We start from the raw sequence: 72,089 nt of genomic DNA on the forward strand, positions 1-72,089 counted from the left end.
AAATGTAGGTTTTGTAAAACCGAATTGGAAACAGTTGCACACCTTGTTGCAGGTTGCGACATACTAATCAGGACAACTGTATACTGAAAAGCATACTAATGTGGCAAGATTGTTGCACTGGGGATTGTGCAAACATTATGGTACTGAAGTGGCTAAAAAACATTGGAAAATTGAGCCACAAAGCATCATAGAAAATGAAGTTTATATCACTTGGGACCACCCATTACCAACAATTCAAAAGATAGATGCTAGATAGCCAGGTATAGTGGTTCAAGAAAAGACAAAAGTAGCACTGATCACTGAAATCACCACACCCAGTGACTACAGTGTTTTGTGTACAGAGACACACAAAGTCATAAAATATCAGGATCTGCAGGCAGAAACAAGAGCAATGTGGAAGATACCCAGACAGTTCCAACAGTAGTTGGAGCAACTGAGTCTTATTTAAAAAAAATCTACAATCGTATTTAGATAGGTTACCAATCCATGTAACTCTGTACGAATGGCAGGAGTCATTCATTACTGGGCACACTGCAGGTGCTTCAAAGAGCACTTTTGGCTGACATCAAAGTCTGACAACACTAATTTCATGAACTTTAATCGTACTTTGACTTAGGAATGGGGTCCATTCCCATTATGGTATTAGAAACCCAAAAGACTGAGAAATTAAAAACAGTGAAACCATATTACATTAATTACTCAAACATCTACTTATAGGTCTCTATACAACATAACTTGTGCTTTTATACAAGAGATTTGGGTTGAGCTAGTCAGATTTGTGCTCTATGTACTTCCTTGTTGGGGAAAGCAATTGTGTTTAAAGTAGTTTTAATTAGTCTATTTAATCAATTGTGATTATATGATTTTGGAATGGGGTTTATTGCATCTGATTAAGTCTTTAATGTAAGAAAGACGAAAATGCTGTCATTACAGTTAAGCATTTATGGTTTGTGGCATTCTTTAATAGTGAGTGGTTGTACTGCAGCTTTGTTTATCGTGGTCAATTCCTCCTTGGTGCCATTTTGTCTGGAATTACTAGTTTCTTGGTTTGGCACTGCTTCTACAGTTGAGTTTAAAATATTAGAAAAAGTTCTGAATGTTGTGAAAAATCTGTTATAAGGGCAGAGGAAGAAAACGGAATAAGATATTATATAAACTCAGAAATAAGGATACAAGGATTCTTATTTAACCTCCTAACTCGAGAGCAGAAAATCCATGTCAGAGTGATGTGGTAGCAAATGAGATCAGAGGTATGTCAGGATGGTGAAGTATTGAGAGCAAAAGGAGGATCTTGAGAACTGATCTACAAGTCTAGTGAGAGCTGAAGAGTTGATCAGAGACCCACCAGTTGAATAACGAATGAAAATGACAGTAGGTTATACTTAGAATTTCAGATTTCTCTGGTCTCTGGACACTGGTCTGGATCATTAGGACCAGCGACTTGGTGCCCTCTTTTGACTGCAGTGAACTCAAGCTTACACTCCTCCCTAGCCATAATCCTCTGCTGCTGCTTTATCCAGAAAGTTGTATGACTGAAGGCAGGCTATACGTCACAAATAAGGAAAGAAAGATCTTAAATACAAGTCCACTCAGAGACTATCCAGAATTTGGAGGGGAAGGTAGGTGGGCTGTTCCAGAGCTTTGACGGAGACCAGAGAAAAATAAAATATTATGTACATAATGTTCACATGTCTCAGGTTCTGTTGGGATACTGGAACATCATGACTGAATCCCCAGATAACATGGGTGCCTTAGCCCAACAAACCTTTAATGGTTTAAAGGCTTGTGTTACAAAATTACAGCCACAGTTTTAATGCTTAGCAAAGTTATGCAAAGACCAAACAGCTGCTATCTTAATTAAAAAAGGTACTCAAGAATGCTTGTGGATGTAGTTTGAGCCCAAACAGAATAAGCTTTTAGTGGAACAGTAAGCTGTTTGCCTGCTGATTAATAGCAAAAGGAAATGCAGTCTTAAATCCATTTTGCCAAGGTGATCTTATGGGTTAAAGACACAGCCTGGCCATCAAAAAATGACAGTTCATCTTTCCCAAAGGTACCACTGCCTAGGAAACTCTATGCAATGTAACAAAAGTACTCTTTCTTTGAAGAGATGCTTAGAAAAAAAAATACTGAAGAAGACTATCACTTTAGATTTTTTCAGTTGTTACCATAGGCAAGAATGGTTTTGTCTTATGGGATATCCTTTCCTGATAAAACTGATCAACTCTACAGTCCGTTGAAAAAATCTGCAGATTCATTCCCAATTTCTCCTCTCACGAACACCACTGCATCACACTCTCTATGACCAAATGGCTACCAGTCTCCTACAGAGCTGAGCTACTTATAGGATCTCTTGTTTTCAAACTACTTCAAACCAGGTGCCATTCCACCTCTTGTAGCCAAACTCCATAATAAAACAACCCCTACAACTTCTCTCAATTAGCTCCCTCATTCGAGGAAACCCAAACTAATCTGCACTATACCAACCATTCCTTCTCCATTCTTACAACCAAATTGTCAATCCCGCCTTCATCTTAAAGTTGTTGCCCCTTTCCCAACTTTCACAACTCAAAAGTCTGACTGCAAGTGCTTTTCCACTGGACACGTAGCATATTCCTTCTTCAGCTGCATCACCTCTACTTTGACCCCCTGTTCTCAGCTGTTGCTTCCCCATCATTTACTATGAAAATTCACATTTGATTTTCTACTCCAACATTTACATATTGTATGAATTGTTTATGGGATTATCTACCTTCTATGATTCTGTGAATGTGTTCTATTTTTTTTCTTCTGAAGCTCTTCACCTGGGCTGTGCCTGCAAATGGTCTATGTTTAGTTACCACCCCAGAAAACCAAAATAAATATTGTGAGGAAAGAAAATGCAGCTCAAACTCTTCACTGAAGTGTAAGTGTGGTTTCATCAGACTCTGCAATACAAAGTTCAGATCCCAAGCCACAGACAGTTTAACAGGTGGGGGGGGGGGGGTCTGGAATGAAAAATGTCCTTGAAGGCCTTAAACAACTGATGTACAGCCTGGGAATGATTTGGCAAGCCTTTACTAGAAGAAATGGCTGGCAGATGTACTTTGGAGGAACAGTTTTGCTCCTTTGTTATGCAATTCTGATAAATGTTAAAACACTGTTTCAAATTATGCTGACAGTGGTGAAATTTTAGTCATAAGCCCACACTGAGAACTTTTACCATTTTCCGCAATATCGTCTCCTGTTTGAAGTTTCCTGATAAGCCACAATGAGTCTGATAATGCCTGGAGGGAACATAGTTCTTGGCCATTACTGGATCTAGATAAACTAAAAGATGTCCCAGTTTGCTAGAGGGGAAGAACAGGGCAAACCTTCAGGGATCGTAGGAACAGAATCCTGAAGGGCATCTCTACTTCCCTGTTTATAGGAATCACCTCTTCTGAAGCAGCATCCACACATTCTGCTCTGCTTTGGCAGTCTCAGTCTTGTTGCTGTTTTAGCTGTGATCTGCAAAATCAACTCTCACTCATTTACCCTTTCTCACCTGTTGTGGGTTGGCAAACTCCCACAGCTGCAAGGGTTTTGCCCTGTTGCTTACAAGTGCACAATTTCTCCTTTAATTATTGCTTAGTGTATTACCAAAGTTGCCTTGAAATAGTCTGAGAAATCAAGTTGCAGCCAGGTCCACCTTAGGCCAAAACCTGTGGTTCTAGCTGCCCTGTCACTGTATTAGATGCATGATCAGAGAAGAAATAGTGCTCATGGTAGCCAACTGAGTTGCAACTGTAAACAGAGTTCTCCAGATGGTAACTGTTATATTCTGACACTTTCGGAGCAATATTCTACTGAAACTGGACCATGTGCTCAAAGTAGTTCATTGCTCTGAATGTACTGGACAGATACACTAACATCCCTAACTTATCCATCATTCTGGAGAGTCATGAAGATGGATAGCTTGGGTGTCATCTGGGATGTAATCTATGCTTGCAGCTACCAATATGGAATCCTTTCATCCAATATGGCCTGTCTTTGGGAGTCTGAAGGACTGACTCCTTATGATGGGCTCAGCTATGTCTGGCTCCTTCCATATCTTACTACAAAACATATCTACATTTTTGTCTAGCCAAGTCACTACCCATCCTACTAGAGAAGAATTATAGGTATCTTGCAACAGCCGCTCCTTAGGGAAGGTAGAGTCTACAGGCTATGATCCCTTCTGTCTCGCTTTCAATTTACTGAAGGACAAGTACCTCAGAGGATTTGGTGAAACCTCCCCTTTGTCAAGAACTGTAACCGGAGTAGAAGACTCCAAGAGAAAGCCTGTGCTTCATCTTGCACACACTGTTCCTTTGGGGAATGAGAAGTCTTCATCCAAACTTCCTTAGAAAGAAAAATGTCCTGACATCACCTGAATGGACCTAGTAATCCTCTATACCATTGCTTGACATTTGGTAACCAGGAAAGTCCGAATGGGTGGGTGACCCATTTTCAGCAGAGGCCCAGGGAGAATAGCTCCCTAAACTACTATACAAAGTAATAGTAAAATACAATACAATGCAATAGAACAGCAAGTAATGCACTTTTACATTATTGTATAAGAGGTATTATAGTATACAATAGACAGTTTAAGGATGATGCAGGATTCAAACAGAATTAGCCCTTAGTGAGAATCCAGTGGTAAACAGGCATTTAAGTATAATGCAGTTCCAATGAAAGTACTCGGCCATTATTTTACATTTGTTTGGAAATAATCATATTACATTTACACGTTCATATATACAAGAGAAGATGAGAAGTTTTATTTTGTGTAGTAATCAGTACATTACAGGTATGCGTTTATATTACGCTGTCGAAAACTCAAACTGTCGACAGCATAATAATGTCAAAACCCCTGAACATCAAACACGCATATAAAAAAACCCCACACAAACACAACACAAATTGCTCTATGCAGGGGGGCAAGCCCCCCTGCACCCCCCGCTACGTAAATATACCAACTCCGAGATCGCACTACATTGCAGTAAATGGAAATCTCCCCTTACAGAGATTACTATTTACATGCGTGATAACTTTCGCATTCCACATTTTGGTGCCGACAATATCAGCTTCGATACTGTCGGCCTTCGACAGGGTGAAGTAGACCCACAGGTATATTTGTAATAAGATGGTTGAGAAGTAAATAAGAAAAATGAAGGTTGGGCTTATGGCAGGGCTGTATGTACTTAGCTCTTTTTTTTTTTTTTTTTTTTTTAATACAAGGACAGTTGTTAATACAAGGACAGTTGTTTAACTTCAGTAATAGTTTTAGCTTGATTTTAATTTTCTCTGGTTCTGTGGGGACCTAATGCCTACTGGCAGTGTGTTCCATAACTTAGTAATGGAGTAGGAACAGAGATTGTCTTGCAGTTTTGTTTGGCTTATACAGAGTTAATAATCATCTTCTGAATGTAGGGCTTGGTTGGGAGTATAGGCTTGAAGTACACAATTTAGGGAAGGGGATTTTCCTGGATTATAGATTTTATGTGCCATGGTTAATTGCTGGTAGTTGAGTTGCTGGGTAGTTTCAGCCAGTAAAAGGAAGTGAGGGCAGTACAACGGATGTTTTGGAATTGCAAACCTGTTGCAAATTTAGCAACATTATAATAGGATTCCAGTTTATTTGTTAATGTGATTTGGAGGTTGGTTATTATAGGGGTACCATATAGTAAGGTGGGCAGGAGCTATGTGGATGCCAGTTTTCTTTTAGAGGTTGGGTTTAAAAGTGTTAGTGTCTATATAGCATTCCCAGTTTTTGGTGTGTTTTATGATGGTATTTTGGATATGCAAGTCAAAAGTTAGTTTGTCTATAGTGACTCCTAATAGTTTGGCATAGGGAACAAGTTCTATTTCCGTGTTAGAAGGAATATTTTTTAAAATCAGTAGGGTATGGTTTAGATGTAAAGAAGCAGTTTGGTTTTGTTAGGGTTAGTAAAATTTGTATTATTGAGCCAAGTTTCAATGAAGTAAAACCAGTTTGTGGTGTTATTTTTAGTTGAGCATTTTTTTTTTTTTGCAGTGGATACAATGGGTGAATCGTCTGCATATTGGATACTACTACTCTGGCAGGAGGCAGTATGGAGGTTAATGAAGATGTTAAATAGAAGGGGCCTGATGATAGAGCCCTGATGGACTGTTTTTGGGGAGAAGGTGAAAGAGGGTTACCACTTTACACACTTTTGTCTTAGAGACAGATAGTTTGAGAACCAGTGTAGAGTTGCAAAGTTTTACATTGGGTAGTTCATGCAAAAGTTTTTGGTGTGATACTGTATCGAATGCTTTTGATAAATCAAGGAAAACTGCTACTCTTGGATGAACTAGGTCCCTAGCTGTATTTATTGTGTCTGTACAGGATATTAGGGAAGTTGCTGTGCTATGTGATGGTCTGAAACCATGTTGGGTGGGTGTACATTTGTTGAATGAGTTGCTTGTGTATATATTTTTCCAAGATTATGAAGATGGGACGTTACTTGGACAGTTCATTTGATTTTCCTCCCTTATGTAAGGGGATAACAGATTTCTTCCATATTAATGGTACATATGATTCAGGGATGGATCTGTTTATCAGGATGCTAACTGGGTAGGCTATAGCATCAGCTGCTAGTTTTAGAAAATTAGACAGGAGGTTGTTGGCAGAGAGGGAGCAGGGTTTTATTTTTGTAGTAGATATCTTAGTTTATGGGCACTGGCTGCAATATGAGGGATGGTAATATTGATGGCAGAGCTGGAGTACTTAGGGGTGTGGACTGATTAGAGTTGGCATTTTGGGATACTAGAGTAGGGATTAGGTTCATAGGTTCATACTAGGCTATCTGCCCTAGGGCATTTATAAGCCTAGCCAGTGTGTGTTTGGCCTTCACCACCCATTTTAAATTAATTTTGCTATGCCCTTTTTCGAGGTTAGTATACGGTGCCTCTGTCTAACAGTGACACAGAAGTGATACCCGGGATAAACCTATGATCTCCCATCCACTCATCAAGATTCCTCTTGAAGAGAGTCAATGAGGGACTCTGCCTAACCTGGACTGGGATTTTATTCCAGAGTGAAGGGAGCCTCTGGGTTATGAATCTGTCCCTCCAGCATGTCCTATTTATTTCAGTGCTGAGGTTCAAGTCTCTTGAGCACATAGCTCGATGGGATTTGGATTTTCTGAGGTGCAGCATATCCATTAATTCCGGGTTGGACATGGCTTTATATATCAGGCACAGATCGCCTCTGAGCAGACGGTATGCCACTGAGTAGAGCTGGAGTTTCTTTAACCGGGCAGCATATGGCATCTGTTTGAGCCCTTTGATCCTCTTGGTGAGGTACTTTTGGGGTCTTTTCAGTTGCTGCAGGTGTATGGTAAGGTACATCCCAAAAGGGGCATTGTACTCAATTATGGGCCGGATGAGGGATGAGTAAAGAGGCACGATGACCTCCCCTGATCTAGATGTGAATCCCTTCATGATTAGGTGGGCTATATAAAATGTTTTTCTAACCACTTTGGCCACGTGGTTGTCAAATGAGAGATTGCTATCAACTTGGGTCCCCAGGTCTGGCAGTATCATTGTGGTTAGTCTTATAGGGTTTGCTAGGATTATTGACCAAGTTTTCCATACTTTGTATAAAGTGTGTATTAAACATTTTGGCTATTTGTGATGGGGATTTGTCTACAATTGGTGCAGGATTTTGTTTTGCTCCTGGGGTAAGCAAAGTTAAAATACTGGACCAGAACCCTTTTAGGATTATTTTTGTGGTTGGATAATTGCAGAGAGAAATATTGTTTCTTTGCCTGGTTTCATAGTTGCCTGTAATTTTGCAAGGATAAATCATTTTTAATTCTTTGGAATTAATTCCCGACTTTGTCCCTTTTTAGTAAAAGTTGTGTTTTTTGTGAGCCAGGGTACTTGGTTGATTTTGGTTTGCTCTGTGCAGAGTGGAGCAAGGCTATTGAGGGCATGTAAGAATAGCTGGTCGAAACAGTTAACTGCTTCATCTACGGTATAGTGTCTTTAGCATTGTCTAATTTAAAGATTTTAGTACATCAAGAAATATTTTTATTAAATTTGGATAAGTTGTGGGATGTTTTGTACTGATGAGTTCTGTTGAAGAGGGTGTATGCTGGTAAGTGGTCACTTAAAATGTTTGGAAGGGTGCCTGAGATGGGGTAGTTTTTAGCTTCAATAACTAGAATCCAATCTAGAAGGGAGGTTTGATTACTGCTTTGATGTATTATAGTTGGGCTTGTGATCAGTTGTGTGAAGCCTGACAAATTAAGACTGTTGGGGGGATGTTAGAGATGAAGTCTTGACAGTTGAAAGTATAATCATAGGGGATGTAAATATTACATGACTTGGGACATCCAGGAAAGATTTTCTAGTGCAGACAGGTTTTGACCAGAAAAATGTATAAAGATGTGATGCAAAGCTGACTGCTACTGTTTAGTTTTAAGGTAATGGGGATTTCTGCATTGCTGAATGTAGGGATGGCTTTAGTGTATGGAATGATAGCATATGTGGATAGGTAAATTGGAGCTACACCACCTGCTCTTTTGTGCTATATCCAGGAGGAAGTAGTTCAGTATCTTGGATATTTGGTTTTAACCAAATTTCAGTAACAGACCATGTCAGGATTGCATCGTGTTAGCCATGCATGGAGGTTTATTTTATTACAAATGCTGCGTATGTTTAGGGTAGCTAAAATTAATGTGCTAGGGGAAGATTTATTGTTTTTATGAATGGTGAAAGGACCTGGGTTTGGCTAAATATCGCCACATTAAAATAGACCTGAGGTTACAGAGTGGCAATACATAATTATTGGTAGTACATTTGGTTTCATTTTTATTAGATTGTTATACTTACTATTGCTGGAGTACTGTAAAATTTTGTAAGGTGGAGGATATTTGGGTTGAGTAGAGTAGCTAATATCCTTATGAAAGTTACTAATGCTTGTGTCATGGTTGTAATTTTTTGGGTCATTAATTGAGGTGGTTTGCATTAGCATAAGACAACTTAATCTGTAGCTGAGTAGGTTTGTAATATAATAGGATTTAGCCATTTTTGACAAAGTCAGGGGGTAAAGGGCAACGGGAGAGATAGGTGATTGTAGAGATGAAGAATAGTATTTGGTGGGGAGGGTAGTATGGTATTACTGTTTGTTGTAATTTAATTAGGGAGGGAGTTAGAATGATACTGAGTGATAAGGATTGGGAAGATGGAGAGGGAGGGGTTATAAGTTTAAATGTAACTGAAGAGGGGTGGGTGGGAATGGAGTGGGGTAGAGGAGTGCGCCTGAGTGTAGCAGGTTGGGACTCCTGAATGGAGATGGGGCTAGCAAAAAACTATCAGTAAGAAAATACAGGGCAGCTCATGCAGAATTTAAGGTTGACAGATATCAGGAAATGTAGGTCTTTATTCTGCAAGCTTAAGGCAGTACCAGTAAACAAAAAAAGCTGAGGAAGACTTTGATGATATAGTGAAAAGACTGGAAGAGAAAGGAACTGGTTTAGTGAGACAGAGTTAAGGGATGACAGAGTTGGAAACTGAAATGCATTCCGTGATGTACAAGATGGAGACAAACAGCAAGAGGTGTACAATAAAACCTAGAAAATGATCAGACATACAAGTTTGAAAGTGGTGTCTGTGGCGGCGGGGAATACAGGGACTTGGTGTGCTCCTTAGCAACATCTTTTTTCTTGTTCTGGGGAAATTAGCTCTGCAGATTAGGGTGCTGGTGGTTTGCTAACCTTGGAATACAAGTTTGAAAGTGGTGTTATGGAAGCAGGGAACACAGGGACTTAGTGTACTCCTTAGCGATGGCTTTCTTGTCCTGGGGAAATTAGTAGCTACTCATGACAATCAAGTGTCAACTTCTGCAGCATTTCCAGACAGAGTTGGTACTGCTACTATTGGCATAAAGGAGCTACATGTAGCCCCATTCTGCACAGTGAAATCTGCCAAAATATTTAGGGACAGAACTACCTGTGCAGAGGACATGGGAGTCAGGGCAGACATTAACATACCTGCCCCAACTGTCTACACCAAAACATTTGGTGCAGAGGCCAAACGGGGGACCTTCAGTCTTGGAGTTGAAAGCACAACACTCCAACAGAGAATGGCACAGAAACTAGGAGTGCCAATCCTCTGTGCTGCAGGTCTGATCTAACTAATGAGGATTCTTAATGACATTAGCAGCAGTAGGTGTGATTCCTGTGCTACCAATGTAGATACTGGGCACAGAAAGAATAGCAAGATGGGAGACCTGGATAGTCTCTAGGCTCACAGTAGCACCATTCAGGGTTGAGATAATACCCTAATGAAGTTGGGCCTTGACAAAGGCAGACATGATCCCAGTGAACTTGAGTAGGGATCCAAGAATCCAAACAGGTGCTGCAGATGAAGGACTTGAGGAAATTAATATTTAGAACTTTCACAGAAGAAAAGCTTCCTGTGTATGCTGCCTTGGTATCAAGTCCGCTTCAGTATTGAAGAAATCTCAAATAAGAAAAGCTTTGCTGGAGTAGAAACATTAGGTGTTTCACCCCCTGGGAGAAGGGGTAGGCAGCTGAGCTTTAGCAGTAGCTTTTCTAGCAAACTGTCCTTCCCTTTTCTCCCACCTTTTTTCTAGTCGGAAAGTTTCTAGAGCTCCTGTTTGTGCAAAGACCTGAGTATGCCCTCCACGACTAGCTTAGTTCTGCTTTCTGCCAAGGTAAGGGAACTCTAGTTTATGCAAATGGTGCAGTCTCTAGTGAGATATGCAGCTCCTAAACAAATGAAAAAAATTGTGTGGGTCTTGAGGATGAATTTTGGGCCAACAACACACTTTTAAAGCCTAGTTTCCCTTCTTTCTCCATGGCTAACAGTAGATTACTACATTCAAACTAAACTCCTTAAATCAGTGAAAAGCTCAGAACAAGCCTAAGAAGGGTAAAAAAAAATCAGTAAAATAGGCAATCAGCTCAAGATGTGTCAGGGAGGAAGGGGTAAAGTGAGCAAGAATAGTTAGGTGGAAGAATAGCAAACAGAAAAAAGTGCTATAAAAGTGTAACAACTCAATACTATACACCAAGAAATTTAGAAAGAAATTTGCACTTACCTGTCTCAAGACACCGAAAAATTCACGTTTACCTCTCAAGCATTTTAGAGACATCAGAAGCGTCGGAGATCTGGAGAAACCAGCACCAGGGAGTTATGGGTGGGGAGGAGCTAGAGCTTGTGAAGAGTTTGTTGCCATCACTAAAAAAACTGTCAAGGCATCAATCCTACAACCTCCACTTGTGGTTGGCATTAATACAATAATTTGTATGCTTCCTTGTTCAGCTATGTTTTGTGAAAGGTAGGCACTTCAAATGGAGACTACAGTACTATCAAGTGACACTACCTGGATAGGTAAGTTAACAAGCACAACTGCTTAAGTAGTAAGTGTTACCATAAATAAATGACACTGGACCACATAAGAAATAAGGCAGAAAGAATAGTTGTGTAAGGACTTACCATAAAAAAAGTTATGTACTCACCATAATGTTTCATGTGCATTGTCCTTCATTCTCACTGACTGGTCAGATCCAATCTGATATATCAGATCTGTCTCTGCCACTACATCATCTCTAGGTCCTCAGCTTAGCTCACGGGCATTTTCCCTACCCATAATGCAATTGCCCAAACACCTCAGATCTCGTTTCCCCCCCAAGCAGTGAACAGATACTACAGTTATATTAAAAAAGCCCTGCTACTCCCGAGGCTATAGAGTCCTGTAAAAATCCAAGCAGAACTACTGTGTCTCCCAGGAGAATAGGTAGGGGGTCATGGTGGGTGGGTTGTGAGAATAAAAGAAGAGATGGGCAACAAGCATGGAATGTTATGGTGAGTACACATCTTATTTATGTGATGTTTTCAATCTCGTCTTTATTCTCACTGTTGGGACAGCGTCCCTAGCTACCTGATTATTGGGTGGCTCATGGGAGAATATTCCTCAGAAAGTACAGTTGTGTACACTTACCATAAATGTAGATGTTCAAGTGTATTCACTGTTGCAGTCATCATATTTGGGTTATCTGCCTGCAGGTAGCCCTCAGCCAGCCTGAATACCAGAGTCTTCGGATTTCTGCATCGGATGTTGTCGCTTCTTCCATGATTTCAGGGATATAAAACATGCAGCCGACACCATTACATCAGTTTTTCTTGCCCCAGATGTCATCTGCCCCCAAAATAGGAAGCAATTATATGGTATGGTACACCCCCAACAAAAAGCAAATACACATGAAAAAATATATACCAAACAAGAAGAGAAGTCAGGGGGCTGGAGGGAGGGTAACCAGGACTGCAACAGTGAATACACTCGAACATCTACATTTATGGTAAGTGTACACAACTGTACTATGTTCTTCATGTTTCACTGCTGCAGTCATCACATTTGGGTTGATTTCCAAAGCTAAGGAAGGGAGGAGGAAGTTAAGAAGCATTAGGGCCAGCTATTAAGCCCTGCAAGACTGCTGTGGCAAATCTAGCTCTGGATTTAGAAAAGATAGGCAATGTGGTAATGCTTGGTGAAGGTATGTACAGAGCTCCAGGTAGCAGCTTCCATGATGTCCCTGGTAGGGGCTCCTCTGAGAAATGCCATAGAGGTAGATGCAGCCCTGGTGGATTGTGATCTTATCCCATGTGGGGTAGGTTTTCCATGGTGCTTGTAGCAGAAACGAATCCAATGGGCTATGCATTTGGAAATGGTTTGCTTTGAAATTGCCTTCCCCTCTGCCCCTGCACTGCAGCAAAGCCAACTAGCAGCTGCTCAGATTTTCTGAGAGGCCTAGTTCTGCCCAAATAGAAGATAAGTTGTCTGTGCATGTTCAGAGAGTGCAGTATCCATCCCCCTTTGTTTTGTGGATTAGGGAAAAAAGTAGGCAAATGAATGGACTGGTTTAGGGCCACACTAGACACCACCTTGGGCATAAAGGAAGGATTAGTCCTGAGGGAAACCCTGTCCACATGGAAGATAATGAAGGGTTCCACTGCCATGAGGGCCTGTAATTCAGACACTCTTCTTGCTGAAGTGATGGCTAGAAGTAAGGCTGTTTTCCAAGAAAGGAATTTCAACTCTGCTGTTGCAGCTGGCTCAAAGGGGGGAAAGAGTGAGCTTTTCCAATACAAAGTTAAGGTCCCAGGCTGGAGTGGGAGCTCGCCTGGGGGTTCTTAACTTTTTGACCCTCTAAGGAATTGTTTTAGCAAGGGGTGAGAAAAGAGGGTTGGGCTCAATAATCTGCTGAAATGGCAGAGGCATGAATATTAATTGACGAGAAGGATAGGCCCTTGTGGAGCATTTCTGTTAAATACTCTAGAATATGAGGTAAGCTGGTCACCATTGTGCCCATCCCCTGAGCCTGGCTCCAGGAACAGAATCTTTTCCACTTTTCAGCATAGGATTTTCTGGTACTAGGCATCCTTGCCTCCAGAATGACATCCAGCACCTGCTTACTGAGGGATGCTAGAGGAGAGCTCATGGAATTAGCCAGGCTGCAAGGTCCAGGGTTTGAAGCTGAGGGTGCAGAATCTGGCCCACCTGCTGGGACAGCAGGGAAAGGGTCTGAGGCAGGTGCCATGGTTGTATCAGTGTCATACGGCGCAAGAGGGGGTACCAGTGCTGGCGTGGCCAGTCTGGTGCAATCAGTATTGTCCTTAGCTTGTCCTATTTGATCTTTAGTAGAACCTTCGAGAGGAGAGGCAGAGGGGGAAAGGCATAAACCGAGAGGCTTTCCCAGGGTAAAAGGACAGGGCATCCACTTTCCAAGCTTGACTATGGGGAGTTCTGGTGCAGAATTTTTTCAACTGGTAGTTCTGAGGGGAGGCAAACAGGTCTACCTCTGGAGTCCCCCATTTGTTCCGCTAGACGTTGAATATTTTGGGTTCTAGTTTTCATTCATGTGGGTCCATGAGATTTCTGCTTAAGTCTGCCAGTGAATTTAGTTTGCTTGGCAGGAATTGAGCTTGTAGGTGTACTTGGTAGCTCAAGGCTGTGTTCCACAGAGCCATGGCTAGTCTGCAGAGAGGGTAGGAGTGGGTTTCCCCCCTGCTTATGTACCACATAAAGTACAGTTGTGTACACTTACCATAAATGTAGATGTTCGAGTGTATTCACTGTTGCAGTCATTACATTTGGGTGATCTGCTGGCAGGTTGCTCTCAGTCGGCCTGATTAACAAAGTCTTGGGTCCTGGGTTAGTTGCTGCCCCTTCTTCCATGACGTCAGGTCATCAGGGGTATAAAACATGCAGCCGATGCCATTACATCAGTTTTTCTTGCCCCAGATGTCAGGTGCTCCCCAAATGGGGAGCCAAATATTTAAGTAATTAAAAAACACAAAAATATACCTCCAAACAAAAGCAAATACACCAAAAAGGCTTTTAAGCATAGTAAAGGAAATTATAAGTATAGTAAGAGAAAAAACAGGGGGTTGGAGGGAGGGTAAAGTACAGTTTTGTACCTACCATAAATGTAGATGTTTGAGTGCTCATACAGCTGCAGTCATAACAGATGGGTTATCCTGCCGTGAGGCGGGTCCTCGGTCAGCCGAATTCCAAAGTCTAGGTCCAGCATCGGTTGTCGTCACTTCTTCCCTGACGTCAGTGCGGCAGGGGTATAAAAGAGGCAGCCAACGCCATTTTCTTCAGTTTTTTCTTGCCCCAGATGTCAGGTGCCCCCAGAAGGAAGGCAAACATAATGTTATGCAAAAATGCAATGTTGATAAATCAAAAACAGTAGTTGCAAGCAAATACACCATAAAAGAGTACCCCAAAAGGTTATATGAAAAGGGTTTGTCATAAGGCCTGTCCTAAGAGGGGTTGGAGGGAGGGAAACCTGGACTGCAGCTGTATGAGCACTCGAACATCTACATTTATGGTAGGTACAAAACTGTACTATGTTCATCGTGCATATAGCTGCAGTCATAACAGATGGGTAGAATCCCAAAGCTAAGTAGGGGTGGTAGGCACTAAGTGGAACTAGGAGGGGCTAGGATGCCCTGAAAGACTGCTGTGGCAAAGCCCGCTCTAGATTTAGAGTATAGTGGGAGGTGATAGTGCTTGGAGAAAGTATGCACTGAACTCCATGTGGCTGCTTCCAAAATATCCTTGGTAGGGACCGCCCCTGAGGAAGGCTGCAGAGGTAGCTGTGGCTCTGGTGGAGTGAGATCTGATGCATGCAGGCACAGTTTTTCCATGAAATGAGTAACAAAAGCGTATGCAGTGGGCTATCCATTTTGAAATTGTCTGTTTGGAAATAGCCTTTCCTTGAGCACCTGCAGCATAGGACACAAAGAGTTGCTCAGATTTCCTGAATGGCTTTGTCCTGTCCAAATAATAATGAAGTTGTCTGTGAATGTCCAAGGAATGTAGTAGTCTTTCCCCTTTGTTTTGTGGATTAGGATAAAAGGTAGGTAAGTGGATAGTCTGATTCAAAGCTACACTGGATACTACCTTTGGCATAAAGGTAGGGTTGGTTTGTAAGGAAACTCTGTCCTGATGGAAAATGATGAATGGCTGCACAGCCATGAGGGCCTGTAGCTCTGAAACCCTGTGAGCTGAGGTGATTGCCAGAAGAAAGGCGGTTTTCCATGACAAGTACTGTAACTCTGATGAAGAAGCTGGCTCGAAGGGAGGAAGGGTCAGCTTTTCCAAAACGAAGTTGAGGTCCCAAGCAGGGACTGGTAGTTTCCTTGGGGGTTTTATATTCTTTGCCCTTCTGAGGAACTGCCTTAAGAGAGGATGAGAGAATAAAGGAGGATCTGTGTTGTATTGTGCAGAAATGGCTGAAGCGTGGATCTTGATGGAGGAGAAGGAAAGTCCATTGTTTAACATCTCAGCTAGGTATTGTAAAATTTCTGGTATATTTATTACCCGAGGATTCTGTCCCTTCTTTTGATTCCAGGCACAAAATCGTTTCCATTTGGCGGAGTAGGCCTTTCTAGTAGAAGGTTTTCTGGCCTCCAAGATGACATCCTGCACCTCCTTGGAGAGGAGAACCTGTTGGGAAATCAAGGAATGATCCATGCAGCTAGATTTAGAGTTTTGAGATGGCTGTGAAGTGTTTTGTAGATGTGCTGGGACAACAGAAGAGGGACTAGAGGTAGGATCCATGGTGGGGAATGTGTCAGGCTCTTCAGGAGCGGATACCAGTGTTGCCTTGGCCAGTCTGGAGCAATGAGAATCATTTTCGGCCTCTCTGCCCTGTCTTTTAATAGAACTTTGGGCAGCAGAGGAAGAGGCGGGAAGGCATAGACTGTCAATGTTGCCCAATTGAAGGAAAGTGCGTCCACTTTCCAGGCCTGTGGATGATAGGTCCTTGAACAAAATGTTTTCAACTGGCAATTTCTGTGGGTAGCAAAGAGATCTATGTCTGGCTGTCCCCATGCCTGAGTTATCTTTGTGAAAATTTGAGGATGCAACTTCCATTCGTGTGGATCTGTCATATTTCTGCTTAGGTTGTCTGCCAGTGTGTTTTCCTTCCCTGGCAGGAATTGTGCCTGTAGTTGAATTTTCAATTTCAGTGCTGTGTTCCATAGGGTCATGGCTTGCCTGCACAGGGGATATGAATGAGTTCCCCCCTGTCTGTTTATGTACCACATCACTGTGGTGTTGTCTGTCCTTATCAATAGCTGGCCTGGATGCAGTAGGTCTTTGAAGGTCATAATAGCCTTTTGCACGGCTAGCATTTCCTTTTGGTTGATGTGAAGGAGCTTCTCTTTTCGTGCCCATTTTCCTGAATGCACTGATTTGTCATGTGTGCTCCCCAGGCGTAGTCTGAGGCATCTGTTGTGATGATTTGAGTTGCTTGAGGTACACAGAAAGGAAGATCTGTGTTTCTTTGGCAAGCTTGAGCCCACCACATAAATTCCTTTTGAAGGCATGGAATGAGTGGTATAATTGCTTCCAAGCTGTGGCTGTGTTGAGACCATAAGTTTTTTAGGTACCATTGAAGTTTCCTCATATGCAGCTTTGCACGTGGAATAAGTAGGATGCAAGATGCCATGAATCCCAGAGCCTGCAGGACTTTCCTTGCAGTTAGCCTGGTGTAAGTTGCCATTTTTCTGAAGTATTGAGACAGATGCCCTTGCTTGTCTGGCGTGAGGTAGGCCATCTGGGTGGTTGTATGCAAGTTGGCACCCAGGAAAATTATTTGTTCAGAGGGTATTAGTTTTGATTTCTTTTTGTTGACTGCGTATCCCAGGAAGATCAACAGTTTTATTACAAACGTCAGGTGCTGCAGTAGTATGTCCTTGCTGTCTGCTTGGATCAGGCAGTCGTCCAGATATGGGTAGATTTGTATCCCTTGTAGTCTGCAGAAGGCGATTACTGATGCCAGGCATTTCGTAAACACTCTGGGCACAGTAGATAAGCCAAAGGGCAATGCAGAGAATTGGTAATGGGTTGAACCTGCAAGAAATCTGATGTATCTTCTGCAATCTTGTCTGATAGGGACATGCAGGTATGCCTCCTTGAGGTCCAATGTTACCAGCCAAGACTCCTTGCCCAGCATGGGAAGAAGCTGCTGTAATGTGAGCATCTTGAATTTTGGCACCTGTAGATATGTGTTTAGGATGGATAGGTCTAAGATAGGTCTCCAATCTTTGTCTTTCCTTGGTACCAGGAATAGTCTGGAATAAAACCCTTGACCTTGTTCTTTTGCAGGTACCTCTTGAATTGCTTTCATGTCCATGAGAGCTGAAATTTGTTTTTGTGCCTCTGCCCTTTGATTTTGTGGCAGGTTTGGCATGCCTCTCATTTTTGGAAGGGTGTGAAAGTGGAACCTGTAGCCTTTGTCTATAATGTCCAGAATCCATTTGTCTTTTGTAACAATATGCCAATTTTTTGAGAATAATGTCAGTTTTCCGCCCAAAGGTGCTGCCAGTAAAGCTTTGCTTGGCAGGTGTAGGGGGAAGTCATTGTGTCTGTTTTCTAAAATACTGTGATCTATCTTCTCCACCTCTTGGGGTTGGTGCTTGCCACTGTCTGGCTCTGAAAGATCCTTGAGGTTGCCCTCTACCCCTTGGATGCCTGAATCTGCCCCTTTGAGGTCTGTCCGTGGCTGGAAAGGACCAATTTTTTGAAGGTCAGTTTCTGCTGAAACATGGAGGCTGTACCTGCAGGAAATCTTTCATTGTTTGCATTGATTTCGCTTTTTCCTCCATTTTCTTTAGCACCTCCCCTGCTTTAACACCAAACAACACATCTTTTTGAAGAGGTGCATCTAATAATTTAGCTTTGACATGATCTGGTAAGGTTTGCTCTTTGAGCCAAGCATGCCACGTATAACAGACCCCGTAACAGCAGCTCTACATGAGGCCTCTAAAGCATCAAAACCACACTGCAAGGTATGTTTACCCACTTGCTCTGCACCATGCAACAAATCCTGTAACTCTTTTAAATCTGGTTGTTCTGGTTGTGTCATTTTGCTTTTCAGCTGAGATATCAAAAACTGTTGATACTTTAACATATGGAACTGACAGTTTAATGCCCTCATGGTTAAAGTGGCCGAGGTGTACACCTTTTTCCCCCCACCTTTCTAAAGATCTGGAATCTCTCTCCGAAGGTAATAGGTTTTTAGCAGTAGAGGCCTTAATTCCCTTGGGACCCTGTGAAACAGTTTCTGGGTCAGCAGTATGTTTTATATAGGAACTGGTGAGAATCAGGAACCCGGTAATACCTGTGTGGTTTAACAGGAGCTGGAGGCAAAGAATCAGGATTAAGGCTGTCTTCTGTGTACACATCATCCAATATATCTAAAACAGGAGGGATAGCCAGAGGCCTATGCTGGGGGAGCAGAAGAAATTCCCTGAGCCTTTTCTTGGAGTCTGAGCAATCTTGGCCTTCCCAGTGAAAGTGTTCCCTCAATGTATGCAGGGTTTCCCCAAAAGAGAAGTCCTCAGGGGAGACTGAGGAATAGATTCCTCTGCATCCGAGTCTTCGAATGGAGAATAGGCACAATCCTGGTCCTCAGATAGTTCTGAGGTAATAGAAGCTTGATCTGAGGAAGGGTAGTCTTCCTCTAATCTGGGCCTTTTGTCAGAGGGGGGTTGAGAACCCCTGATAAGAGTAATCAAATCCTCAGCCATTTTAAGCATCTGTTTTTTAGGCATGGTGGCTTGAGAGGGTGTCTGAGGAAGCTGTTTTTTGGTTTTCATGGCTGTTTTAGATTTAGTTAAGGCTTTAATAGAGAAGGAGGAAGGCCTGAAGACCCCTTGAGAAATGGCAGGCCTGTATAAATTCAGAGTTTCCCCGCCAGGAGTGGCGTTGGTATCTGTAGTAGGAATGGGGGCCGAGGAGCCAGCGACCTCGGGTACTGAAGACACCGGTAACGCATTGTCATCGGTACTCAGGGGCTGCATAGGTGCCTCGCTGAGTACCGGAGAACCAGTAGTCGGCCTTAGCGTGGTATCAGTAGGTGGTGCGGACCTCGTATGCCGGTCCTTATCTTTGCGTTTTTTGCTCAAAACTGGAGTCGGAATTTTTTGCCAAAAAAGTGAAGGGCGAACTCCGCCCGATGCTTAATAGTGTGTTTGTTGAATCTAGCACAAAAACAGCAGGCCGAGACGTCGTGGTCTGGACCTAAGCAAGGTATACAGTAAGAGTGGAAATCCTTATGCGGTATTTGCTTCCCACATGAAATGCAATTATTAACTTTGTCTGACATCGGTCTGAGGCAAGAAAAGTTTCCAACAGGGTACTTAGCTTTCAAGAAGACTTGGCTGAAATACTTTTGTAAATCTCAGGAGCTGGCCGACCGGCACTTGCGAACTGCTTCTGCTTCGGGCACCGCGCGGCAAGAAAGACTGAAGAAAATGGCGTCAGCTGCCTCTTTTATACCCCTGCCACACTGACGTCAGGAAAGAAGCGACGACAACCGACGCCGGTCCTAGACTTTGGAATTCGGCCGACCGAGGACCCGCCTGATGGCAGGATAACCCATCTGTTATGACTGCAGCTGTATGCACGATGAACATCCAGGACTGCAACAGTGAATACACTAGAACATCTACATTTATGGTAAGTGTACAAAACTGTACTATGTTCTTCGTGTTTCACTGCTGCAGTCATTACATTTGGGTAGATTCCCAAAGCTATGGTTGGGAGGATGGATTTATACAGCATTAGGACCAGCTATAAGGCCCTGCAGGACAGCAGTGGCAAAGCCAGCTCTGGATTTAGAGAAGAAAGGTAAATGGTAATGTTTGGTGAACGTATGAACTGAGCTCCAGGTAGCAGCTTCTAGAATGTCTCTGGTAGAACACCTCTGAGAAAGGCTGTAGAAGTAGATGCAGCCCTGGTGGAATGAGATCTGATCCCCTGGGGGATAGTTTTGCCATGGTGCATATAGCAGAAACGAATACAATGGCGTATCCATTTTGAAATAGTCTGCTTTGAAATAGCCTTTCCCTCTGCTACTGCAGCAAATGCCACCAGTAGTTGTTCAGATTTTCTTAGAGATTTTGTCCTGTTTAAGTAAAATCTAAGTTGTCTGTGTACATCCAATGAATGCAGAATCCGCTCACCCTTGTTCTGTGGATTGGGAAAGAAAGTTGGCAAATGAATGGTCTGATTAAGAGCAACACTGGATACCACCTTGGGCATGAAGGATGAATTGGTCCTGAGAGACACCCTGTCCGTATGAAACATAATGAAAGGCACTACTGCCATAAGAGCCTGTAATTCGGAAATCCTTCTAGCTGAAGTGACTGCTAAAAGGAAAGCTGTTTTCCAGCAGAGAAATTTTAAGTCTGCAGTAGCAGCTGGTTCGAAAGGAGGAAGAGTACATTTTTCCAATACAAAGTTGAGGTCCCAGGCAGGGGTTGGAGCTCCCCTGGGTGGTCTTAAGTTTTTGGCCCCTCTGAGATACTGCTTTAGCAGAGGATGAGAGAAGAGGGGAGGTTCTGTGTTGTAATGAGCTGAAATGGCTGAGGCATGGATTTTTATGGAAGAAAAGGACAGGCCCTTGTGAAGCATCTCAGTTAAGTATTGTAAAATTTGAGGAATATTGGGCACTGCTGTGCTTATCCCTTGTGATCGATTCCCAGCACAGAATCTTTTCCATTTGTCAGCATAAGATTTTCTAGTACTAGGCTGTCTTGCCTCCAAAATGACATCCATCACAGGTTTGCTGAGGGATGCTAAGGGTGAATTTAGGTGATGAGCCACGCTGCAAGATTCAAAGTTTGGAGCCGAGTGTGCAGAATTTGGTTGTTCTGCTGAGACAGTAAGGTGTCTGAGGTAGCTGCCATGGTGGAAGGTGTGACACATTGCGCAGGAGTGGGTACCAGTGTTGGCGAGGCCAGTCTGGAGCAATCAAAATCATTTTTGGTTTGTCCTGTTTGACTTTTAGTAGAACTTTGGAGAGCAGAGGCAGAGGGGGAAAGCATAGACTGATACGTCTTTCCAGCTGAATGATAGAGCATCCACTTTCCAGGCTTTTTTGTGATGAATTCTTGTGCAGAATTTGTCCAACCAATAGTTCTGGGGTGAGGTAAAAAGATCTATGTCTGGACTCCCTCATTTGCATGTCAACACTGTTGAAAATCCGTGGTTCCAGTTTCCATTCGTGTGGGTCCATGAGATTTCTGCTTAGTTCGTCTGCCAGAGTATTCAGCTTTCCTGGCAGAAATTGAGCTTGTACTTCTATCTGATAGATCAAGGCAGTGTTCCACAATGCCATGGCTAGTCTGCAAAGGGGGTAGGAGTGTGTACCCCCCCTGCTTGTTTATGTACCACATAACTGTGGTGTTGTCTTGTCTTTATCATTAATTGTCCTGGATGAAGGTAGTCCTTGAAGACTGTCAGTGCATGCTGTACACCTAGCATCTCTTTTTGATTGATATGAAGGTGCATTTGATTTGGGCTCCATTTGCCCTGAATGCACTTCCCTGCCAGATGAGCCCCCCCCCCCCCAAGCATAGTCTGATGCGTCTGTAGTTAGGGTTTGGGCAGCAGGGGGTGGAGGGAATGGCAGTCCCTTGTTTTGGTGGCAGGCCTCTGCCCACCATAGGAACTCTAGTTGCAGGCAAGGTATGATAGGAATCATTGTTTCCAGGCTGTGACAATGTTGACTCCATAAACTTTTTAAGTACCACTGAAGTTTCCTCATATGCAGTTTTGCATATGGAATTAGAAGAATGCAGGAGGCCATGAACCCCAAGGCTTGCAGAATTTGTCTTGCAGATAGCAGGGTTTTTGTGGCCAGCTGTTTGAAGTAAGTTACCAAATGAATTTGCTTTTCTGGCATAAGGTAAGCCATCTGGGCAGTTGTATTCAAGCTTGCACCCAGGAATGTAATTTTTTGAGAGGGTGCCAGTTGTGATTTATTTTCGTTTATGGTGCACCCTAGAGAAGTTAGAACCCTTTTTACAAACGCCAGATGTTTTAGAAGAATGTCCCTGTTTTCTGCCTGAATTAGACAATCATACAGGTATGGATATATCTGAATATTTCTTTGTCTGCAAAATGCAATCACTGGAGCCAGGCACTTTGTGAAGACCCTGGGCGCAGTAGATAAGCCAAAGGGCAGTGCACAAAACTGGTAATGCAAGTAGCCTGCTTTGAAGCGGAGGTATCTTCTGCAAGACTCCCTGACTGGGATATGCAGGTAAGCCTCTAAGTCTAGTGTTACCAACCAGGCATCTTTGCCTAGCATAGGAAGCAACTGTTGAAGAGTCAGCAGCTTGAATTTTGGAATGTCCAGAAATGTGTTTAGAGTAGACAAGTCCAGAATTGGACGTCATGATTTGTCTTTTCTGGGTACCAGGAAAAGTCTTGAATACAAAACCTTGTCCCCCCATGTTCCTGAGGGACAGTACTTGTTTCTGGACCTCTGCCCACTGATTTGGGGGCAGGTCTGGCCATCCGTTTGAGATTGGCAATGTGTGGAAATGAAATCTGTATCCCTGGGATACTGTATTTAAAACCCATTTGTCCTGGGTTATAAGTTGCCAGTTTCTTGCATGAAGTGCCAGTTTTCCCCCCAAAGGGGCGGCTGAAAGGTAAGTGCTTGGTAAATGTAAAGGGAAGTCATTGAGGAAAGCTTACCATAGGTAGGTGCCTTGTTGTTTCCATATTTGGAGGAGGAGGGACCCCACTGTTTTGCTCTAAAAGTCCCTTGTGGCTGAAACCTGGAGCCTTTGGAATGTCTGGGTTTGACTTGAGTAGCTCTCGAAAGAACTGGAAAGGACCAGTTCTTAGTAGCCCAGTGCCTACTAAATCTTGGAGGTTAAACTTGTAAGAAATCTTTCACAGTTTGCATAGATTTAGCTTTATCTTCCATCTTTTTTAAAACTTCAGCCTTACTACCAAAGAGACGGTCCTGTTGTAAAGGAGCATCCAACAATTTTGCTTTAACATGATCAGGCAGAGTTTGCTCTTTGAGCCAAGCATACCTTCTTAGCACAGACCCAGTTGCAGCAGCCCTGCAAGAGGCCTCCAAAGAATCAAAACCACATTGCAAAGTATGTTTTCCAACTTGTTCAGCTGAATGCAATAAATCCTGTAAATCTTTATTTTCCACACAGTCAGAAATCAACATAATTTTCTGTTTAAGCAGCCCCATGATATGCTGTTGATATTTAAGCATATGAAATTGACAGTTTAAAGCCCTGATTGCCAAGGTTGCAGAAGTGTAAACCTTCTTACCCCATCTATCCAGCACCCTGGAATCTCTATCAGAAGGGGTAGGATTTTTAGCAGTAGAGGCCTTAATGCCATTAGGACCCTGAGAAATGGTTTCAGGATCTGCAATAGGATTTTTGAAAAGGAATTTGTGGGAGTCAGGAACCCTGTATCTGTCTGGCTTACAAGGAGCCGGAAGCAGAGAATCAGGAGCCATACTAGATTCTGAAAAAACATCAACAATTTCTAGAACAGGAGGTATAGCCAAAGGCCTATGCTGAGGAAGAAGGAGAAAATCCCCAAGTCTCTTTTTAGATTTAGAGAAATCCTGACTTTCCCAGTGGAAATGTTCCCTTAAAGTATGTAAAGTTTCCCCAAAAGAAAAATCCTCGGGGAGAAGCAGAAGGAATGGAATCTTCTGCATCAGAGTCCTCATAAGTTTGTATAGACAAATCCTGTTCATTAGAAGAGTCAGAAGACATAGAATCCTGTTCAGAAGATTCATAATCAATGTTTTGCCTAAGCCTCTTAGAAGGGGGGGGGGTTGGCTACCTCTGATCAGAGTAATTAAATATTCAACCATTTTGATCATCTGTTTTTTAGGCATAGGGGCCTGCACATGTGGCCCAGGCGTTAGTTTTTTAGACATAGATTTTGATTTTGGCCTTAGTTTTGAAGATGGCGTCGGTCTGATACACAAATCTGTAGGCCTGAAAACACCCTCAGAAGCTGGGTGCCTGCACAGCGGCTCCAGACCCATCTAAGGTAGAGACATCCGCGGGTTCCATAATTGAAGCATCTCGCGGCATACCGGTCTCTGAATGGGTCTCAGTAGAGGCCTGTGAATCAGAAGTAGCGGGTATTAGGGGCTGCGAAAGCACCTCACTGAGTACCGGCGCACTGGCGACTGGCTTAGAAGTGTCGTCAGTTTTGGACCTCGATGGCCTGTCTCGGTCTTTTTCTTTGCATTTTTTAGGTATTCCGGTAGTCTGATTGCTAACTGATGACATTTCTGGATAATTAAAGCGTGAGTCAAAATATTTAGAAGCAAAAATATACAGATGTTTAATAGTGCGTTGATTAAATTTAGCACAAAACTGACAGCATGGTACACTGTGGTCAGGGCCTAGGCAAGGAATACATTACAAATGAAAATCCTTATGAGGTATTTGCTTCCCACAAGTAATTCAATTAACTTTTACTGACATTGGTAAGGAGCAAGAAAAAATTTCCCCAATGGGGTACTTAGCTTTTTAGTTGAAGACTTCGGTTCTGAAACTCGAAAATGAAAATTTCAGGAGTTGGCCAACCGGCACTTGCAAAATGCTTCTGCTTCGGGCACCACGTGGCAAGAAAGACTGATGTAATGGCGTCAGCTGCATGTTTCTGACGTCATGGAAGAAGGGACAGCAACCGACACATGACCCAAGACTTTGTTAATCAGGCCGACTGAGGGCAACTTGCCAACAGATCACCCGAATGTAATGACTGGAACAGTGAAACACAAAGAACATCTGTGGTGTCTATCTTTACCAGTAGTTGTCCTGGAAGAATAAGGTCTTTGAAGGTTGTCAGAGCATGCTGTACAACTAACATTTCTTTTTGACTGATATGTAGGTGCATCTATCTCGGTTCCATTTGCCCTGAATGCACTGCCCTGCCATGTGAGCCCCCCATGCATAGTCTGATGCATCTGTTGTTAGGGTTTGGGCAGAAGGGGGTAGAGTGAAAGGGAGTCCCTTGTTGTGGTAGCAGGCCTCTGCCAACCAAAGGCACTCTGTCCTTAGACAAAGAATGACAGGAATCAGTTTCCAGGTCCTGAGAATGTTGACACCATAGACTTTTTAGATACCATTGGAATTTCCTTATATGCAGTCTTGCATATGGAATTAGCAGAATGCAAGAGGCCATGAACCCCAGAGCTTGCAGTATTTTCCTTGCAGATAGCTGGGTTTTTGTGGCCAATAGTTTGAAGTAGGTTGCCAAATAAAATTGTTTCTCCGGAGTGAGGAATGCTATCTGGGAAGTTGTGTTCAAGCTTGCTCCCAGGAATACAATACGTTGGTAAGGTACTAGGTGAGATTTCTTTTCATTGATGGTGTATCCCAGTGAGGTTAGAAATTTCTTTACAAATGCCAGGTGGTGTAATAGAAAGTCCTGGCTTTCTGCCTGAATCAGACAATCGTCCAAGTATGGGTAAATTTGAATATTTCTCTGCCTGCAAAATGCAATGGCTGGAGCTAGACACTTTGTGAACACCCTGGGCGCAGTAGATAAGCCAAAGGGAAGTGCAGAGAACTGAAAGTGCATAGAGCCCGCCCTGAAATGTAGGTATTGTCTGCAGGATTCTCTTACTGGGATGTGCAGGTAAGCTTCCTTCAAATCTAGGGTTGCCAGCCAGGCATCCTTGGCTAGCATAGGAAGAAGCTGTTGAGTTAGCATTTTGAATTTTGGAACTACCAGAAAGGTGTTGAGAATAGACAGGTCCAGGACAGGACGCCAGGAGTTTTCTTTTCTGGGTACTAGAAAAAGTCTTGAATAAAAACCTTGTCCCCTTTGTTCTGCTCGGACAGGTTGAATAGCCCTGATACTGAGAGAGAGAGAGAACCTGCTGTTGGGCCTCTGCCCATTGATTTGGGGGGAGGTCTGGCCAACCATTTGGTGTTGGTAGTGTGTGGAAGTGGAATCTGCATCCTCGGGGAAACTATGTTCAAAACCCATTTGTCCTGGGTAATGAGTTCCCAGTTTTTTGCATGCAGGGCGAGCTTTCCTCCGAAGGGAGCAAGTAGTTGAGCAGGGCTTGGAAGGGTTAAGGTTAAGTCATTGTGTCATTTTTCCATAGGGGGTGGCTGACTACTCCCTGCTTTGGAAGTGGGAGCCCCCCACTGCTTAGATCTGGGAGGGTGGCCTAATGGTTAAGGCATTTGCCTTGCAAGCACAAGGTGCAGGGTTTGAGTCTCACAAGGGATAATTGGCTAGGCTTAAAATGGCTTGCAAGGGCAGTTAGCTTAGTACTAACCTATGATAACCTATGATGATATGATCTGTGCGTAGCCTGAGACTGAGAAGGACTGGAAAGGACCAGTTTTTTTGAAGGCCAATGCCTACTGTATCTGGGAGGTTGTACTTGTTGGAAATCTTTAACAGTTTGCATAGATTTAGCTTTTTCCTCCATCCTTTTGAGGACTTTTTCTTTTTTTTTTCCATAATAAATTTTTATTGATATATATTTTCAAAATACAATAAAATCACACACATAATTCACTACTATTACTATCAAAACTATATACAATATCTACATGAAATGCTTCCATATAAAAATCGTCATTATTCCAAAAAAGAAGACACCAGGGAAGAAAAACAAAGCCAAAACAATTGTAGAAGTACTTTGCGTCCATACATATCATACATATTTTCAAAACATTGTTTCCTCCACATATACATCCAAACTTTAATATATTCCTAATAACAGTATTATGCTAATATAATGTTAAAAACCTTTTCCCATATTTTCGGGTTATTAATATTTTTGTTACTTTGCTTCAGGAGTAATTTATGTGCTAATATATGTTTTATAGCCACAAGCTTGAAATTATCCCATGATGTCTTATCTGGTTCTAACCAATTTGTAGCTATATATAACTTCATCAGCAAAAAATATTCATACATATTATAGTTTGTGACCTAGAGAGCTCTCTTGGAGGAACATGTAGAATCATAAATTCCCATGATAATGTTGAACTTTGATAACCCATCTTTTGTAGTTGTGTTCTAAGAGAGTTCCAAAGTTTATATATACACTTGCAGCTCAGAACATATGAAGAAGATCCACCGTTTGATTTGTGCAATATGGACAAGTTGGAGAATTCCTAGGATTAAATTTATGTAACCTAAGATGAGTATAATAAGCATTATTCCAAATCATCAACTCATTATACATCAACTTTTGAAAAGAGACCGATTTTATTGTTAAATCAATTGCTTTTAATGCCTGATTATCTGCTACTGTCATTTTGTTTACCCAATACCCTGACAACAGAATTTTATCCTGGAATTTTAAATCTTTAATTAATTTATTTGTTGTTGTTATAAATTTGACCTCCTGTTGGAGAGCCTGCCACAATTCAGAGCATTTATTCACAATTCCAACTACCAGTTTAAAGTTTTCAAAATGACTCAGAGCAAGTTCTCTGATTTGTCTCATGACAACCATATAACTCTTAGGAAGATTCAATTCCTGCCTAACTTGTGAAGCCGATAAATGAAATTTATTAAAAACATCAATCAGAGTCAAATTAACTATTAATGGGAATTTACTAAGATCAATCAACTGATTATTTAGTTTAAAATTGGGATTCCTATGGAAAGGCTGAAAAACCATCATATATTGCAACAAGTCTACTGATTGGAATAAATTTTGCAAAGATGACACACATGTTTTTAAGTGGTCCATAATCCCATACTTTATCAAACTAGTTTTATCCAAAAAGGGTAAAGATTTAGGATTTATGTTCCGATCTAGAATATGCTTGTAATTCAATACCACCCAAGTTGGTATCCACTTCGTACTAATTACCTCGTAATTAGTAATTCTTAAACACCTGTTGGCATTCACAATTAAATAGTATACTTCAAAATTCGGTAACTCAAGTCCTCCTCTACTCTTCGGGGTCATAATTTCTCATACGATATTCTAGTTTTCTTTGGCTCCCAAATAAATTTAGCTAGATCTTTATGAATTTGTTTAAAAACTGTCTTTGTAATTGATACTTGAGCAGACCTAAAGATATATAACATTCGTGGTAATATATTCATTTTCACTATTGATACTTTTGCCAATACGGTAGTCTTAAATTCCTCCATCTGCCACAATCAGCTACTATTAGTTACCATACTCGTTTAATTTTATTAATATAATAGTCCTTTTTGTCCGTAGAAGCTAATACCCAAATATTTGATATTTTCTTTACATGATATCTTCCCCAACAGGGACATTAATGAAAAGGTTTAGGGGTTCTTAACGGAAAATACTAGTTTTCTCCAAATTAATTTTGTAATTAGAGACTTCTGAAAATTAGTTTATAACATTTAATATCTTTTCACTATCAGAAATTGGGGTTGTACAATAAATAATAAGATCATCAGCAAATGCCAACATTACTAATTTATTCCTATAAAGTATTGGTGCATTATGATACAAATTTTGCTTAATATATAAAAATAGAGATTCTAAATAAAGGTTAAACAATAAGGGGGACAAAGGGCAACCCTGCCGTGTACCATTTTTAATCTGTATTCTTTTAGAATAATTAGAAGTTATGTACCTACCATAATCCAATTAGTTGTCTTCTCTTCTTCTTTCTTTCTGGAGGGTGGTCGATCCCCTCGCCTCCTCGGCACTTAGCTACTGCGCTAATGCTAAGCTGAGCTACGAGCAACCCTATATCCCATGATCCAATCCGGAGATTACTCAAATCCGCTTAATTGCTTTGGAAAATAAAGAATTTTCTAACTTTCTTCCAACTAGGAAATACTAATATAAAATATAAACATAGACTATAAACCTGTAGAAAGGATCCACATAACACAACTAGAAGGTGGGGAAAAGAAAGGTAAAAGAAGGTTAATAGAATTCTGTAGGTCTGACCAGGCGGGGGGAAGACAGGGGAAGGAAGGAAGAAAGGGAAGAATTGAGCGTAAGAAGAGAAAACAATAGGTATAACACGCTATCTGGGTTACTAACTCATACTATTCTTTGTCTTGGTCACGCATTCTTGTCAATGGGGGAGACTCTTGGCTCAGCCAGACTTTCCTGGGTGGCTCTCCAAAACAAACTCTTGGCTCTGGTGGACAAAAAATTTGCTCTGTCTCTGGAGACCAAATCTAATTTGTAATGTGAGATAAAGGTATGAGGAGAGGATGTGGCTGCTAATAAATAATAGAATGGGCTGAAGATGTTTTTGAAAGCCGTAGATGTACTGATAGAGTAGAGTAGAATGGGAATTTGGGATAGAACCAATTTCTTTGCCCCTGATCTGATAAAATTCTTAAGATAGAGGAAGACAGCCAAGTAGATACCTTAGAAACTGGAAGGCCTTATGGCCTTTCCTGTTCTCTCTGGTAAGGATAGAAAAAAGTTGTAAATTTGAGCTAAAATGATATTTATCCATAAAATATCTCAGCTGAACTGATGTTCTAGATACCTTTGGTGATATCAGCCTATCAGAATCTTTCGAAAAATACTGAGAGAATATTCGGAAGGTCTGAGGTTAGTCTGAGATGCCTGAATTGGTAGTCAAAAGACGTGGATACCTAGGGATACCTCATCTTTTAGATAATATTAGATAGGAGGGCGAATGTAGAGCATCAAGCTAAGATATAATCCGAGCAATGATGTCATGAACTCTCTGCCAATGTCTTTCAAGAAAGAGAAAAAAAGCAAGAGGCAGCAACAGGAAAGGACGGGGAAGAATAAATGTGATTAAAATAAATTCTAGAAAGGATAAATGGTAATTGGAGGTAAAAGTTACTGTGATAATAAGAAGCCTCAAAAAATGCCTTGCAAAGTTTATGTGACAACCAAAAAAGCCTATGTGAAAATTTGAAAATTTGAAATGGCTTGAACTTTCACTGTGGAAGAAGAAGATTAGAAGAATTAAATTTCAAAGTAGAAGTCTCCACAACGTAAACCCATATCCACAAGTAGGCCTATATGCAAAGCAAGCCTCCAGAAAAGCAAAAAGCCGCATTTTAAGATGTAGATCTGTCTGGTACAGATGTTTAGTGTGATAAGGATGGTATCCCGATCAGGATAAATCCAGATGAAAGTATAGCAAGAGGATGCGGAGCAGCAACCAAGCAGGTTGCTGAGGAGTTGAGATGCAACATTGGGTCGAGATGACTAAGTCTGTGACTTGAAAGATGCTAGATGCTGCATGAAAAAGAGGTAATGATGTAGGAACGAAATGATATGGGTCGAACAATGAGTATCAATGGAGCAGCTTTCAAGAGATCAAGGAGGCTGTGGCTTTTCTGAGAGGTGACTTGAAAAAGTAAAGAAGGCCAAAAGAAATAAAGAAGGCCCTCCAATATTTGGCCACAGAGCCGCCCTGAGGGATGAAAGGAAGGGGGGAAGGAGAAGAAGGAGGAAGGGGGATTGAGTAGAAGAGGTGTAAACAAAAGGGGAGAATTGCCACCCAACTTGAAAAGATCTCTTCCTTCAGAGACTGTTTGAGAGCAACTGAGAGTTCATAGACCACATGTTGATCATGAGTCCCGCTATGATGTTGATGTCCGTGATGTTATTCAGATGATGATGGACATTGCCCATTCATTGATCTTGGAACCGAAACTCTCATCATGGTGGCCAGGACATAGGTTCCCATCCTTCGTTTGTCCGCTTAATACACTACGGACCCCTTGTCCGGGCGTCCGTTGATGTTGAGCCTGGGGAAGGGAAGAAGAGGGCTTGGTCTGTTAAAGCACTGAGGGCGTGGATCACCTCCATATGCAGATGGTAAGATGAGGTTGCCAAGTGCCATGGACCATGTCTGCCCCCATAATGCCCCATTCCAATCATAACATCCATAACCGCGGGCAAAATGGGCAAGAGGAACAAATGGTTGCATAAGCGGATGGGCATTGATTCCACCAAGTCAGATGTCTTTGTGAGTTGGAGTTACTTAAGTCAGATGTGACGATGCAGAAGTTGGTGAGAACATGAAGTGAGAAGCATCCATTGTGTGTTGAAAAGTAAATGAAAATGACAAGCGAAGTTGTAAGAGCAGATTTTTTACCCAGTAGGAGTGCCCTAAATCTGGCCTGAAAGACCCAGTACTTTCAGAGCTTTGAACTTGTGATTTTAGTGGTAATCTAAAAACACAGAAAGTTGTCATGTGTCCAAATTTAGTCACTTAAAGGTAATATAATTACAAAGCAGATTTTATTATTTTTAGAAGCCCTAGCTGGTTATAGAATATGGACATTGCAATTTTAATTTCTGGCTAGAGAAGCTGAGAATCAGTGGTGGAAGTATCAGCCATTCATGTGAATATAATGATCCTGGAAATCCTGAAGAAGCCGAGCCAGTACACTTGGAATTGGGATGTATTGACTGAACAGCAGTGGGGCCGTAGTGAGCAACAAGGGCAAACTTGTTGAGGGGGGCTGTAGTGAGTCAGCCGGGCAGGGGAGAAAAATTGGAAGCCTGTGGTCCCCAGCTGAAAAGAAATCCTCTCTCATCATGGAGCACATCCAATGTATTAATCCCCATGGAGCTGACCAACTGGAGCTGATTATCCGGGACCTTTTGGTTCAGAATGGACTTGTTATGACTGCTCAGATCTAGTTTATTTTTTCCAGTTAAAAACTGGAGTGGATTTGCTCAAGATCTGTCAGTCCAACAGACTGGCTGGATTTTGGAACAAAAGCAACGATTAGTATTGCTAGTTCCTCTTTTTCTAGTGGGATGGCTTCCCTTAGACCGGTGGAAGAATTGGGCTATTTCTAGTTGTCTAATCGAGAATTGTGAATAAGCGATTGCATTAAATATTGTTTTGTTGACTGCCTAAAATTGTCTTGAGAAAGGAAAGCCAGGCTATTGACATTGACTGTTACCATTTGTCTTGAAAGGCCGGATAGGCGGTAAGGTCTATAATTGGCCTGGACTCTCGACTAGGAAGAGGGCCTCTGCTACCTCTCTGCAAAGGAGGTTTCACTTGAGAACCCCTGCATCTATGATTGTTGCCCCTCCCCCTCTGCCCCCCGGCCCATCTACATGTTACCTATTTTGCTCTCTGCAGACTGACTAAGTAACACCTTTGGGGCTTCTTCCTTTAGATCTGAGAAATATTTTCCTCCCTCCTGTCGAGTTTGGTATAGGTCTAGGAGAGGAGAGTTGCCAGAAATTTCACTGAGGGTGAGACCAGTTTGACAAGGATCTCCACAAAAGTGAAAGACGCTTCTTGACATTCACATTAAAGACAAAAGAGGCGATCCAAAAAGGACGCCTAGCATCATGGCAAAAGGTGCTGGAGTGAAAAATCACTCACAGTATGGCTCCATAAGAAATGATGCCTGTGGGAGGCTGCTGCAGTGGAGAATGGATGAGTTAGCTGTTCTTAGTGGCAGGGTAAGCCTTCTGCAGCTGACGGATTCTGTTTGTTTGAGACTGTCTCTTTGGCAACATCTCTTAAAAGCACTCTCCTGGTACATAGGTAGTTGGAAGATCTGTGAATGCCTTCGAGGTAAGAAAAATTCTCATGGCAAAAAAGTGCCACCAGAAAAATGGACTTTATTAGTCTGATGAACTAGTAAGATCCTTAGGTATAATTGGGGAGGGCCCTTTTGCAGCAGTTTTTTTTTCTTGGTGGTGGCAGCCTCCACCCATACACCTCTTAGTTGTGGGATTCTATAAATCTGGAGAAGGTCTGGGGGGGTAGGTTCCACTGAATCCGAGAGGTTCCATGCCTTCCTCGAGCCACCCATCTTCCGAGCCACTACGGGGCATGAGGAACTCCAGGAGGTGGAGGGAGGGGAGAGTGCAGATCCGTATACTGACTCGGCCCTCTTCGTCTTAAGGGAGGGCCAAAGGAGGCCAGTTCCCCTCTGTTTAAGCGTCTGGAGGAAGGATGTCTGATGAGGAGGACCTTGGGGAGGAGGACCTCAGGGACCCCTCTGAGCTCACCAGAATCTTCAGCTCTCTAAATAAGACAGGCCTCAGTCCTCTTATGGGCTCTCCTGACGGATTCTCTCAAGGGTTCTGACGGATCAGGAGAAGCCTCGGGAAATCAGAGATATTCCAATGGGAACCTCCTGAGCGTTGGATCTGGGAGAGGGGAGCAAGAGAAGTGGGAGGAGAGTGTCGGCAGGCACTGTAGTGGGAGGTGTTGGGAAACAATCCCTAACGAGGGCAGCTCCTATCAGCTCCACCAAGAGTGAAGCTCCCCATCAGAGAGGACCAGAAGGCTCCACCTTGAAGAGATAGGAACTGACCGCCACCCGGAGAGAGAAGAAGGAGGACCGCAGGGGGAGAAACGGGCCGACACCACCGAGGGCTCTCGAAGAGGGAGATGCAGACTCGCCGATGGATGATGGGTGAAGCTCGGCGTGCGGGACCCCCAAGGAGGTTGCCGGAGTCTCAAGGGGAGAGGGAAGGAGGGGGGTCGAGCCTACGCTGCTCCGTAATCCGGCCCGCGGAAGTCGTCGGAGTCAAGCTCTGATAATCGTGATAGTGAGTAAGATAGTATGGAAGGTGAGAGCTGTTATGAGTTGAGATGGACCCTGCCTGAGACTTTACAGAATTTGGGCCAATAAGCTCGTCATGATAGTCTAGCCTGGATGATCGAGAAGGATCGGCTGGATGGCCTCATGACAGAGAGGGGTGGCTCCGAGAAAATTAAGAGATTCCACAGGAGGGATCGAGATCAATTCGAGATCATGGGAGCTATCGAGCCGAGATCAACGGAGGCAACAAAGTTTCCAAGTGTGACCGTTAGGATTTTGACAGCATCGGGCGCCTGAGTTCAGTATGCACTGAGTTTGGTAGGGAAGGATCGGCTCACTGACATCTCAACCTGGTGAGGGCTTGACCTGAATGAGACAAAACCTGGTGAGGGCGGAAGCTGAAGCCGGGTTTTGAGGGGCCTGAGCTAAGTGCACACTTTTAGGCTCCCGACATTTTTGGGAGGCACAAAGAGGGCTTTAATAAGCCTTAAAAAGGACTTATTGGGCTGAAAGCATGACAGATAGCACAAAAGTCACAGAGAAGGTCCAAATACAACACAGTGGGGTCCACAGTTGTCAGCAATAACTTCTGACAGCACGTAAAATTCTGTTGAGACAAGACATTAGTGACGAGGGGTAACGCCACTGAACCAGATCCTTAATCTGAAATGTACTTCATGGGAACTGAAACACTGAAACACTGGGACAACAAAACACACTCAGTCCAAAATTAAATTAATATAAAAATACACACAGGACCAGGGAACAGGAACAACAGACAGGGAAAATAATCTCTCCTAATATATAACGTAGTATAGATTACTATATAATATTTGTAGTATCTGAATAAATTCCTGTGGCATATTGAAATAAGGCAACACATCAAACAAAAGTTTATATCCACTCTATCAAATGCTTTCTGAGCATCTATTATAAGGGCATAAATATTAGAGTTGTTTTGTTTAGCATACATTATCATATTATGTAGTGTAAGTGTGTTATCACTAGTTTGTCTAGTTGCCATAAATCCAGCCTGTTCCTTAGAAATTAAATGGATCATAATCTTTTTAATCTACATGCTATAATGGTAGTGAGAATTTTCATATCCACATTTATTAATGCTATTGGCCTGTAATTATCCGGGCTTTGGGGTCTGAATTAGCTTTATGTATAAAGATTGTTTTTGACGCATTAAGGTGAGGGTCACTAATTTTATTTCTGATTATGTAGTTAAATACACGAGACAATATTTTACCAAAACTATCAGCAAACTCTTTATAAAATTCAACTGTCAAACCATCAGGACCTGGTGACTTATGTACTTTCATATGTTGAATTACATATACTATTTCCTCTGAAGATATAGGTTTAATCAAATCACCTTGCAGACTCTCTTCTAATTTTGGAAAATTAATTTTTTGCAAGAATCTTTTATTCTGTTTATGTATATACCTATCAATTTGACCCTCATAAACCTTGGTATAGATTTTTTTGAAAATATCAATAATATCCTCAGTTTTAGAATACACTGTGTCATTGCATTGTATTTACGAAATATGTACTGTTGTTTTTGATTGATTTATAATCCTTGCCAATGCTTTTGACGGTATTTGAACATTATTGGCATATTTCACTAAACACCTATGCTCCTGAAGTGTTACTCTACTATTATGCAGCAAGAAGAGATCCCTTTGACATTTCAACATTTCCTTCTCTGTTTGAGCATTAAAATTCTGAATCAGTTCTTTCTCGAGTAGCTTCACTTTTGTTTCTAATTTTTGAATATCATTGTTTTGCCTTTTCTTATAATATGAGGCTTTTTGCAAAAGAAATCCTCTAATTTGAGATTTAGCTGCTGCCCATTCAATATCAGGAGTATGTTCCTGAAGCTTCATCCTATCTGTTAAACCTTTCAGATATTTTACAATTCCATCTATTATATCCTTTTTATTTAACAGATTTGGATTAAGTGACCAATTATAACCTCTATGCATTCTTGTATCTTTTAAATCTTTAGAAAACCTTAACAAAATTTTTGAGTATGTATAACCACTACTGGTTCCAAATTAATTAATGCTTTGGATATCAAGAAAAAATCTATCCTAGACCACATTTTGTGGCATGGTGAATAGAAGGTATACTTAATTGCATTATTAATATTATGTGCATAACAAAAGGGTCATATAATTGAAAATCTTCCTTGAAGTCATTTAATGCTATCCCGGCCTGCTTATTAAATGCTCTTTGTGGACAAGACCTATCCAACTTTGGATTTTGATAGGTATTCCAATCCCCACCCACAATAAAATAATAACCATCATACTGTGTTAAGATTGGATATAATGATGTTATGAAACTTTGTTGGTCATTACATGGTGCATATACATTCAAAGGTAAAAGAGGTTTATCAAACGCATTATCCGATAAAATAACATAACACCATCGCCCATTTTGATCCACTTTAGAGTCTAAAATCTTGTCTTTGTATTGAGTTTTAATAATTATAGCTACTCCAGCACTGTTTGTCTTACCTTCTGATGCCACTACCGCTCTAATCCAGTTCTTTTTCCTAATATCATCCCACTGATCATTTAACAAGTGTGTTTCTTGTAAAAATGCAAACAGTGCTTTGTCCTGTAGCAATATGTGTAGTAACAGCTTCCTCTTCTTCAAGTTCTGGAGCTCTTTAACGTTCCATGATTCTAATTCCCACATTGACAGGTCTAATTATCCAATAATAGTATAAAAGGGAAATTATCCAATGGATATGTATTAACTGCATACTAAACATAATCTGGAAGCATTTCCTACATCCGTCCCAGCCAGTGCCTACCCACTTTACCCCTGGACCAGGACTTATATAGGTCTGGTATGTAAAAAAACATGAACAAGGTTAGAAACACAAACATATTTAAAAGCTTCATGTAATAAGACTTAAAACATTTCCTAAACTTACAACCTATATATTCTAACTTAGCTACTACAAAGTCTAAACTAAACATTCCTAACAAACACTGCTAATGCTCTACAGCTTATGTTCCAACTATTAATTAAGCAAATCTCTATTGTAAGGTATTATTACCATTTAAAGAAAAAAAGTAATATATTAACTAGCTACTTATACCTACCCCAAATACCTCTTTTGGTACAATCATTATTTATATACCACTTTTATTGAGAGAGAGAAAGAAAATGAAAAAAAAAAAAAAACACAGACAGAAAAAAATAAATGCATCCCACATTATAATTCTGTACCATACACAGTGCCTGCAACTACCAATTATCAAAGTTTTGCAATTGCATGCTTTAGTTCCTAACTATACTGACATTAGTTGTCTGATTAACACCACCCAATAGCCACTATTTACCTATTTATATTCATATATATATATAGTGATATACCTTGCACCCACTGCAGATATTGTAAAAATATAATTTGGTTCAACACTATAAGCATAAGGAAAAAAAAAACAGGAAAAACAGATGTTATTATATGCTTCATGTACATATTCTAATGTTATTTACTTGTTAAAAAAACATTAACACATTATATGTCAGTTCTTTTCAGCTTCTCAAACCAGGAAACCATCAGTAATACTCGCGACGGGGGACCGCTTTCGCAGCCGGACCACAGGAAGTGTTACATCGAAATCCACACTCTCAGCTGCATTCAAGAGATTTCCTGTTTACCACTCGATGAAAAAAGTTCGTAGAGGTCATAAAAGTTCGAAACGGCCAGCAGACCCTCGGATTATCGCAAACAAACAGTTTTATTGCTTTTACAGAGGCCTAAACGACTTAAGCAGGGAACAAAGGATTACCTAAGCCTCGAAGTATAGTAGATACTGGATCAGACCTCAGGAGCATGCCAGTCTCAACGGAAGTTTCTTTCAGCCCTCTGATGCAGGTAAAACTTTAAAAACCTTCAGAAACACTCCCTTTGCCTCATTTTTAGTAGAAACAGAATATTTAATCCCATCCACCATAAATGTAAGCACATTAGGATATTTCATCTGTAATTTAATTTGCTTGTCAATCAGAAATTTACAGTATGCAGATAAAGACTGCCTAGCTTGCCTTACTTGCAGTGGTAAATCCTGAGCCAGAGATATTTTACTATTTTTCCACATAACAAAGCCACCATTATTTTTGCAGTAAAAGTATTTTGCTAACATCTTGAAAGTTCAATATCTTAGCATATACAGGTCTAGGCATATTAGAAGCTTGTACCTCTCTCAGTGCTCTGTGTGCCCTTTCGATAACAATTTGTTTCACTCCATCAGCATCATTTAACAAAACTTCAAGTATTTGTGTTATAGTTGGTATTAGCTCTGCATACTGAATGTTTTCAGGGATCCCTCTAATAATAATATTATTTCTTCTAGACCTCGCTTCTAAATCAATAAGTTTGCTTTGCATGGCTTGTAACTCCACATCATGTACCTTTGTTTTCTTCTCCAGCAAGTCTATTTTGTCCTCGGTTTCTGAAATTCTAGCCTCTGTTTTGTCCATTCTCTGCAGCAACTGATTACATAAAACTCCAAAAGTTTGTATTTGAGTAGTCAGGTCCTTTAAAGCTTCTTGAATAGGCAATAAAGCATGTTTGATATCGTCCATGTTCAGTGGCTGATCAGTTTTAGATCTAGTCTCTGGTTTCTGTTGTTCCTGCTGTCTAGTAATTCTTTGTTTTTTTGCACTCCCATTCCTTTACTGGTGACTGTAATTCCAACAGCTTTGTTTTGGTAGTAGTTTCCATGCTTTTTCCTTCTTGTGACATTTTCCTTTCCCCAAGCTGACAGGTAAAATGAAGAATGCAAACAGTCCTTTGTTTATTTCTCTCTTCAGAGCTAGCTAATCACTTGGAATCCTGATAGATAAAGACTTTTTTTCCTGGTTATAGATTAAGTGTAGATGCATCTTTTTTTACTTTAATTTGATGTTCAAACCTCTTGGTATCGACTCAGGTTACAGATTTTTCTCAGGTTTATTGAGGAGCTGCAGGTCAGCAGTGTTTACAGAATGGCAGCCATCTTTGAATCCTTTTGAGGACTTTTTCTGCTTTGTTGCCAAAAAGGCAGTCTTGGTTTAAGGGTGCATCCAGTAAATTAGCTTTAACATGATCTGGCAAGTTTTGTTCCTTAAGCCAAGCATGCCTTCTAAGTACAGACCCAGTGACAGCAGCCCTGCAAGATGCTTCTAAAGCATCAAAACCACACTGCAAAGTATGTTTACCAACTTGTTCTGCAGAATGCATTAAATCTTGCAAGTCTGTGTTCAGCACAGTCAGGAATCAACATCATTTTCTGTTTTAGTCCCATAATATGATGCTGATACTTTAACATATGAAACTGGCAATTTAAAGCCCTAATGGCCAAAGTAGCAGAAGTGTATACCTTCTTACCCCATCTGTCTAAAGCTGTAGAATCTCTATCAGAAAGGGTAGGATTTTTGCAGCAGTAGCCTTAATGCCTTTTGGTCCTTGGGAAATGGTCTCTGGATCCGCAGTAGGATTCTTGAAGAGGAACTTGAGAGTCAGGTACACTGTAGTACCTATCAGGTTTTCTGGGAGCTGGAAGTAAAGTGTCTGTGGTAAGGCTAGATTCCAAGAAAACATCATCTACAATAACCAGAATATGAAGGATAGCTAGAGGCTTGTGTTGAGGCAGGAGTCAGAATTCCCCAAGGCTTTTTGGACTCAGAATAGTCCTTGCTTTCCCAGAGGAAATGCTCCCTAAGGGTATGCAAGGTTTCACCAAAAGAAAAATCTTCTGGAGGGGAAGCAGAGGGAATGGAATCCTCTGCATCAGAATCCTCATAAGTAGATAAGGGCAAATTCTGGCAATCACAATGAGCAAAGATATCAGATTCCTGATTAGAAGAATCAGAAAGAAAATTGGTTCTAGGTCTCAGAGGGGGAAGGGTGGCTTCCCCTAATTAAGGTAATAAGGTCTTCAGCCATTCTACACATTTGTTTTTGAGACATAAGGGCCTGAGTCTGCAGTTTGGTAATTTTTCTAGGCGTAGTGCGAGTTTTAGGCCTGAAGAATTCAGTACATCTAGTTGGAAACTATGCCGTCGGTTTAATATGAAAGTCTGTAGGCCTGAATACACCCTCAGAAGCCGGTGCCTGCAGAGCCGCTCCTGATCCATCCAAGGTAGAGACATCCACAGGTTCCATAGTCGAAGACGCATCTCACGGCATACCGGACTCCGAATGGGTCTCAGTAGAGGCCTGCGAATCTGCAGTAGTGGGTATCAGGGGCTGCCTCACTGAGTACCAGCGGACTGGCGACTAGCTTAACGGAAGTGTCATTGGCAGTTTTGGACCTATGCGGTCTCTGTCTTTATCCTTATGTTTTTTCGGAAAATCGATAGTCGGATGGCTTAACGAAGCCACTTTGGAGAATGGAGATCGAGAACGAAAGTATTTGGCTACAAAAATAGCCAGATGATGAATAGTTCAGGCGTTGTACAAGGAACAAAACGTACAACTATGTACACTTACAATAAATGTAGATGGTCGAGTGTATTCACTGTTGCAGTCATTACATTTGGGTAATCTGCTGGCAGGTTGCCCTCAGTCTGATTAACAAAGTCTTGGGTCCTGCGTCAGTTGCTGTCCCTTCTTCCATGATATCAGGGGTATAAAACATGCAGCCGACACCAATACATCAGTTTTTCTTGCCCCAGATGTCAGGTGCCCCCCTAATGGAGAGCAAATAAACATAAAAACACAAAGGTATACCTCCAACAAAAAGCAAATACACCAAAAAGGCTTTTAAGCATAATAAAGGAAAGCAGAGGTATAGCCAGAAAAGGTTAGGGGGCTGGAGGGAGGGTAACCAGGACTGCAACAGTGAATACACTCGAACATCTACATTTATGGTAAGTGTACACAACTGTACTATGTTCTTCATGTTTCACTGTTGCAGTCATTACATTTGGGTAGATTCCCAAAGCTATGGTTGGGAGGAGGAGTTTATTCAGTATTAGGGCCAGCTATAAGGCCCTGCAAGACAGCAGTGGCAAAGCCATCTCTGGATTTAGAGAAAATTGGTAAATGATAATGTTTGGTGAAACTATGTACAGAGCTCCAGGTAGCAGCTTCTAGGATGTCCCTGGTAGGAACACCTCTGAGAAAGGTTGCAGAAGTAGATGCAGCCCTGGTGGAGTGAGATCTGATCCCCTGGGGGATAGGTTTTCCATGGTGCTTATAGCAGAAATTAATGCAATGGCTTATCCATTTAGAAATGGTTTGTTTTGAAATCGCCTTCCCCTCTGCCCCTGCAGCAAATGCTACCAGCAGTTCAGATTTTCTTCAATGTTTAGTCCTGTCCAAGTAGAATCTAAGTTGTCTGTGCACATCGAAGGAATTCAGAATCCATTCCCCTTTGTTCTGTGGATTGGGAAAGAAGGTTGGCAAATGAATGGACTGATTAAGAGCCACACTGGAAACCACCTTGGGCATGAAGGATGGATTGGTCCTGAGAGATACCCTGTCTGCATGAAAGATGATGAAAGGCTCCACTGCCATAAGGGTCTAATTCAGATATCCTTCTAGCTGAAGTGATTGCTATAAGGAAGGCTGTTTTCCAAGAAAGAAATTTTAAGTCTGCAGTAGCAGCTGGCTCGAAAGGAGGAAGAGAGTTTTTCTGCAAAACAAAGTTAAGGTCCCAGGCAGGGGTTGGAGCTCTCCTGGGTGGTCTCAAGTTTTTTGCCCCTCTGAGATGCTGTTTGAGCAGAGGATGAGAGAAGAGGGGAGGTTCTGTGTCATAATGAGCTGAAATAGCTGAGACGTGGATTTTAATGGAGGAAAAAAAAACAGGCCCTTGTGAAGCATCTCAGTTGCTAAATCTGAGGTAAATTGGGAGTTGCTGTACTCACCCCTTGAGATTGGTTCCAGGCACAGAATCTTTTCCATTTGTCAGCATAAGATTTTCTAGTACTAGGTCTCCTTGCCTCCAAGATGACATCCATCACAGGTTTGCTGAGGGATGATCAGGGTGAATTTAGGTGATGAGCCACGCTGCAAGATTCAAAGTTTGGAACCGAGTGATTAGCCAGGTGGCAAGGTTCAATGTTGGAAGCTGAGGGTGCAGAATTTGGTTCTCCTTCTGAGACAGCAGGGAAGGGGTCTGAGGCAGGTGCCATGGAGATAACTGCGACACACTGAGCAGGAGGGGGTTCCACTGTTGGTGCGGCCAGTCTGGAGCAATCAAGATCATCCTTGGTTTGTCCTGTTTGACTTTTAGTAGAACTTTGGAGAGCAGAGGCAGTGGGGGGGAAGGAGTAGACTGATAGGTTTTTCCAGCTTAAGGACAGAGCATCCACTCTCCAGGCTTGTTTGTGGGGAGTTCTTGTGCAAAACTTGTCCAACTGGTAGTTCTGGGGGGAGGCAAACAGATCTATGTCTGGGCTCCCCCACTTGCTTGTCAACATGTTGAAAATCCTTGGTTCCAGTTTCCACTCGTGTGGGTCCATGAAATTTCTGCTTAGTCCGTCTGCCAGTGTATTCAATTTTCCTGGCAGGAATTGAGCTTGTAGGTGCACTTGGTAGCTCAAGGCTGTGCTCCACAATGCCATGGCTAGTCTGCAGAGGGGGTAGGAATGTGTACTACCCTGCTTATGTACCACATAACCGTGGTATTGTCCATCTTTACCAATAATTGTCCTGGAAGAATGTAGTCCTTGAAAGCTGTTAGAGCATTCTGTACAGCTATCATTTCTTTTTGATTGATATGTAAGTGCATTTGATTTGGGTTCTATTTGCCCTGAATGCACTTCCCTGCCAGGTGGGCCCCCCCATACATAGTCTGATGTATCTGTAGTTAGGGTCTGGGCGGCAGGGGGTAGTGTGAATGGTAGTCCCTTGTTTTGGTGGCAGGTGTCTGCCCACCACAGGAACTCCAGGCGTAGGCAAGGTATGATAGGAATCATTGTTTCCAGGCTGTGATAATGTTGACTCCATAGACTTTTTAGATACCACTGTAGTTTCCTCATATGCAGTCTTGCATATGGAATTAGAAGAATGCAGGAGGCCATGAACCCCAAGGCTTGCAGTATTTGTCTTGCAGATGGCAGGGTTTTTGTGGCCACTTGTTTGAAGTAAGTTACCAACTGAATTTGCTTTTCTGGCATGATGAAAACCATCTGGGCAGTTGTATTCAAGCTTGCACCCAGGAATGTAATTTGTTGACAGGGTACCAGTTGAGATTTCTTTTTGTTTATGGTGTACCCCAGACAAGTTAGAACCCTTTTTACAAATGCCAGATGATTTAAAAGTATGCCCTGGCTTTCTGCCTGAATTAGACAATCGTCCAGGTATGTATATATTTGAATATTTCTTTGCCTGCAAAATGCAATAACTAGAGCCAGGCACTTTGTGAATACCCTGGGCACAGAAGACAAGCCAAAGGGCAGTGCAGAGAACTGATAATGCGAGCAGCCTGCTTTGAAGTGTAGGTATCTTCTGCAAGATTCCCTGATTAGGATGTGCAGGTATGCTACTTTTAAATCTAGATTTGCCAACCAGGCGTCTCTGCCTAGCATAGGGAGTAATTGAAGTCAGCAGCTTGAATTTTGGAATCTTCAGAAAGGTGTTTAGAGTAGACAGGTCCAGGATTGGACGCCATGATTTGCATTTTCTGGGTACCAGAAAAAGCCTGGAGTAGAAACCCTGTCCCTTTTCCTCTTCTGGTACCAGTTGAATAGCCCCCATGCTCAAGAGGGAAAGTACTTGTTTTAGAGCCTCTGCCCACTGATTTGGGGGCAGGTCACCCCCCCGCGTGGTGTTGGCAACGTTTGGAAATGAAATCTGTATCCCTGGGACACTATTTAAAACCCATTTGTCCTGGGTTATGAGTTCCCAGTTCTTTGCATGAAGAGCAATCTTTCCCCCCAAAGGGGTGGTCAAAAGGTAAGTGCTTGGGAATTTTAAAAGGAAGTCATTGAGACTGTTTACCAAATGGGGTTGTCTTGTTATGTCCAGATGTGGAAGTGGAAGCCCCCCATTACTTAGTTCTGAGAGTCCCCTGGGACTGAAACCAGGGTTTTTTTGCTGTGTCTGGGTTTAGCTTGAGAGGGACTGGAAAGGACCAATTCTTCGTAGGCCAGTGCCTACTAAATCTTGGAGGTTGCACTTGTAAAAAATCTTTAACAGTTTGCATAGATTTAGCTTTATCTTCCTTCTTTTTAAGAACTTCTTCAGCCTTGTTGCCAAACAAGCGGTCCTGATTTAAAGGAGTATCCAACAATTCAGCTTTAACATGATCAGGCAAAGATTGCTCCTTAAGCCAAGCATGCCTTCTAAGCACAGACCCAGTAACAGCAGCCCTGCAAGAGGCCTCTAAAGAATCAAAACCAAATTGCAAAGTATGTTTTCCAACTTGTTCAGCAGAATGCATTAAATCCTGTAAATCTTTATTTTCCACACAGTCAGGAATCAACATCATTTTCTGTTTAAGCAGTCCAGTAATATGCTGTTGATATTTTAACATATGAAATTGGCAGTTTAAAGCTCTGATTGCCAAGGTTGCAAAAGTATAAACCTTTTTACCCCATCCATCCAGCGCCCTGGAGTCTCTATCAGAAGGGGTAGAATTTTTAGCAGTAGAAGCCTTAATGCCCTTAGGCCCTTGAGAAATAGTCTCTGGATCTGCAACAGGATTTTTGAAAAGGAACTTGTGGGACTCAGGAACCCTGTAGTATCTGTCAGGTTTACTAGGAGCCGGAGGCAGGGAATCAGGGGCCAAACTGGATTCCGAGAACACACCAACAATGTCTAATATAGGAGGTATAGCCAAAGGCCTATGCTGAGGTAGAAGGAAATCCCTAAGCCTCTTTTTTGAATCAGAAAATTCCTGGCTTTCCCAGTGGAAATGCTCCCTTAAAGTATGTAAAGTTTCCCCAAAAGAACAATCCTCAGGAGGGGAAGCAGAGGGAATGGAATCCTCTGCATCAGAATCCTCAAAAGTAAGTATAGACAAATCAAAGTCATCAGAAGAGTCAGAAGAAACAGAATCCTGATCAGAAGATTCCTAAGCAATCTCAGCCCTGGGCCTTTTGGGGGGGGGGGGGGGTTGACTACCACTGATTAGAGTAATTAGATCTTCAGCCATTTTTATCATTTGTTTTTTTAGGCATAGGGGCCTGGGCGTTGGTTTTTTAGACATGGATCGAGATTTAGGCCTTAGTAACGAAGGCAGTGTTGATTTAATATGAAAGTCTGTAGGCCTGAATACACCCTCAGAAGCTGGTGCCTGCACAGTGGCTCTGGACCCATCCAATGTAGAGACATCCACTGGTTCCATAGTTGAAGTATCTCGCAGCATACCGGACTCTGAATGGGTCTCAGTAGACGCCTGCGCATCAGAAGTAGCAGGTATCAGGGGCTGTGAAAGCGCCTCACTGAGTACCGGCGAACTGGCGACTGGCTTAGGAGAAGCGTTGTCGGCAGATTTGGACCTCGGTGGCCTGTCTTTATCTTTGCATTTTCGGAATCCTAGTAGTGGGATGGCTAACCGACATTTCTGTATAATTAAACAGAGAACCGAAATATTTAGAGGCAAAAATATACCGATGATGGATAGTGCGCTGATTAAATAAAGCACAAAACTGACAGCAAGGTCAGGGCCTAGGCAAGGAATACAGTACGAATGAAAATCTTTATGAGGTATTTGCTTTCCACAAGAAATGCAATTATTAACTTTTACTGACATTGGTAAGGAGCAAGAAAAAAATTCCCCAACGAGTTACATAGCTTTAAGTTGAAGACTTGGGTTCCGAAACTAGAAAACGAAAATTTCAGGAGTCAACTGGCACTTGCTAACTGCTACTGCTTCGGGCACTGCACGGCAAGAAAGACTGATGTAATGGCGTCGGCTGCATGTTTTATACCCCTGACAACCTGACGTCATGGAAGAAGGGACAGCAACTGACGCAGGACCCAAGACTTTGTTAATCAGGCTGACTGAGGGCAACATGCCAGCAGATTACCCAAATGTAATGATTGCAACAGTGAAACACGAAGAACATCCGACAGCGAGGGATGTCGTGGTCTGGGCCTAAACAGGTGATGCAGTAAGAATGAAAATCTCTAAGAGGTAATTACTTTCCACAGGCAAGACAATTGTTAATTTTTTCTGACATCGGGAGAGCAAGAAAAAAGGATCCCCAATGGGGTACTTACCTTTTTTGAAGACTTCGGGTCTGAAACTCAAACGAAAATTTTAGGAGACGGCTGACTGTCACTTGCAAACTGCTACTGCTTCAGGCACCGCACGGCAAGAAAGACTGATGCAATGGCATTGGCTGCATAATTTATTCCCCTGACATCTTGATGTCATGGAAGAAGTGACAGCATCCGATGCAGAAATCCAAAGACACTGGTATTCAGGCTAGCTGAGGGCTACCTGCAGGCAGGTAACCCAAATGTGATGACTGCAACAGTGAAACACGGAAGAACATCCATAGAACCAAAGGATGCTCTACTCCTGGAGGCCAAATATAACTTGTAATGAGTAATAAAAGTTAGGCGGCTTAGTCCAGGTTGTCGCTGCACAGTTGCTGTTTAAAAGTAACCTAGCCTGAAAAGCTGCAGAGGCAGATACTGATCTGGTGGAATGAGCCTTGATAATATTTGCTATAGTCTTGTTAGAATTGTAAATGAAAGATATACATTGTGAAAGCCAATTAGATAAAGTTACTTTAGAAACTTTCTGAATAGGAGACATACAGTTGATCCAACTTTCTAAATGCTGATGTTCTGTGCAAATAAAAATGTAGCTATGAACACCTAGAAGATGCAAAATGTTTGAAAGTTCGGAAAGAACACTGGTAAGTCAAGAGATTAAGGCTATTCTGAGACTACTTTAGGTAGAAAAGGGTTGGTATACAGAGACTCTGGCCTTATGAAAAATTATGTAAGGAGTCTTGGAAGATAGTTTCGTTGTTACAGACCCTCTTCGCCTTTGTGAAGTAATAGCTACTGAAAAGAGTTTTCCATGAAAGGTATTTCAGCTCGCACGTAGCAGCTGGTTCAAATGGAGTGGTATGATTGACTAGAAGAAAAGTACAGTTGTGTACCTACAATAAATGTAGATGTTCGAGTGTATTCACTGTTGCAGTCAGTACACTTGGGTTATCCTGCTGGCAGGCTACCCGCAGTCGGCCTGAATTCCAAAGTCCTGCTCCGGTGTCGGTTGCTGTCGCCTCTTCCCTGACATCAGTGCACCAGGGGTATAAAAGATGCAGCAGACGCCATTTTCTTCAGTTTTTCTTGCCCCAGATGTCAGGTGCCCCCAAAAGGGTAGGCTAAATATTCTGCTCATAAAAATGCATGCACTAACATAAACATTACCTTCATATACAAGCAAATACACCACATAGGTTGTATAGAATAGAGAAGTACAGATAAGTCCCAGCAATGAAAGGGGGATGGTGGGAGGGTAACCTGGACTGCAACAGTGAATACACTGGAACATCTACATTTATGGTAGGTACACAACTGCACTATGTTCATGTTTCACTGTTGCAGTCATTACACTTGGGTTGAATCCCAAAGCTGAGGTTGGGTGGCTGGGCCTAAATAGAAACAGGAGTGGCTATGAGGCCCTGCAGAACTGAAGTGGCAAAGCCTGCTCTGGATTTAGAGTAAAGAGGCAAGTGGTAGTGCTTTGTAAAAGTGTGCACTGAAGTCCAAGTTGCAGCCTCCAAAATGTCCTTGGTTGGTACTCCTCTGAGGAAGGCTGCTGAAGTGGCTGCTGCTCTGGTTGAATGTGGCCTAATGCCCTAAGGCACTGATTTGCCATGTTGTGAATAGCAGAAACAAATGAAGTGGTCTACCCATTTTGAAATAGTCTGCTTTGAAATAGCTTTTCCTTGCGATCCTGCAGCATATGCCTCTAAGAGTTGCTCAGTCTTTCTGAAAGCTTTAGTTTTGTCCAAGTAGAAGCGTAGCTGTCTGTATATGCCCAAAGAATGCAGAAGACTCTCCCCCTTATTCTGTGGGTTAGGATAAAAGGTAGGCAAATTAATGGTTTGGTTAAGAGCCACACTGGACACTACCTTAGGCATAAATGTTGGGTTTGTCCTTAGAGAAACTCTGTCCAGATGGAAAATAATAAAAGGTTCCACAGCCATTAGTGCCTGTAACTCTGAGACTCTTCTTACTGAAGTTATTGCTAGGAGCAAAGTTGTTTTCCATGATAAGTATTTTATCTCAGCTGTATTGGCTGGCTCAAAAGGAGGCAGTGTGAGCTTTTCCAAGACAAAACTGAGGTTCCATGCAGGTATTGGCGCTCTCCTTGGAGGTCTTATGTTTTTGGCCCCTCTGAGGTACTGCCTTAGCAGTGGATGTGAAAAAATAGGTGAGCCCATATTGTAATGAGCTGAAATGTCAGAGGCATGGATTTTAATTGATGAGAAGGATAGGCCTTTGTCTGGTATCTCAGTTAGGTATTGTAAAATCTGAGGAATATTTGGTACAAGCGTGTATATTCCTTGTACCTGGTTCTAAGCACAGAATCTCTTCCATTTTTCTGCATAAGATTTTCTGGTGCTGGGCCTCCTGTGTTCTGAATGGTTACATTATCCACCATGCAGCCAGGTTTAGGGTTCTGGGTTGGCTGTGCAGGATCTGATTGTTTTGTTGGGTCAGTAAATGAGGAATTTGAGGTAATGTCCAGGCTGGGCCTTGAGACAAGCTCTTTAGGATTGGGTACCAGTGCTGGCATGGCCAGTCTGGGGTAATCAGTATCATTTTTGGCTTCTCGTCTGACCTTTAGGAGTACCTTGGGGAGGAGAGGCAGTGGAGGGAAAGGCATATACTGTAAGGGTTTTCCAGCTGAATGATAGAGCATCCACTTTCCATGCTTGTTTGTGATAAGTCCCTGTGCAGAATTTCTGTAGTTGGCAGTTGTGAGGGGAGGCAAATAGATCTATGTCTGGGCATCCCCATTTCCTTGTTATAACGCTGAAGATTTGTGGATCTAGTTTCCACTAATGAGGGTCCATGAGGTTTCTGCTTAGTTCGTCTGCCAGAGTATTTGTCTTTCCTGGCAGGAATTGTGCTTGCAGGTGTAATTGATAAGTCAATGTTGTGTTCCACAAAGTCATGGCTTGTCTGCAGACAGGGTAGGAATGTGTGCCTCCCTGCTTGTTTATGTACCACATGACTGTAGTATTGTCCGTCTTTATCAGCAGTTGTCCTGGATGAAGTAGATCCTTGAAGGCTGTCAGAGCATTCTGAACAGCTAGCATCTCTTTTTGATTGATATGAAGATGCATTTGGCTTGCGGGCCATGTGCCCTGAATACATTTTCCTGCCATGTGGGCCCCCCCAGGCATAATCTGATGCATCTGTTGTTGGTGTCTGCCTGGTTGTGGGTAAAGTGAATGGCTGTCCCTTGTGGTGACAGGCCTGTGCCCACCATCGAAACTCCTGTTGCAGGCAGGGAATGAGGGTAATTAATGTTTCCAGGCTGTGGCAATGTTGAGTCCAAACACTTTTTAGATACCATTGTAGCTTCCTCATATGCAGTCTTGCATAGGGAATTAGCAGAATGCAGGATGCCATGAAGCCCAAAGCCTGCAGAATTTTTCTTGCAGATAACTGGGTCTTTGTTGCCATCTTTTCGAAGTAAGAAGTCAGTTGCATTTGTCTGGCGTGAGATAAGCCATCAGGGCAGTTGTATTTAAGCTTGCACCCAGGAATATTATCTCGAGAGGGTACCAGTTTTGATTTCTTTTTGTTTACTGTGCTCCCTAGGCAAATTAGTAATCTTTTTACAAATGCCAGATGCTTCAGTAGAATGTCCTTGTTCTCCACTTGAATAAGGCAGTCGTCCAAGTAAGGATATATTTGGATTCCTCTGTCTGCAAAATGCAATTACTGGTGCCAGGCATTTTGTGAAGACCCTGGGCGCAGTAGATAAGCCAAAGGGCAGTGCAGAGAATTGGTAGTGCATTGAGCCAGCTATGAATCTAAGGTATCTTCTGCAACAGTGTCTGGGACATGCAGGTATGCCTCTGAGGTCCAAAGTTACAAGCCAAGCCTTCTTGCCCAGCATGGGCAGTAGCTGCTGCAGAGTCAACATTTTGAATTTTGGAACATCCAGAAAAGTGTTTAGAATAGACAGGTCCAGTATTGGTCTCCAGGCTTTGTCCTTTCTGGGTACCAGGAAAAGTCTTGAGTAAAATCCTTGTCCCTGCTCTTGCTGTGGTACTTGCTGAATAGCCCTCATGTCCATGAGGGATGAAACTTGCTTTTGTGCCTCTGCCCATTGATTGTGTGGCAGGTTTGGCATACCTTTTGTCTTTGGATGAGTGTGAAAGTGGAACCTGTAGCCCTGAGACACTATATTCAAGACCCATTTGTCCTGGGTGATCATGTGCCAATTTTGTGAAAAAAGTGCTAGTTTTCCCCCTAAGGGTGCTGCCAAAAGATAAGTGCTTGGCATTGGCAGAGGAAAGTCATTGGGACTGTTTCCTATATGGCTGTGATTTGTCTTCTCTGCCTTTGGAGGTAGACACACCCCATTGTTTAGGCCTGTACGAGCCTTGGGGCTGGGATCTGCCTCTAGGGCATCTGTATCTGCCTCTTTGTGGCCTGACACTGGAAAGGGACAATTCTTAGAAGGCCAGTTCCTGCTAAATCTGGGTGGCTGTACCTGTAAGAAATCCTTAACTGTCTGCATAGATTTCGCTTTATCCTCCATTTTCTTCAACGCCTCTTCTGCCTTAACACCAAAGTATCCTGCTGTAATGGAGCATCCAATAATTTTGCTTTAACATGATCAGACAGATTCTGTTCCTTTAACCAAGCATGCCTTCTAATGACAGAACCCGTAACAGCGGCCCTGCAAGAGGCCTCCAGTGAATCAAAACCACATTGCAAAGTATGCTTTCCCACTTGTTCCGCTGCATGCAATAAATCTTGCATTTCCTTGTTTTCAGAACATTCAGAATTTGTCAACATTTTCTGTTTTAGCAGTGACATTAAGTATTGCTGATATTTAAGCATAAGAAACTGACAATTTAAAGCCCTTACAGACAAGGTAGCAGAAGTGTAAACTTTTTTCCCCCATCAGTCCAGTGCCTTAGAATCCCTATCAGAGGGGACAGGGTTTTTTGCAGTGGAAGCCTTGACCCCTTTGGGACCCTAAGAAAATAGTTTCTGGGTCAGCAGCAGGGTTTTTATATAGAAATTTATGAGAATCTGGAATCCTGTAGTATCTGTCTGGCTTAACAGATGCAGGGGGTAAAGAATCAGGAGACAGGCCGGACTCTGAAAATACATCATCTACAATGTCGAGAACAGGTGGAATAGCAAGAGGTCTGTGCTGAGGTAGTAAAAGAAAGTCTGAGCCTTTTCTTAGATTCTGAGTAATCTTGGCTCTCCCAGTGAAAATGCTCCCTCATGGTATGCAGGGTTCCCCAAAAGAATAATCCTCAGGAGGAGAAGCTGAAGGAATAGATTCTTCAGCATCAGGATCCTCATAGGGAGGAAGAGAGTATCCCTGTTCAGAAGAGGAATCGGAGGAAATGGAAACCTGATCAGAAGAGTCATATTCTCTCTCTTGCCTAGGCCTCTTATCAGGAGGAGGATGGGAACCTCTGATCAAAGTAATTAGGTCTTCGGCCATTTTAAGCATCCGTTTCTTAGGCATGAAAGTCTGTCCAGGAGAATGCTGTACTTGTTTCTTTGTCTTTAGAGCTGTTTTAGTCTTTGAAGCTGAAGTTGGTTTGACATATAACTGTGTAGGTCTGAAAACACCCTCAGAAGCCGATGCCTGCTCAGCGGCTCCGGACCCATCTGAGGGAATAGTTTCCGTGTTAAATACCTTGAGTATCGAGAGGCCGAGTTGGCTCCACGTGGGAGTTGGAAGCGGCCTGTGGCTCTGAGGTAGCGGGTGTCAGGGGCTGCGAAAGCACCTCAATGAGAACCGGTGAACCGGCTACTGGCCTAGTGGAGGCCTTGTCGGTTTTGGACCTCGGATGCCTGTCCTTTTCCTTGCGCTTTTTATAAACTATGGTCGTCGGCTGTTCCGACGGCATTATATAATTAAATCTTCAGCCAAAGTAATGAATGGCAAAATTGTACCGATGCTTAATAGTGCGTTGGTTAAATCTAGCACAAAACCGACAGCTAGCAACGTCGTGGTCAGGGCCTAGGCAAGGAATACAGTAAGAATGAAAATCCTTATGAGGTATTTGCTTCCCACAAGAAATACAATTGTTAACTTTTTCTGACATCGGTCTGGAGCAAGAAAAAAGTTTCCCCAACGGGGTACTTAGCTTTAATGAAGACTTCGGATCTGAAATTCAATTTCGAAAATCTCAGGAGTCGGTCGGCCGACACTTGCGAACTGCTTTTGCTTCGGGCACCGCATGGCAAGAAAGACTGAAGAAAATGGCGTTGGCTGCATCTTTTATACCACTGGCGCACTGATGTCAGGGAGGAGGCGACAGCAACCAACGCCGGACCAGGACTTTGGAATTCAGGCCGACTGTGGGTAGCCTGCCAGCAGGATAACCCTAGTGTAATGACTGCAACAGTGAAACACGATGAACAAGGCGGAACTCCAATTTCTATAGGGGGGTCAAATTAAAGTTGTACCTCTGAGCAATGCTTTGCAAAGCCTGTTTGAAATGATAGCAGAACCATTTTTACCTATATGAAAATTAGAGATCGCTAATTGCACTAATAGTAGCCGCAGCTGCTCCCTCTTTGAATAATTTAGCTAAAAATTCTAGGATAGAATGTAACACAGCTGTAAAATGGGTCTTATCTTATTAGAATTGGACCAAGCTATGAATCTTTCCCATTTACTTTCATACAATTTCCGAGTGAACACTGAGAATATCAAAATTTGTTTAACTGGAAAAGATAGGATCGGAAACCTGGCTATCATGGGAACTGGAGCAGCCAAGCTGTTTGAGACTGTTCAGGCTGGGATGAACCATTCCCGATGAATGAGTCAGAAGAAGCTGGGTCCAGAATCCATGGTCCATCCCGTATATGATGCTGAAGAAAGAGGAACCATATCTCTAGAGGGTAATTAAGATTATTGTGGTCTCGAATGAGACTTACTTTTTGTAGAACCTTGGGGATTAGAGGTATAGGTGGAAAGGCATATAGAAGTCCTGGAGGCCAATCATGAACAAGTGCATCCTTTTGTGACTCCCCCATTGAGGGGATCAGGGCAAAGTAGCTCCTACATTTGGCATTGATAACAGACAGATTGCAGCAAGGCTGACGGCAATTTCAGAAGATCTCTTCCTCAACCACCTCATTGAGGGACCACTCTTGCAGCCACAGAATGGCTCTGCTCAGTTTGTCTGCAATCACATTGGACTTCCCCGGGATGTGCGTTGCTATGAGAAATCGGTTGGAGGCCTCTGCCCATTGCCATATCCTCAGGGCTTCTCGACATAGGGGACAAGATCTGGTTCCCCCCATTTATGCACCAGAGAACCAACATATTGTCTGACTAAATTGCTATTATACCTAGAGGGAGTGAATCCTGAAATGCTCGCAACACCAGAAGCACCGTCCTCATCTATAGAATATTTATATGCAAGTGGGCCTTATGTTGCTGCCAGGTAGCTTGGATCATCCTCCCCAAATAATGCCCCCCCATCTGGGAAGTATCCATGGTCACCATGGCTTGGGGTGAAGGGGCAACCCTCAGACACTAGGGGAGTTGAGACACCACTTTTACATAATTTGGTTATCAAAACCTTGTGTCATCGGAAGATCCTGAAATGACCATTGAGTCATAAGTAATGACTGGAGGATTCTCATATGAAAACAAGCTAGTAGGATTAGAACTAGAGGCTGCCAATTTGCCTAGTACTTTTAGAACTAGCTTGGCAGAAGCCCATTTATTTTTGATCAGTGCCCTAACATAATACTGAAGGTTGTGAATCCTGTCTTGAGGACGTTTTGCCGACAAAAATCTTTGTTTATGCAAGCTCCTATGAATACCAAGGATTGACAAAGCTTTGGAGCAGATTTTTTGTAATTTATTGTAATCCCTAGAGAGGAACAGAGTTGTAGAGTACTCCCTGGCTTGTAGCAGATGATGCCTGGTTGGGGTGGTTATGAGTCAGTTGTCCAGGTATGTAAACACACCGAATCCTTTGCATCTTAGGTGAGCTGCCACTAACATACATTTGAACACTCTGGTGGGCTGTAGTAAATCCAAAGGGCAGAACTCGAAACTGAAAGTGACTGGCCCCCAGCCGGAAGCTAAGAATCTTCTGGATCGTCTGTCCATTAGAAAATGGTAGTATGTATCTTGAAGGTCTACTGAGCACATCCAATTGTCTTTTTCCACAAATGGAAGTATTGACTGCAATGTTATCATCCGGAACTTGGATTTTTGGACATACTGCTGAGATCCAAAATGAGTCTCCAGTCTCCTGACTAAGAAGTCAAAATAATCTTGAGTAAGTTCTGGATCCCATCTGGTCTGCGGGGACTTCTTGGATGACTCTTTAGCAACTTTTGAATTTAGAAAATTGCATGTTCCTTTTGACTGAGTGGAATGTCTGGAACCAGTTTACAAGAACAGGTTTGGAAAAGAGAATGAGATATCCCCCTGGATATGTTCTGCACCCATTTGTCGGTAGTTATATTTTGCTAGGTTTCTAGGTGCAGAGACCATCTCTCCCAGACTGCCTCCACAGGCGAGCAATTGGGCATTTCAAGAGCGATGAAAGTGCCCTCCAAAGAAGGATTCTCTGGAGCCCTGATTATGCAGGCCTCCTCTGCCACAAGTGTGGCATCTTCCATTGCTCCCCCCTCTGCCTCTGGGGAAACTTTCACCCTGTGTGTCATGGAATTTCTGGGATTTTCTGAACCACATATTCCCACCAAGTCTCTGACCTTTAGGGAAGGGTCTGGTAGGTGTGAAAAAACGTACAACGGCAGCCAAGCTCTTGCCTTCCTGTTCACACCTGGTATTTTGCTCACTTTAGGCCTAAAAGGAGAAGAGCCATCAAATGGGGTGTTAAAGGAAGACTTGAAGGGCTCTGAGAAATCACAAAGGTGGATCCAGGCCTACCTTCTTAAAGCAATACCTGAACCCACCTTATTCATTCCATCTGCTGCACTAGATATGAGCCTTATGGAAGAGTTTACAACTGAATTAAGAGTGATGAGTTGAGCATTAACCTTATCTTCTACTGCATCAGTTACAGCTCCTAGGAGGGAGTCCAAGTTCCTTTAACAATTCCCTCTGTAGCCAACTGAAGTGGGTAAGGTAATTCAGAGACCAAAATGCAAAGGTTGCTAATGAAAACACCCGCTTCCCCATATCTATCCATCAACGTAGAGTCCTTATTATGATGATGAATAGAAGAGCTGGTCTCGGATAGCTCCTCTTTAGTTGGCCACGGCCATTGCATCGACTGCTACACCTTTAGTTAAAAAAGTCTCATGTTTTGGGGCAGTTATGTATTCGTTTGGCCTTCTGGGAGTAGACTATATGGTGTGTGGGGTCTCCTAGGCATTCTGAGAGATTAGGTCCATAAGTTCATCAGAAGTAGTCACCCAAGAGGTGAAAGGGCAAGACCAGAAAGCCTTCAGGTAAACTGACTCCTCAACTGAAGGAGGATGGGCTGCCAGTTACCTCTCCGTTTCAATATTATGAGGATTTCTCCAAAGGAGACATGTTCAGGAGGTGACGATGGGGACCATTCAGCATTGAGGTCAATATCTGCGATAAGACTCCTCATGGGAATCGAGATGCTGCTTCTTGCTGGTCCTCTTCTGAGGGACCTCCTCAGTGGGATACTCTGGGGTGGTTTCAGAATATGGGGAGTCCTCTGCTGGACATCTTGAGTCCTCAGGAATCCTGTGGAAGAGTTAATAGAGAATGAAGACAACAGACCTAAAAAGTGGGAGGAAGATCCGATGTAGATTGTGGCTTTGACTTGGAAGGCATCAAAACCGTCATTACCTTGAAGGCAGACTGCCCCAGCTTAGAGGAGTCCGACAGATCTGACACAAGTTGGAGCTGATGGTGTTCGCGGCACTGGGGATTGAAGTTCCAAGGCAGGAACCGAACTAGTCTATGCTGAAGCCCAGAAAGACAGATTGATATGGAAGATCTGACCTAAAAGTGTTGGCTCAGAGGTGTCCTGCTCTCACTGGAGGGAAATGCTCAGGGCAGACATCTGCTCTGAGGGAACCAAAGGCCCTGGAGCAGAAACAGACAATCTGGAGATTGGAATCTTCCAGCTCCAAAACAGAGGAACGGATCGGAGGAGGAACAGGTACCAGGGAGGGTGGTTGTCTCTGATCAGATTCCTTTGGACTTTGATCCAGCAAAAGTTTGACCAGGGCCAGAGTCTTCAATAGCCTCTGCTCAACCCTATCCATGTGTTCATCAGATAAGCTCCTGGGAGACCAAGATGACAAATTAGGGGATCTGGGCTTGGCAAGTAGTTGAGATTGGAGCAGTGAAGTTTATCTGTTCTAGGGAAGGGGAATGGCTCTGATGTCGAATCTCTGTAGGAGCCAAAGACATCAGAGCCAAGGGTTCTGATGGCTCAGAAATAGTCTTGGATCTGGCTACAACTGTCTGCTCCGAAGAAACTGGTAGAGCAGATAGTCTAGGTGTTTTAGAACTCTGCTCCGATGAAGTTTTCGGAGTTGGGGAATGTTTTGTTTTTTCAGAAGGTTTTGTAGAGGACTCAAATGCAATAGCCTCTGAAAAGGTTTTTTTAATAAACCCTTCAAAATCAATTTGTTTTTGCACTCCATAAGCACTCTGATTAAAGCTGTGGCATATAGAGCATGTTTCCTGGAGATAAAGAGACCCCAAAGCAATACAATCAAGGTGCGTGTATCGCTAAGGGGCATCCTTCCACATTTTTAAATCTAAGTGACTTCTCTTCTGGTTTTTGAGACATTGTCAGGGAAACAAGGAAGAGAGACACGCACTCAAACACACTGGGTAAACAAATGGGGAAGACGGTTCTCTCTTTTTTTTGCAATCGTCCTACAAGTTAAATGGAGAAGGAAGGAAAGACTGGGAAAAAAGGAGGAAATGTCCTCTAATAAAAAACAGACAAGAGTTGTACACCCTCTAAAATGGGTGATAACAGTGGTAGGGAACACTCGCTCAAAGAAATTAAGCTAGAGAGAAACAAAAGGTAAAATAAATTTAAGCTAAACAGGAAAAATAGTTTTGAAATATCTAGTACTTAGCCCAGAACTAGTGACAAGACAAAACCTCTTGGCTGCACAACAAACAAGATCTGAGGTAGTTGCAAAATTGCATTCTGGGTAGGGAAAATGCCCAAGAGCTGAAGACCTAGAGCTGATGTAATGACCGAGATGGATCTGACCAAACAGGGAGAATAAAGAAGAGATTGACATCACATTGACAGATTTCATCTCTCTTCTGTGTTGCAGCAATTTTGAGATGGATCTGACCAGACAGGGAGAATAAAGAAGAGATTGACATCACATTGACAGATTTCATCTCTCTTCTCTGTTACAGCAATTTTTTTTTTTTTACATGAGGAAGTTGCCTGCCCAGGCAACTTGATTTCAGCCAGTACAGTTTTACTAATGTAGAGTGTGTGGTATGTCTCACATAGGCAGCTATCAGACATAGGCTACAACGTGCGCACCATCCTCAGAACTGAAGTCCCAGGCAGACAGTCAGTCCAAGGAAGCGAGTCAATACATCCAAGAACCACTGGAATTGGGGAAGGAGGGTGGGACAGAATAATGCAACACAGAAGAGGACATCTGTCGTTATGGCAAGTTATTAACACAACTATTCTATGTCCTTCTGTTGGCAGTATTCTCTACATGAGGGAGGGTACCAAAGCTCATGCAGAGGAGGTGAAATTACCTCAAGAATTTTACAGGAAGCCATGAAGGATGACCCTGGCACACCCAATCCTAGATTTGGAGATGGAATCCAGTTTGTAATGTTTGGTAAAGGTGTGGAAAGAGGTCCAGGTAGTTGCTTCTAGGATAGATTTGGTGTCTAGTCCTTTGAGAAAGGCACCAGAGGAGGCCACTGCTCTAGTAGAAAGAGGAGTTTTTCCATGGCAGGCATAGCAGAAGGTAATGGTTTGGGAAATCCAGTTATAAATGGTCTGTTTGGACACAGGCAGTCCTACAGTACCAGGGTGCAGAGAGAAACAGCTGGTCAGATTTCCTTGCAGATCTTGTTTTTTGAAGGTAAAATGAGTTGTCTATGCACATCAAGTGTGTAAAATCTTCTATTGTTTTGGGGAGAAGGGAAAAGGTTGGTAAGTGTTTAAGGATAACGCTAGCTACTTTGGGCATAAAGGTGGGGTTGATTTGAAGGGATCCCTGCCTGCGGAAAATCAAAAAGGGGGGAGAAGCCATCAGGGCCTAGAGCTCAGAGACCCTTCTGGCAGAAGTTAGCAAGACGTTTTCTAGGTGCAGTGTTTTAAGGAACTAGGAGAGGCTGGCTTGAAGGGTGGGTGTGAGGGTCAGTTTCTCTAGCACAAAGAAAAGATCCCAGGGAAGGACCACAGGCCTCCTCGGTCTACTGTGGAGGACACCCTCTGGGGAACTGTTTGGCCTCAAATCTAGAGGAGAGACATACATGCAGAAATGGCTGACATATGCTTTTACAGAATAAGCTAAGCCATAACGGAGTAACTCACAGGTATGAAAAAAATACATATATAGAAGGTGAAGTTATGGAGTGCTGTGAAGTGAAGTATTTGATGTAGAAGGTCTAAACATAGGTTACATCACAGCAGGATGTAGAGAGTCCCCAAAGCAGAGAGAAACAGGAAGCTCAGGAAACATCTGAAGAAATATGGACATGGGAAATAAAAGGATTTAATATGGTGCAATATTTATGCAAAGGAGAAAGCACAACTAACCAATACAAAAAGAGCAGCACCAAAGATATTTGACAAGAAATAAAGGAATCTGGACACGGAAAACTTTACAATACAAAAAAATAAGAGGAAAAACAGAAAAGGAGATTAGCAATGGAAAAGTTAAAGAAATAGAAACAGAGGTTATGGAGTACCTGCAAAGTGAAGGATTTTTTTGCATAGAAAATCTAATTCAGAAAGCACCACAACAAGATAGAGTAATGGATATCCAAAATTAAGAGGAAACCAGTGGAACAGGAAGCAATCGGTCAGGTGCCATATGAAGATAATTTGGAGCCTTCCACAGGAAACCAGTATAAATGTTAACTTGAAGCTAGACAGCAAGGGAAGAAACTGAGTGATAGGCAAGTGGGTTCCCATATGATAGAGCAAGGGATGGCACAGGATGAAATTGATGAGACTGTCACAGGAAGATGCTATAGAACCTTCTGTAGAATGGCCGCATGAATTGGAAAAGGATGCGCCCTCAGTTTGGAAGAAAATGAGATAAGAGAAGAATTGCTTGATTTAATAGACATGGACAGATATATAAAGAACAATGAAAGAAATAGAGTGCAGAAGGTTAATAAAACCCAAAAAGTCAGAAAAGTCTGATAAAACAAATGAACACAGTAATTAGGACTGTTCACAGAGACCCATGCACTATAAGAGAAGTAAACAGGATATATTACTGTGCAGCTAGGTTAATAACTGATAACGTTCTACCACAAGAACACTGGGTAGTGAGAGAAAGTAAGGGGAGAAATCAAATACCATCATGGAAATTTCTGAGAGAGAAAATTATATAAAGCAATTAAGAGAAGAGGGGTCACTGTTAGAAGACTACAAAAGAGGGACTAGATCAACAAAAATACTAAGATAGATAGATGTGATAATAAACTAAAAATTTCAGCACAGGCGAAAACTTAGAAGATGAGAAGCTAAATATAAAGGAAAAGTGCAGAATAAGTAATTTAATGATCACCCAAAAAGGTTTTATAGAGAACTGGGAAATAAGGTAAAAGGAATTGAAAGACCGCCAAAAGAAGAAATAGACACATTTTGGAGATCTATGAAGATCCTGTGGAACATAACAAAGATGCTAAACGGATAGTAGTAGTAAAGGAAATAAAAAGTTTAAAGGTACAGGATATGAAATGGGATGAAGTAACAGCTAGAGAAATTGAAACAAAGTTAAGAAAAGCCTCTAATTGGAAAGCTCCATGCCCAGATACAGTACTTAACTACTGGTTAAAAGTATTAACATCTTTGCAAGAAGATTTCGCCATGAGTTAAGAACTAATATGCACACCCAGAAGAGACACCAACCTGGCTAACAGGAAAAACAATGCTCCTACTTAAGAGTGAACCTGCAAGCTACCCTAAAAATTATAGGCCAATAACTTGCCTTCCAACGACGTATAAACTATACACGGGAATTTACTGATGCCAACAGAGCTTACAGACATTTAGAAGAAAACTCAATTATGGCAGTAGAACAAAAGGGCAATAAAAAAGTCATATGGAACAAAGGATCATTTGTTAAAGTCATAGTGGAGAACTGTAAAAAGGGAAGAATCTAAGTATGGCATGGACTGACTACAAAATAAAATTGATAGTATCCCTCATTCATGGATAGAAGCACTTAAAATTTACAAGACACGCCCCACACTGGTCGACTACATTACAGTGACCATGAAACAGTGGCAGACCACTCTGCAATTAAGCCATGATAAAGGACAAATTGTTATCCCAGGGATAAAAATTCAAAGGGGGATATTCCAGAGTGACTCTCTGTCATCATTACATATTCTGCCTTGCCCTTAATCCATTAAGCTGTTTACTCAACATCTTAGGCCATGGTTATAATCTGGCTCCTAGAAAAAGTGTAAAGACTTCTCACCTTCTCTGTTGATTTAAAACTGTATAGCTCATCAGATGAGGAACTGAAAGCACAATTGCAAGTTGTCAAATCTTTTTCAGATGATACAAGAATGTGATTTGGTCTTAATAAATGTGCAAAAGCAACCTTTACAGCAAGAAAACTGCAACGTCAGGAAAACAGTTTGGGACAAGAATGTCATATAAAAGAATTTGAGCACAAAAGTGTATAAATATTTGGGAATTGAAGGATCAACAATAAAACGCAAACAAATGTGAATAAAACTTAGTAAGGAATACTTCAGAAGACAAACTAATCATGAAAACAGCACCGACATCTAGGAACAAAACCCAAGCTATAAACCAATTTGCTCTTCCTGTCCTAACTTACAGTTTTGGAGTGACTGGCCCCAAAACGTATTGGCTAGATTAGATAAGAAATGGATGCTTCATGCTCACCAAATGATTTATAAAAATCAGTGCATACCAAGATTATATATTCCCCGTTCCGAAGGAGGGATGGGCCTCCATGAAATTGATTATATGTACAGATCTGCAATTGCGGGACTCCTCACATCTGACCTCACAAGACACAAATGTAGCAAAAGTTTTGAAACATGAGGACAATACATTAATCTAGCAGGAGCTTATCGGCATCAAGCAGGAATGGAAATCAAACCAGGAGTAGATAAAAAATCACGCAGCAACTGAATGTGCCAAAAAAACAAAAGAAAGAATATAAGGTGTAGGATCAGATGAGAAAGCAAGAAATGTGGAAAAAGCATAAATATAGTTGCAAGAATAGAAAACATCTGGAAGAACCTCATGTTGATCAGGAACGAACACAGTAATGAGGCAAATTCAAACCAAGAGATGAAAGATTAATATTGGTTGCCCAAGACAGTGGGCTGTATACAAGTTGGTTTATAAAGTCTATTGAAAGTGGGGGAGAGAGACAAATGTAGGTTTTGTAAAACCAAAATGTAAACAGTTGCACACCTCGTTGCTGGATACGAATGTGAGGAGGACTGTATACTGAAAGGCATAATAATGTGGCAAGAGTGTTGCACTGGGGATTGTGCAAACATGGTATTGAAGTGGCCGAAAAACACTGGAAACATGATCCACAAAACATCATAGAAAATTAAGTCTACATCACTTGGGATCATTCATTACCAACAGTTCAAAAGATAGATGCTAGAAAACCGGATACAGTGGTTTAAGAAAAAAAAAAAAAACAGCATTGATCACTGAAATTGCCACACCCAGTGACTACAGTGTCTTGTGTACAGAGACACACAGTTATACAATATCAAGATCTGCAGACAGAAATGAGAGCAATGTGGAAGAAAGATACCAAGACATTTCCAATAGTAGTAGGCGCAATGGGTATTTACAGTCATATTTAGATACATTACTCAATACATGTAACTCTATATGAACTGCAGGAGTCATTACTGGGCACGCTGCAAAGAGCACTACTGGCTGACATAGATTGAAGCAATACTAATTTCATGAACTTTAATCATACTTTGACAGGAATGGGGTCCATTCCAGTCATGGTATTAGAAACCCAAAAGACTGATGAAATTTAAAAAAGGTATGAAAGAACCAGAGGGAGATCCCACTGTTAGTGGGTCCAGGTTATGACAGACGCTAAATACAAATCTCACTCACTCATTTGGAGGTGTAAGATTTCCTGGTACTGGGTTTCCTGGTCTCCTGCACAACTTTTAAGCATGTCCTTTGAGAACAGGCATCTATAAAATGTATCATGGCTCTACACCCACAGTGTCAGTTGAGTTGCCAAGTGTGGGTGGAAGAGGGAGCCTGTTTGAATAAGTCCACTCTGTGAGGTAACTTGATGAATGCCCTTGGCAAGGTGAAGGAGAAGGGAGAATCAATACTGCCTTGGCCAACAGGGACTCACCAGCAAGATTTTTGCTCTGTTCAGAATGAGTGGAAGGGAGGGAACACATACAGAAACTCCCCCTTCCAGGATATATATAGGGCATCCACTTTCCATGCCAGGGGGCGAGGTTCTCTGGCACAAAATTTTGGTAGTAGTCTGTTCAGAGGGGAGGCAATTTTGGTAGTAGTCTGTTCAGAGGGGAGGCAAATGGTCTATTTATGGAGTAACCCACTGGTGGTTTATGTTCAGGAATGTATCCCTGTGAAGCATCCATCTGTGGGCCTCTGTTGCAGATCTGCTCAGTGTGTCTGCCACAGAGTTCTGATTGGAAGGGATGTAGACCACCTGCAGAGACATCTGAAGTTGGAGGGCTAGTTCACATACCTGTAAGTCTAATCTGCAAAAGAGGTAGGATTTGGTCCCCCGTTTGTTTACATACCACAGAATAGTCTTGCCCGTGTGGCTCCTCAGCTGGCCTGGGTAGAGAAGGGACTGAATGGCTAGGATCAATACCCTCAACTTTTACATTTATATGATCCTTTCCGTGGAGGGAGACAATAGGCCTTGCACAGTATGCGGGCCCAACCCAGATCCCCAGCAACCCAGATCCCCAGCCTGTATCTGAAGCATCTATGTACAGGTCCTGAGTTGGGGGCAGTGGATGGGAAGTCTGGGGTTGATGGAGATTTGCTGTATCCTCCATAGGAACTTCTTTTTAAGCAAGGAAAGAGCGGGATTTGAAATTTTAAAGGGTGGGCATGTTGCATCCACACAGACTTCAGAAACCACTGAAACGTCTTCATATGAAGTCTTGCCATGGACAGCATAGATACAGTGGAAGCCATCAGTCTAAGGACTCTGAGAAACTGCCCTGCTGACAAGTGCAGGGGAAGGAAGTCTGAAAATGTCCGACAGTGCTCTAGAAACTTTTGAGGTGGAAGGGACACTCATTTGGTTTGGAATCTACACTCCAGAAAGACATGAACTTGGGATGGGGTGAGGACAGTTTTTTTGAAGTTGACTGTGAATCTTAGTTGTTGTAGGATGACAGTGGCTGAGTGGAGGTTCCTCAGCAGTTCCTCTGGGGTGTTTGCAGTCGTCCAGGTAAGTGAAAATTTGAACGGCCTGGAGTCTGCAGAATGTAACTATTGGGGCTAAACATTTTGTGAAAACTCTTGGGACTGCAGAAAGATGAAAAGGCAAGGCCAAGAACTGTAAGTGCCAGCATCCCATAAAGAAAGAAATGTCCTGAATTTGGGATAAATATGAATATGTAGAAATGTGTCTGATGTCTATGGAAGCCAAAAAGGCCTGTGGAAGGATCAGAGTAAACCGGGTCTGAAGGGTGAGCATTTTGAAAGAGGGCACCTTTAGGAAGGTGTTGAAAAAGAAAAGATCTAGAATGGGTGTGTCCAGGGGCATTCCTTTCTGGGTACTAGGAACATGCATGAGGAGAAGCTTGTTCTTTTTTGGGGTGTGGGCACTGATTGCATGGTTCCCTGCTGGGTCTGCCAATATTTGGGGGGAAGAGGGGTACCTGTTCTGCAGATGGTTGTGGAATGCCCCTGAAAAGAGTGCCATGTCATGAAATATCTGTGTTTTATGTACAAGACCCAGGCATCTTGTGTGATCAATTTCCAGGGTGGAAGGGATAAGAGAAGTTGTGCCAGGGAGTCCTGAGGAGTCAGGAAAAAACCTGCTCCATCAGGAAAAGGCTGCTTAGAAGTGTGTGTGTGTGTGTGGGGGGGGGGGGGCTGAGAAGTGATGGCTTCCTGCTCCCCTTGGACTGGGAAGGCTGGGTTTGCCTGCAGACAAAAACCTGTTTGAAAGAGTAGTTCCTGCGATACTTTGGGACTGGAGAAGCCAGGACATGTTTGAGGCCTTTTAATCATTTGCTCTTTTCCTGCAGTGATTTGAACAGATCAGCTGAAGACCTACCAAATATGGCAGAATTGTCAAGGGGAGCATCCATGAGCGTTGCCTTGATGTCCTCAGGAAGGGTTAAGGCCTCAACAAAGCAAATCGCAGCACTAAGCCAGATGCTGCAGCCCTGGAGGCAGCCTCAACAGCATCATAGCTGCATTTTACAAAGTGATGGGCCACCTCGGACGATGCAGCAATCAGGGAAGAGGCCAAGGCCTTGTTTCCTGAATCGAGTATGTCAAACAATTTTTGACAGCTGTGACAAGTTCCACGGAACACTTGGTAAAATGAGTGATAATTCAAAGCCCTGAAGGCTAGAGTAGCCAAAGTGTAAATTTTCTTCCCCAGCCTCTCTAGTTGCCTACAGTCTGTCAGAGGGCAGGACAGAAGTGGAAGGAAATGACCTCAAAGCCTTGTCTGAGGTTACAGAGGGGTCCACCATAGGAGCCTCAAATAGGACATTGTTGCCTTAAGAGACTAATATCTCTCCGGCTTCTTAGGGACCGAAGTGGAGAGTCATGGTGTAAGGACACAGAAGCAAACATCCAGAAAAGCAGGGATAACTGGAGGTACAGCTGAAAGACTGGGGATTTCCACCTGGAGAAGGCCGTAGTACTTTTGTACCTCTAAACATTTGAGAACTGTCCCACTTGAAATGGTCTTATTTCCCCAAATGAGATTTCCTCCACAGCAGAGTATGTACCATTGGAATCTTCCTCAGGGAAAGCACAGTCTAATGGGGAGGCAATTTGTGAGTACATTAATGAGTCACTGCCATCTGAGGAAAGATCCGCCTCTGAAGTAGGTTGTTGTCTTACCTTCTTCTGGGGGAGGTAGGCCTGGAGAGTTGAGGGGCAGGGGACCCAGCAGTAGGCCTCAGGGACATGAAGGCCTTGAATAATCCTTAAGCAAAATTTTGCCACTCAAGGTGATGAATGCTTAGTTTTTTGCTTTTTCGTAGCAGGAACGTCCATCCAATGTATATTTAGGGGGTTGTATGTATGCCTGCCTTCAAGCAAATCAGAGTTGACTTCTTCCCTCACTAAGATTTAAGTGATTCCCATAGGGCTTTCCAATAGGATGAGCCTTGGTTCCTCCTGGACATCAGTACCTGATGTCTTTGAGGCCACCCTGGATGTGCCGGCATCTGGTTCTAAGGCAGCCTGCAACATGGGCTCAGTCTGAGGACACAGATCTAAAGCAGAGCATGTCTATCATGTTCCTCAGGAGAAAAGTCTGCAGGGAGAGGCGCAGCTGAAGCTTTGGACCTAGGCCTTTTGCTTCAAGACAGGCTCAGTCGTCGGGCTGGAGAAATACTCCCTGGCGTTTTTAGCAAGAATTTTCAAGCACAGCACTGGTTTTCTAAGTATACTGTGAGGGCCAAATGACTGGCAGACAGAACATTTTTACGGTTGTGGTGGGGCTCGACAAAAAAGGCACTGAAAGTGACCACCCTTGTGTGAAATATGTCTTCCACAATCACACTTGTCTTGCTTTATCCCAATAAACATCTTTATTAAAATATCACATAAGACATAGGAAATCTTAAATTCTTATAAATGAAAAACAGTGACACCACTTTAGTTGCAAAAATTATACATCACAGACACTAATGAAACAACTGTAGTTGTAAACATGCATCACAATCTATCCAGTCACAGTCAGTTAAGCATTATATGGCACATTCAAATCCTGCCACAAACTGTTCCTTCTCACCATACATTGTTCCCACAATTTTCATTTTTTCTATATAGTTTGCTCTATCCCTTTTCTAAAGATCCCAACTCCATTTGTTTTATCTCTTTTACTAAATTCACTACTTCTAGTTAAGTCTGTCTAGATTTTGATTTCCATTTTCTACTAATTGCTTACCTGGCAGCCACATATAGACTCAGGCAATTCAGATTCTGTATCATCTTAAACAAATCTCCCCGGTCAATCAAATCCACTCACCTAGCATCTCTGACAGAGCAGTTCACAGGGAATGTCTAAAGTCTGCCAGCTCATTACACTCCCAAAAAGTACAGTTGTGTACCTACCATAAATGTAGATGTTAGAGTGTATTCACTGTTGCAGTCATTACAATTGGGTTATACTGCTGGCAGGCTACCCGCAGTCTGCCTGAATTCCAAAGTCCTGGTCCGGCGTCGGCTGCTGTCGCCTCCTCCCTGACGTCAGTGCACCAGGGGTATAAAAGATGCAGCAGATGCCATTTTATTCAGTTTTTCTTGCCCCAGATGTCAGGTGCCCCCAAAAGGGTAGGCTAATTTATGCCAATAAACATGCATGCAGTAAAGTAAAGCTCTACCTTCATCTACAAGCAAATACACCACATAGGTTGTATAGAATAGAGAAGTACAGATAAGACCCAGCAAAGGAAAGGGGGATGGTGGGTGGGTAACCTGGACTGCAACAGTGAATACACTCAAACATCTACATTTATGGTAGGTACACAACTGTACTATGTTCATCGTGTTTCACTGTTGCAGTCATTACAATTGGATTGAATCCCAAAGCTAAGGTTGGGCGGCTGGGTCTAAATAACATTAGGAGAGGATATGAGGCCCTGCAGAAAGTACAGTTGTGTATCTACCATAAATGTAGATGCTCGAGTGTATTCACTGTTGCAGTCATTACACTTGGGTTATCCTGCTGGCAGGCTACCCACAGTCGGCCTGAATTCCAAAGTCCTGGTCCGGTGTCGGTTGCTGTCGCCTCTTCCCTGACGTCAGTGTGCCAGGGGTATATAAGATGCAGCCGATGCCATTTTCTTCAGTTTTTCTTGCCCCAGATGTCAGGTGCCCCCAAAAGGGTAGGCTAAAAACACTGCTTATAAATAGCATGCGCTAAAAACATTGCTTATAAATAGCATGCACTAAAATAAACATTACCTTCATTTACAAGCAAATACACCACATAGGTTGTATAGAATAGAGAAGTACAGATAAGTCCCAGCAAAGAAAGGGGGATGGTGGGTAACCTGGACTGCAACAGTGAATACACTAACATCGACATTTATGGTAGGTACACAACTGTACTATGTTCATCGTGTTTCACTGTTGCAGTCATTACACTTGGGTTGAATCCCAAAGCTGAGGTTGGGTGGCTGGGTCTAAATAGAATTAGGAGTGGCTATAAGGCCCTGCAGAACTGCAGTGGCAAAGCCTGCTCTGGATTTAGAGTAAAGAGGCAAGTGGTAGTGCTTTGTAAAAGTGTGCACTGAAGTCCAAGTTGCAGCCTCCAAAATATCCTTGGTTGGTACTCCTCTGAGGAAGGCTGTTAAGGTGGTCTGCTGCCCTGGTCGAATGTGGCTTTATGCCCTTAGGTACTGTTTTGCCATGTTGTGAATAGCAGAAACGAATGCAGTGTCCTATCCATTTTGAAATAGTCTGCTTTGAGATAGCTTTTCCTTGTGATCCTGCAGCATATGCCACTAAAAGTTGCTCACTCTTTCTGAAAGCTTTAGTTTTGTCAAAGTAGAAGCGTAGCTGTCTGTGTATGTCCAAAGAATGCAGAAGTCTCTCCCCTTTATTCTGGGGATTTGTGTAAAATGTAGGCAAATGAATGGTTTGATTAAGAGCCACACTGGATACTACCTTATGCATAAATGTTGGGTTTGTCCTTAGAGAAACCCTGTCCGGATGGAAAACGATAAAAGGTTTCACAGCCATTAATGCCTGTAACTCTGAGATTCTTCTTGTGGAAGTTAATGCTAGGAGCAGAGCTGTTTTCCATAAGAATTTTATCTCGGCTGTATTGGCTGGCTCAAAAGGAGGCAGTGTGAGCTTTTCCAAGACAAAGTTGAGGTCCCATGCAGGTACTGGTGCTCTTCTTGGGGGTCTAATGTTTTTGGCCCCTCTGAGGTACTGCCTTAGTAATGGATGTGAAAAATTAGGCGGGTCCGTATTGTAATGAGCTGAAATGGCAGAGACATGGATCTTAATGAAAAGGATAGACCTTTGTCCAGCATCTCAGTCAGGTATTGTAAAACCTGAGGAATATTTGGTACAAGCATGTCAATTCCTTGTGCCTGGTTCCAAGCACAGAATCTCTTCCACTTTTCTGCATATGAATTTCTGGTGCTGGGCCTCCTGGCCTCCAGAATAACATCCATAACTGCTTTAGAGAGAGGTGTGCCTTGAATGGTTACATTATCCACCATGCAGCCAGATTTAGGGTTCTGAGTTGGCTGTGCAGTATCTGAATGCTGTGTTGGGTCAGTAAATGAGGAATTTGAGGTAATGTCCAGGCTGGGCCTTGAGACAAGCTCTTTAGGATTGGGTACCAGTGCTGGCGTGGCCAGTCTGGGGCAATCAGGATCATCAGCTGATTGATAGAGCATCCACCTTCCATGCTAGCTTGTGATAAGTCCTTGTACAGAATCTCTGTAGTTGGCAGTTGTGAGGGGAGGCAAATAGATCTATGTCTAGGCATCCCCATTTCCTTGTTGTTATGCTGAAGATTTGTGGATCAAGTTTCCACTCGTGAGGATCCATGAGGTTTCTGTTCAGTTCGTCTGCCAGAGTATTTGTCTTTCCTGGCAGGAATTGTGCTTGCAGGTGTACTTGATAAGTCAATGCCGTGTTCCATAAATTCATGGCTTGTCTGCAGAGGGGGTAGGAATGCATGCCTCCTTGCTTGTTTATGTACCACATGACTGTAGTATTGCCCGTCTTTATCAGTAGTTGTCCTGGATGAAGTAGATCCTTGAAAGCTGTCAAGGCATTCTGGACAGTCAGCATTTCTTTTAGATTGATATGAAGATGCATTTGGCTCGGGGCTATGTGCCCTGAATACATTTTCCTGCCATGTGGGCCCCCCCAGGCATAATCTGATGCTTCTGTTGTTAGTCTGCCTGGCAGTGGGTAAAGTGAAAGGCAGTCCCTTGTTGTGGTGACAGGCCTGTGCCCCCATCAAAACTCCTGTTGCAGGCAGGGAATGAGGGTAATAAGTTTTTCCAGGCTGTGGTAATGCTGAGTCCAAACACTTTTTAGATACCATTGAAGCTTCCTCATATGCAGTCTTGCATATGGAATTAACAGACTGCAGGATGCCATGAAGCCCAAAGCCTGCAGAATTTTTCTTGCAGATAACTGGGTTTTTTGTTGCCAACATTTCGAAGTAAGAAGTCAGTTGCCTTTGTTTGTCGGGCGTGAGATAGGCCATCTGGGCAGTTGTATTTAAGCTTGCACCCAGGAATATTATCTCTTGAGAGGGTACTAGTTTTGATTTCTTTTCGTTTACTGTGTACCTTAGGCAAATTAGCAATCTTTTTACAAAAGCCAGATGCTTTAGTAGAATGCCCTTGTTATCTGCTTGAATAAGGCAGTCGTCCAAGTAGGGATATATTTGAATTCCTCTTTGTCTGCAAAAAGCAATTACTGGTGCCAGGCATTTTGTGAAGACCCTGGGCGCAGTAAATAAGCCAAAGAGCAGTACAGAGAATTGGTAGTGCATTGAGCCAGCTATGAATCTGAGCTATCTTCTGTAAGATTGTCTGATTGGGACATGCAGGTATGCCTCCTTTAAGTCCAAGGTTACAAGCCAAGCCTTCTTGCCCAGCATGGGCAGAAGCTGCTGCAGAGTAAACATTTTGAATTTTGGAACGTCCAGAAAAGTGTTTAGAATAGACAGGTCCAGTATTTGTCTCCAGGCTTTGTCCTTTCTGGGTACCAAGAAAAGTCACGAGTAAAATCTTTGTCCCTGCTCCTGTAGTGGTACTCGCTGAATGGCCCTCATATCCATGAGGGATGAAACTTGCTTTTGTGCCTCTGCCCATTGATTCTGTGACAGGTCTGGCATGCCTTTTGGCTTTGCCAGGGTGTGAAAGTGGAACCTGTAACCCTGAGACACTATATTCAAGACCCATTTGTCCTGGGTGATCATGTGTCATTTTTCATAGTTTCATAGTATAGTACTAGGCTATCTGCCCTGGGGCATTTGTAAGCCTAGCCATAGTGATGTGGCTTTTGCCACCCCATGAAATGGTACAAAAATGTACAGAATAAATCTAGAATACTGTGCCTCTGTCTAGTAGTGACACAGTGAAGGTCCCCTTATATAATAGAATTAGTTTACTGTGCCCCTGTCTAGCAGTGACACAGATGTGACCCCTGGGGTAAACTTACGATCTCCCATCCACTCATCAAGATTTCTCTTGAAGAGAGTCAGTGAAGGGCTCTGCCTAATACGAACTGGGATCCTGTTCCAAAGCATGGGAAGCCTCTGGGTTATGAATCTATCCCTCCAGCATGTCCTATTCATACTTGTGCCGAGGTTTAAGTCTTTAGCTATCGTGGTCCTGATGGATTTGGATTTTTTGAGGTGGAGCATGTCCATCAGATCCTGATTGGACATGGCCTTGTACGTCAGGCAGAGATCACCTCTGAGCAGGCGGTATGCTACTGAATAGAGCTGAAGTTTCTTTAGTCTGGCAGAATAAGACATATGTTGGAGACCCTTGATCCTTTTGGTGAGGTACTTTTGTGGTCTCTCCAGCTGTTACAAGTGCCGGGTGAGGTACATACCAAATGGGGCATTGTACTCAATCATGGGTCTGATGAGGGAGGAATATAGGGGTACAATGACATCCTTGGATCTGAATGTGAAACCCTTCAAGATGAGGTGTGCAAGGTAGAATGTTTTTCTAACCACTTTGGCAACATGGGTGTCAAATGAGAGGTCGCTGTCTACTTGGGTCCCTAGGTCTCTGATTACTTTTTTCATACTCAGTGGGTTGCTGTCTATGTGATAATTTGTGGGTACTTTGTTTTTTCCAAAAGGGATGACTATACATTTTTTGGCATTTAGTTTAAGGCCGTGACTACGCACCAGTTGTCTGTTTCAGTGAGGCCTTTTGTAGGATGTGTGTATCTGCTGGTGTATCGACTATGGCCTAGTTTGCAGTCATCTGCGAACTTTGTCAGCCACAGCCCTCCCATGTTTGCTTTAACATCTGAGAAATAAATGCCGAACAAGAGGGGTCCCAGGACAGATCCCTGTGGGACACCACTTGTGACTGGCTTTGAGTCTGACATTGCTCCAGCGATTTTAACTTTATGGGTTCTGTCCTTTAGCCAGTTTGCAACCCATCTAGTGACATAAGGGTTTACTTTTAAGCTGTTTAGCTTATCTAGGATGCCTGAGTGGGGTATTGTGTCGAAGGCCTTAGCCAAGTCCAGGTATGCTGTATGGACTGCTTTTCCCTCATCAATGGCTCTAGTGACTGTTTCGAAAAAGTCAACCAGGTTTAAAAGGCAGGATCTGCCCTTTACAAAGCCGAACTGGGTGGGGTCAAGCGTCTGTAGGTCCCCTATGTCTCCGTTTATGAGTTCCATAATGATTCTTTCCATAGCTTTGCAGACCAGGGTAGTCAAGCTTATGGGGCGGTAGTTTCCAGGGTCTGTAGAGGCACCCCCCTTGTGGAGTGGGACCACTGTTGCTGTACGCCAGTGTTCAGGTACATATCCTGAAGTAAGGCTAAGATTAAATAGCATTTTTATGTGTGGGTTTAGCTCCTCTTGGAGTTCACGTAACACGCACCCTGGGATACCGTCAGGTCCCATTGATGCTGTGTTTTTTGCTTTGTTTAGGGCGGTTCTCACTTGGACATCTGAGATGACAGGG

The sequence above is a fragment of the Protopterus annectens genome, chromosome 17.part0 (assembly GCF_019279795.1).
Source record: "Protopterus annectens isolate FY-2018-M chromosome 17.part0, PAN1.0, whole genome shotgun sequence".
Taxonomy (NCBI): domain Eukaryota; kingdom Metazoa; phylum Chordata; order Ceratodontiformes; family Protopteridae; genus Protopterus; species Protopterus annectens.